The following is a 72,089-nucleotide window of genomic DNA, read 5'->3' as shown; positions in this document are numbered from 1 at the left end:
GAGCAGTTTATGAAAATTGAGGTTCACAAATATCCAGAAGAAAGATGTTAACAAGAAGTTCAAACCAAACTCAACAGTCAAAGATGTGCGGGTTTGTAGATATTTGTTAGAAAAGAACAATCGCAGAAAAAAAGAAATTCATAAAAATTTGCAAATTATGTCTGACGCAGCTTTCTCCTATAAAACGTCCTGCATGTAGTGAAAACAACTTTGTCGCCAAAAGCAGGCAAAAAACTAGCCGAGGTTAATTTTGTAACCGTCGCAGGAAGACCAGGAATCAATGTTTTCAATTTAAAACCCCAATTTTTTAATAAAATCTTTTACATGAATTTTTAATTACCTTTCAATTGATATTTCGATCTTTGAAATCAGCCCAATAGTTCAAAAGTTATACATTTAAAAAAGAGGCATTTAAAAAATAAAATAAAATATAAACGATTTTTTGGACCACTCTAACGTTGAAATGGTCACCCTGATGGCACAAAATAAAATAAAAATATTTTTCGATAAGGAATAATATTACAATTTTTTACCAAATTCTAAGAACCACCATATCGTTTTGCAATGGAATGGCTGAATAATAGTAAATTTAGAGACTACACAATTGTTTAATTATTTTATTAATTTAAACATTATGGGATCATGACAAAGCTACGATATCCTACGGTACCAATAAGGGAATCTTACTTTACCAGTATTTTGACAACTTTAGTCCCATTTTGAATCATTTTTAACTGAATTTGTTACAATCCGTAACAGTTTTGTATCATCAATAGTTCGTATACGCCTTTGTAAACGACTAAGTATACTTCAAAACACTTTTTCTCTAAAAACCCAAGATGAAATATTTTAAAACCATCACTGATTTGATTGTTAGGATCAATGCTAACATCTTGTGAAGAAAAATATGAGCTACATGAATGTTGCAAAAAAAGTGCCTTCAGACATAGCGTGCGGTAATTAATTAAAAAAAACCAGATGTATCAAACAATGATCAGCACACTGATGAATATAATCACCAAATTTCACCTAATTCACAACAATAATATATTTGGCTTACTGCAGTAATTTTAGTTTTTAATTTTTCTACATGAATCAAAGTAATTGAAATTTTTATGTCATCCAAACATTTATGATTGTTTAATATTATCTAATATTAAAGCAATATTTGACTAATTTCAAAGTATTTCAAAAAAAAATTGTGTGATTTAATAATCGATAAATTTTGAGACTAATTGAGAAAAAGTTGTACATTATTACTTAATCACCCTAATATCAGAAGTGTTTTCATTAAAACTTTGTGAAAACTATGTAAACTATGTGACACAAGTTTTTTCAAATTCACAGAAAATTAAAAAAATGAGATTGAATGGTAAACAAAAGAGATACAACGGAATTAGTGATGATAAAATTTTAGCTGTTTCTATTGTTCTGACACACAGTATGGTTGTTATTACTGATCGTTTGAAGATTTACCCGGCTGTGGCTTCAGCAACGTTTAACCGTAGATAAGAATGCATGCCATGAGTAAGCTGAAGATTTAATTTTTTGTGTAATGATTTTTCTGAACTAGAAAGCTTTCATCCTTAGCATGTACCATTTATTAATTCATATCATGTTTTTACAACCCGCAGATTTCTTCAACAGGACTGGGAATCAAATATGCTACGACCGGCATAATAAGACCTTCATTGAGTACACAATGTAAGGCCCCATGTATTGATAAATAATATTGAAAAGATTCGCTACACTGACTGTTGTCAGAAACTACAACTAACTAATTGTGATTGATATACATTTGGGGTGCCAATGAAAGTGGTCATCTTGAATTTCCAAAACCGACCTTTGGACCGACCAAAACCGACCTTTTACCAATATCGATCATCTAGCATCGTACCCTAATATAGTACGAATAAATGTATGGATAAAAGGGAACCTCGAATTTCGTAAACCGACCATACAAAAAATGTGTATTACCATGAAATATAGACTCAATGGCGAAAAATCATCCTAATGAATTTCAATACGTATTGTAGTGATGGATCATCATGTTTCATTGTCTGAAGTAAGGTACACCGGAGCAAGTTGAATTGCGTGTGGAAGTTAAAATGGTAGGTCTATCTCTTACCGGAAGTGAATAATCACTGAGATCATTTCAAAGCTAGTCTTCCGCTAAGAGATAAACGTACAGTTTCAACTTCCCCACGTGTTTCAACTTGCCCTGGTGTACCTTACTTTTACATTCAGTGGAAACTTATGGCTCATATCCCGTTCACATTACAGCGTATATCACGTGATTTACGCTGTCTTGCAATGAGCACTCATACATCTAGTTTTCACTGGAAATCCTATGTCTGAGTACTCATTGCAAGACAGCCGCAGCCACTCTAGTGAAATATTACGAATCAAATGTTAGCGATGGTTTAAATCATATTCAATTGGTTTGGAGCTAGTTAGTTTTATTAACCAATTCATCAATGATCCATATAATGGGTTCCGCTTACGGTAAGTCCCATTTAGAAAATATATAAAAGGAAACTTTTTGTTACTACTGGGAACGATTTAACATGTCTCAAAAATTGTTTTATCATTGTTTTGAATATTTCACAAGTATGTATTTTTCATGAGCTTTCTTTAAAAAATAAATCATAAAACTAAATCAAGGGCATTTTGAGATATTTTGAGATTTAAAAAATATACTGAAAATGACTAAACAATAATTAACTTTTATCTTTTTCCTAGAAACATTTTGTTTTTGTCTACAATTTTGTCTCAACACGGGAAATCTTACCAGGTCCGAACTTATTGAGGTAAGACAGATTAATAGCTCTTTCTCAAAATTAAGAGTAGTGGTGCATGGCCGTTCTTAGTTCGTGGAATGATTTGTCTGGTTAATTCCGATAACGAACGTGACTCAATCAAATAAATAGAACGCTATCAGCAGTCAGATGTTGAAACCGCCGGTTGGGCCGTGGGTGGCTTCGGCCGTTCGCTCCCGCCGGCGGTGTAGTGTGACCTGATAATACGTCAACTCATCGAGGTTGACTTCTGCTTAATAGGACAATTTGTGTTCAGCAAAATTAGATTGAGCGATAACAGGTCCGTGATGCCCTTAGATGTTCCGGGCTGCACGTGCGCTACAATGTAAGCAGCAGCGTGTATCCTAGCCCGAGAGGGCCGGGAAATCACTGAAATGCTCATTTAGTCGGGATTATGGATTGAAATGGTCCATATGAACCTGGAATTCCCAGTAAGTGCTGGTCATTAGCTAGCGTTGATTACGTCCCTGCCCTTTGTACACACCGCCCGTCGCTACTACCGATGGATTATTTCGTGAGGTTTTTGAAGGTGAACATTTGCTAGTCCCTCGGGATTACATTTGACTCGCTGAAGTTGACCGAACTTGATAATTTAGAGGAAGTAAAAGTCGTAACAAGGTTTCCGTAGGTGAACCTGCGGAAGGATCATTACTGTATTGGTTCTCACCCATTAAGAGATTTCTCCTCCTGTCCAGATCTAACGTGTGTATGGTGTCGGCCTCCCGCGCCGTACGTACGAGCACGTTACCCTGTGTGTGTTTTCGGAGGACTCTAAGGGTACGGCCAGGGTAGACGCGATTCGCGACGCGACGCGACCAATTCAAAAGAATCTTATTATTTATTATTATTCCTTGCGTGAGTCGCATCGCGTCGCGTCGTGTGTCGCGTCTACCCTGGCCGCGGCCTAAGACTCTGTGTTGCCCGTTGCTGCTCGTATGGTGTCGCTCGCTCGACCCGTGTACGAACGTGTACCGTGCAGAGTGCTGAGCGCAGTGCCAGTCCGCGATGATTTGCCAACCCGACCCATGCAAATGAAATAATAAACGAAAACCAGCGACGAGAGCTTCTTGCAATCTGTGGTGATGCCTCAGAGAAACCAATTTTTGAAATTTTTATTTACTCACTAGGTGACATTCCCCTTAAATAACAGAATTTCAGCAAAAATGTGAATAATTGTCCATAACAAATAATTATGCAATGTTCATGCTAATCGGGGAAGGCCGAGTTTTATCGATTCGTCATTTGGCGTGGAACTGCTCAATTCCTTTATCGAAGAGGTAAAGATTAATCCCAAATTTATGTCTAACAGTAACGAATGAAAGTGAGTATTTTTCTTAACAGTTTGGAGTTCATATGACCTTCAAATTTCTTCACTATCTACTACGTAGTCTACGATATGCTATGCTGTTACCAATGGCAAGATTTAAGAGGGATATTGTTAGAAAGCAGATATTGTGGAAAATAGATTCGGGACTTGGCACAGAATTCCTTTGAACAAAGCCTAAATGTCTTCTGGACTTGGCATAGAAGACCTCTTGACTTGACCTAAAAGTTCTCTGGACTTGGCAGAATGGTCTTCTGAACTAGGCAGAAAAGTCCTCTGGACTTGGTAGAAAAGTCCTCTCGACTTGGCAGAAAAGTCCTCTGGCAGAAAAGTCCTCTGGTAGGAAAGTCCTCTGGCCTTGGCCCAAAAGTCCTCTGGTCTTGGCTCAAAAGTCCTCTGGACTTGGCCCAAAAATAATCTGAAATCGGCCCAAAAGTCCTCAGGTTTTATCCCAAAAGACCTCTGGACTTGTTCCAAAAATCTTCTGGACTTGGCTCAAAAGTTCTCTGGACTAGGCTCAAAATTACAATGAACTTGACCCAAAAATCCACTGGACTTTGCCCAAAAGTACTCCAGACTAGGCCCAAAAGTCCTGTGAACTTGGCGCATAATTCTTATGGACTTGGCTCAATAGTCCTCAGGTTTTGGCCCAAAAGTCGTCTGGACTTGTCCCAAAAATCCTTTGCACTTGGTCTAAAAGTTCTCTGGACTTGTCCAATAGTCCAATAGTCTCTAGACCAAAAGTTATCTGGAAATGGCCTAGAAGTCCTCTGGACTTGGCCCAAAAATCCCCCAGACTTGGCTCATGAGTCCTCTGGACTTCGCCCATAAATCTTAAGGACTTGAACCAAAAGTCCTCTGAACTTGGCCCAAAAATCCTCTTGACTTGGTTCAAAAGTCCATTGGACTAGACTCAACATTCCTCTGAACTTGACCCAAAAATCCACCGGACTTTGCCCACAAGTCCTCTAGACTAGGCCCAAAAGTCCTGTGAACTTGGCGCATAATTCTTATGGACTTGGCTCAATAGTCTTCTGGACATGGCCCAAAAATCGTCTGGACTTGTCCCAAAAATCCTTTGGAATTGGTCTAAAAGTTCTCTAGACTTGGTCCAATAGTCACTAGACTTGGTCCAAAAGTTATCTGGACATGGCCTAGAAGTCCTCTGAACTTGGCCCAAAAGTTCTTTAAGTTTTGTCCCAAAAGTCCCCCAGACTTGGCTCATCAGTCCTCTGGACTTCGCCCAAAAGTCTTAAGGACTTGAACCAAAAGTCATCTGAATTTGGCCCAAAAGTCCTCTAGACTTGGCCTCAAAGTTCTCTGGAATGGGCGGAAAAGTCCTCTGGATTTGGCCCAAAAGTCCTCTAGACTAGGCCCAAAATTCCTGTGAACTTGGCCCAAAAGTCTTCTGGACTTGTCCCAAAAATCCTTTGGACTTGGTCCAAAATTTCTCTGGGCTTAGTCCAATAGTCTCTAGACTTGGTCCAAATGTTATCTGGACATGGCCTAGGAGTCCTCTGGACTTGGCCCAAAAGTTCTCTGGGTTTTGTCCCAAAAGTTCCCCAGACTTGTTTCATAAATCCTCAGGACTTCGCCCAATAGTCTTAAGGACTTGAACCAAAAATCCTCTGCACTTGGCTGAAAAGTCCTCTTGACTGGGTGGAAAAGTCCTCTAGACTGGGCCGAAAAGTCCTCTGAACTTGGCCCAAAAGTTCAATTGAATTGGTCGATGAACCTAACGGAACAAAACAACCAGTTAAAAGTAGTTGTAGATTTGAAGGTTTTCACCCAATTACATTAGAAGAACTTAGAGTTATTTGATTTTCATTGGGAAAATCGACTAGAGTAGATAATGTTAATGCTAGAGTTATTATAGATTGCTTTCTTGACTTTGGCCACATCTTGCTGGACCTTATTGAAGAATATTTTCAGACTGGACATGTGCCACAAATTTGGAAGGAATCCTTGGTGGTTGCTATTCAAACAGTTGCAAGAACGATTAAAGCCGAAGAGTCTCGTCCCATCAACATGTTGCACACATTAGAGAAAAATTTAGAACTTTTTGTAAGAGGCCAGCTGTTAGAGTATTTAAATAGTAATACTTTGTTGATACCAGAACAATCGGGATATCGGGAAGGTCAGTCTTGTGAAACGGCGTTGAATTTGGTATCAGCGAAGTGGAACGATAGATTGTTGCTGGTTTTTGGATTTTGAAACAATTTCTAGGCCCTTATTGTTACGATCAATCAAGCGCTTTAGAGCAGCGACGCCGGTGGTGTAGTGATAAGCGTGATTACCTCTCACCCCAGCAGGCCTGGGTTCAATCCCAGTCGGCACCGCCGGGACGTTCTGAAGCATAACATCTCTGATAACGCCTTCCTTCGGAAGGGAAGTAAAGCCGTTGGTCCCTCCCCGGTTCATGAGCTGATGGGTCGATGGGTCCAGGTGTGAGAGCTGTCTACCTGGCGTCGGTAGCATTGGTGCTCAGCACGGAAAACAAATCAAGGAGAAAAAAAGCGCTTTGGAGTTACAAGTACTGCACATAAATGGTTTGAAAGCTATTTGTGTGACAGAACTCAAAGGGCTGATTTAATGATTCTATTTCCAGTTCCGTGGTGAATAAACTTGGAGTGCCCAGGGAAGTGTATTAGGACCCCTTTTATTCATTATGTATATTAATGACTTGCGACGTGTTTTACGATATTGCGACATTAATCTTTTAGCAGATGATACTGTGTTATTCATTGCAGCTAAGGATTTAGATGATGCCGTTTCACACTTGAATGAAGAATTACATTCTCTAAGTAGATGGTTGAAGTATAAGCAATTGAGGAGAACCCACAGCTATCGGACTAGTTTCCGTGCTACAATGAGTGTAGACCACTATCATCATCATCATCATCATCATCATCAATTTTATTCTGAATTCCCTTGCAGTTATTTAAATTATCATCCAAATTCTACCTGTAAGATCATCCAAGTTCAAGGACCTTGACAAATTCTAAGAGCCCGTTTGGAAAGTCCGAAAATTCGTGAACTAATTTAATCCCTGGAAAAAAATGACTTTATAGTTGTCATACTGTCACGCTTTTTCGAAATAAGTTATTCGCACAACGAGAACAATTTGCCTCCGGTAACGTCTGCCATTTCTAGCGGTTCAACGTCAACCCCATTCGATGCAGCCGCTCAGTGGTGTCACACGGAAGCCAATCAACGTAATCGTGCCCAATCAGGGACATCTAATCCATCAGTGTTCGTCGAGTCACCGGAATGCATGCCTGCAAGCTTCATGGAAGCCCCAAAACCCCTCGTCACAATCGAGCCATTGCGGCCAGCGCCCTACAGACATCCCGGTCCTGTGTATGAGTGCGCGTAAGGGGTCTTCCAAGCCGCCATCGCAGGCAAGTATGCACACGTTTCAAACAGTTTACTTCCCGTGACATTGGTCGATTCCAGTTGCCGCTTGTCAACGAATGTGGGCTTATCTGTCAACCAACGCACCACGGAAGCTCTCGGATCTACCTCACCAGTGAAGAGCCGTTCGAATGGCGTGTCATCTGACCGGTTGTTGTCGGTATACTATCAGAACGTTAGAGGCTTGCGTACCAAAATCTCCCGTCTTCGCTTGCTTTTATCGAGCTGTGATTACGATGTTCTCGTGTTCACTGAAACTTGGCTCAGGTCTGATATCGACAGCGCAGAAATTTCGTCCGAGTATACCATATTTCGATGCGACCGTAGCACATCGACCAGTATTCACTCACGGGGAGGCGGAGTGCTGATCGCGATCAAAAGGCATATAGTCTGTGAACCTACTTCGCCGATAAATTGTGAGCAACTCGAACAAGTTTCAGTTCGTGTGAAATCTGGACGCCGCTCGCTCTACATCATTGCCATTTATCTTCCTCCCAATTCGTCCCTCGACCTGTATTACGCTCATGTGAACGCAGTGCAGCTAATTTCGGAAAACTCGTCAACAGCTGATGTGATTCTGACACTAGGAGACTACAATCTTCCAAGTTTACGGTGGTAATCAGAGGATGACGTTGCCTCACAGAAAATATGTTTGCCTCTGGTTTGCGTCAGGTCAACGATGTTGTGAATACTAATGGCAGACTCCTCGATCTTGTGTTTGTCAATCTACCGGAGTACTTTGACCTCATTGTACCCTCAACTCCACTTTTACCAATTGACGACCATCACGCACCATTTATCTTGCTTCTTAACGAAAACTGTAATGGCACAATCACAACGGACGATGGGGATGTGAGATTCAACTTTAATTTTCAGTCGTGTGATTTTGGTCGTTTGGATGACGTGCTCTCAAACATCGAATGGGATGCTCTACTGCGACGGGAATCATTGGACGAGTCTGTATCAGCTTTCTATGATAAACTTTACGAAGTTCTTAGTGACCAAGTACCTCAAAAGAGACAACGAGCTTCTTCAGTCTACAACAAGCCATGGTGGACCTCTGAACTACGTCATCTACGAAACGTCCTCAGCAAAGCACGCAGCCGTGACGAAACCATCGCTAGCTCTAATTCGGAAGCAGCAAGCCTATTCGCCAAGTTCTTCGAGAGCGTATTTAGCAAATCATCGCCTGTTCCTCGCTTCAACCGCTTTGCCCATATTGCTTCACCAGACATAAATCTACCCGACGTTCAGTTTTCCGTTGTCGAAGTGGTGAAAGCCATTGAAGAACTCGACGTTGATAAAGGACCTGGAATAGACGGTATACCACCCTTGCTGCTGAAGAATTGCTCCACCGCACTTGCATCTCCCATAACATCTCTATTCAACCGTTCGCTGCATGACAGGATGTTCCCAGTGGCTTGGAAATCAGCTTCTATCATTCCAATCTACAAATCCGGCAACTGTAATCGAGTCACGAACTATCGTGGTGTTTCTGTCTTGTGTTGCTTGAGCAAAATTTTTGAAAAACTGGTGCATAACGTTCTGTATAACGCCGTATCTTCATTAATCTCCGGCAGCCAACATGGTTTCATGAAACAACGCTCCACGACTACAAATCTGATGTGTTACGTCAACACCTTGTCTCGCGAAGTTGAACATGGACACCAAGTTGATTCGATTTATATAGATTTCGCCAAGGCCTTCGACACTGTACCACATATCTTGGTCATAGACAAAATGGTACGCATGGGATTTCCGGAATGGATAACGCAGTGGTTGTTCTCGTACCTGTCGGACAGAACCGGTTGTGTTGTAGTGAATGTGGCACAATCCCAGCCGTTCAACATCACGTCCGGTGTACCCCAAGGAAGCGTTCTTGGGCCGCTGATCTTCAATATCTTCGTAAATGACTTGTGTATACTGCTCTCTTCTTTTAACCTTTCTTTTGCCGACGACTTGAAGATTTATCGTGTCATCACTTCTTCAGAAAACTGCATGGCGTTGCAAGAGGACATAAACGTTATGCTCGTGTGGTGTAGCGATAATGGAATGCGCGTGAACAGGGACAAATGCAAAGTTATTTGGTTTACGCGACGCACCAGGCCCATTGTCCATCAATTTAAAATGGAATCCGTCATACTGGAGCGAGTTCTATCGATTTGTGATCTGGGCGTTACTATTGACTCAAAATTGAAGTTTAACGAACATGTAGCTATTATAAGCGCCAAAGCATTTTCTGCACTCGAATTTATTCGTCGACATGCTTCAGATTTTACTGATGTGTATGCCATCAAAACGTTATATTGTTCGTTAGTGCGAAGTATCCTGGAGTATGCTGCTCCTACTGCACAGAGTTAAAATCAGAACTGATTTAGTAGAATCAATGGAAACGCTTGGTGCATCTACTAATAAATGAAGACATAAGACGCCTTGAAGCACGATTCTTAGATTAAAATGTAGGTAGCTCAAAATGTCTCCAAAGTAAATATGTGGTAAAGGCAAGAAGGGAGATACAATATCTTAAGGCCAGAATTTTACCAAATTTGTGATAAATTTTTTAATGATTGCAAGCACTGTAAGATTTTTGAAATACATATGAGTGACGCAAACACTTTAATCCCACACTACAACAAACATTATTTTAAGCACCAGGATATCAAAGAATATTTTACCTTAACGCAACAATGTCAACCTCAACCACAGAAAATAGATATAGGGGAGAACAGTACATAACGCACCCCCGGGGTAAGACGCACTTTTTCATTTTATTTTGAGTTTTTCTTGGAATTTTTAAACCAATTTAAGGATTTATCATGCAGGATTTTGAGTTCAGATGCTATGCTAGAAGTGCTGCTTGATAAGACAACAAAAAAGTTACGTAAAAGCCATGAAAACCACAAATGAAAGTCAGCTGGTGCGTTCTGCCCAGGGGGTGCGTTGTATACCATTCTCCCCTACTAGACCTAATTAATTATTTGTCATAGCTCGATCAGCTTCAACCTCAGAGCACTGCTCGTGAGACAACAACGACACCGAAAGCAGAACAGCATCTGTCGTAGTCAGTCCCATCTTGAATGACAATAGCTAATTACCCTCTTACCGCCGTTTCTATGCCGATAGAAAAGGGTTTAGTCAAAAAATTGGATCTTTTGAATTAAAAATAAATGTATTGAGATAGTGTCCCATTGCCGATAGCAGCTAGAGATAAAATCTCTCGAACCTGTCCCTCTAGTGATACACGATTGCCAAAATCCGTCGCCTGTGTGTTTATGTATCTTTTAAGTTGCTCCTTTTTGCCGGCTTCGAATGCACGATCGACTACTGCTAAGTCGTCGCCACCCAATGATCCACCCAGCCGAGTAGGCTGCGGGCTACAGGAAAGGGGGTGCACACAGCCGGGGCAAGATATAGCACCAGACACGCATTTTCCCTCCCTTTCCCAAAGAGCCAAAAAGACACACGATCACATCACATCAAGTGGCAGCCCGAAGCGGGGCAAATCTCATTGAACATTGTATATAACAAACTTGAGACGCGAAAAATCTTAACAAATTTTCCTCCTCGCAAATGGGAAACTGCAGCTGCAGAACCGCAGGATGGGCAGAGAGGGGTGGGTGTTTGGTCTCAATGAGATTTACGATCGACGTTGGCACATAAAATTGTTTACATCATCATCTTTCTTAGCTCGACAGCCGGCCGCCAGCATCCCGAAGATAGGCGAAGAGCACGCGATCGATGCGAAAAACCATCATCGCAGCAGATAGGAGGCTTATCCGACGCGACCGCGACATAGTTTCACTCTTCCGTCTCCGTCCGTCAATTTCAATCAATTAGCATTTTTCCGCATGATCCGGCTAATCCTGGTTCGCCTGACAAGCAAACGTTGCTCTGAGTAGACGATGTTTTCCGCAAAACTCAGCTGGCAAGATCACCGATCCTACCTACGACAAACTGCATCGTTTTCGCCTACATACATTCTTCAAATCGACATTTTTTATGAGTCACAGTCATTTTGGCAACGACAGTAGAATTGAACTGCATCACAGTGGGTGGTGTGAGGTGTTTTTCCGGTCGCGCGATCACCCACCAGGCGCATCTAACCGGATCACATGTCTCACCTGTCCATTAGTGTACAACCAACATAACGAGTATGTGTTGGCTGCTGACGGTAAGAGAGGATGACCTTCTGTTGCGAAAAACATGAAACATTTGCTTCATGTCCCGTACGCACCCACCATCCATCCGTGATCCAGATCGTTTGTCTGTCTAAACGACGGACAAGGCAGACAAACGGAGACGAATGACTTTGACCCAGAAAGTGATGAGTGATAAATTTGTTGAGAGTTTTTGTTATGAGGAAAAAGAGGACTAAGAGCTAACTTAGTGTCAGTATTTACAAGGTTCCCATGACAGTAATATCTCAATTTTATGTAATCGAAATTTTTCTTCTTGTTCAAACGATGAATCCATCATTTCACACGAGAAAAAAATAGAACCTATGTCAAAAATTGTATTCTTGAACTCACTATTTAAAAACCTACAAAGTAGCATTCCACAGTGTTCGCGCCGTATGACGCGTGCTAAATTATGTGTGGAGAAAAAAAAAGAAGATTGAAACATTTGCCCTGAGACACTGCCACCAGAACACGTCGCCATCACCGTTAATTTTTCAGTATAAACTAAGCAGGCGACGACTGCCAAAAAATAACAGGAACCACCAGGCCAGCCTCGATGATCATCATGATGAATAATTACTCACGTCACCCAACAGCACTCCACACGTGCCTGCTATGTCCCATCCTGAGAGTGTGATTTTTTTTTTTAATTAGGAAGTGAAACACTTCATTCAGGAAAATTCCGCAAGGCGTCCATAAACAATTTTCCCAGCTGGCAGCGTGGGTTCTTTTTCGCATGTAATCGGAAATAATGTTGTTTTATTTTCACTTATTTATAGCACCCATTCTTCGAGCTTTAAAATTATAAAAACACAAGAAACATTAAAGCAGACATGGGTCGGTTCGGTTGTGAAAACATCGTAAAAGCGATGTTTTACTGTTATTTATATAGCGATTTAATGATTACCACAGGGACTTATTCTTTGATGCGATAATAATTATTCGCTTCTAATCTGAAAGGTGTTAGAGTAATTAAAATGATTTAAGTTGCTTTTCGTTCTTATCCCCTGTGAATGTTGTTTTTCAACAAGTATGTTTTCCCTCAAAATTTGGCACTGCCTACAAAGCCACTTGGATTTGTCGGATCTGATGGTATGCTCGATTAATTGCAATTATGTCTGGCGATATAGTCGGATTTGTAGCGCAAGTGTGTCAGCATTCCTAGGGAGCACTACTAAACATAGCACCTCAGGTCGACAACCAGAAAACAAGTTAAAATAAACTACCGTGGCACTTGCTGGCTGCGTGAGTGTGTTTACTAAATGGTGCAGAACAAGGCAAAGATTTACGGTGCTTTGACTGAATGAAGAAACGTTTGGGGCCATGTCAAAAAGTGTATAAATACGAGCTCAAAAATTGATTCGCTCGAGGACTTCAATTCAAAATTCATAGTGCGGATCTTTTCTATAAGAATGCTTAGTACAATTCTTGTATTGAAGATAATTCACTAAAGATACCATTGTAATACTAATACTGACTAGTTACTACTCACATCACATCTTCTAAAAACAAATCGTTGAAGCTCGTGCTGGTGCTGATTTTGGCAAAATTTGTCTGAATCAGCCTTGGGTAGATGTACCAGTTATGGCTATATGGAATTCCATAGGTCATAATTGGAACACACTATAATAGGAACGAATAGCCATAACTGGTACACCTACCCTATTGTTTTCTTGCTAACAAGTTTATAGTTCTTTTCTTTTAGGTAAACTGAAATCTTAACTATGTATACGATTTGTAGCTTTAGTCGATATGTCATTATGGGTCATTCGTGACTTGTCCGGGGGTGAGAGTTGAACTCGTGACTTTGAGGTGAGAGGTATGGATCTTAACCACTACACCGGGGTCGCCCCATTATGCATGATTTTTCGGGACCCTTTATCGGATTTTAATGACAATGATGCGGTGGGAGAGTGGTTGCGGCGACAAGATGAATTGTGGAAAACCACTCCGAGTTCAGTCCTGACTGGATTAAACATGAGCAAATTGGTGGGATCGTAATCGTAATTGATTGTGATGAATAACCTTAGGTGAATCCTTCTAAAGAAATAATTTGTAATTGTCGTTTTTAATATCGATTGAATTTTGATGATATACCAACAAGAGATCAATGTGTTCGTAAGGAAAACAGTTGTATGTTTAGATATCAGGGGCTCAAATACATAGCGGAGACCATTTTTGCATTCTGGGCAGGAGATTTTTGTATCAATCACTAGCTTCTTCACATTTTAGCAAGTGTCTCATCGATTTCTTAGTATTTTCCCCTGCTTCTGTTTCTTAACACTTGATAAATCAGATCGATTCCATTTAAAAAGTTTGCCGTGTTTGGACTATCATTATTTAAGCTATTGATTGTGTTAGCTCGGTGCCCTATTTTAATAAACCGATGTTGCCTACTGAGTAGAAGGTCACGGGTTAAATCCTAGACTTCTTATCATTATAAAAGTTTTTTTTTTTTTTTTTGACGTTGAACTACGTCTTTGTCGACTATACTGGGGTGCAAATCAAAAAATATGTGTGGTGAAATAGTGTTTAGTAACTTTGTCATTTATAAATGAAATTAGAATCCAAATACGCCAATCGATAGAATATTACATTACAAACCTGCTGAAACAAATATTGTTCCAATTTTCCGTAATAAAACTTTTGAAAAATGTACAAATGATAATTTTATCACTGTTTTCATGAAATAAGCGTTTTTCTTAAAAACAAAGTCATCATAATCGAGTACCACTTGGTTGTACAATGAGAATAGGCGGTCACTCCCAGCCCCATTCAGTTGATTCATTGTACAATTTCACTGATTTTGATCATGCACGGAGTAGCAACCATTGATATGCGCAGTCAGTCTAAACTATGTTTGTGTGATTATGAACCCGAAATCCAAAAATACTTCTTAGTAGTAAAATACTCGATTATTGAGAAATTGTGCAACAGTGAAAATCAAATCCATGTCTCAACATATGGCTGCAGACGGTTCTCCGAAACGACCCAAGACCGCTGCAGAGAGCTCGGTGTTATCGGGTCAACATGAATGCAGTCAGAGGTAATGCGTCATCATCTACTGGTTAGGACGCTGGAGAAAGCCGTTCAACTCAACCCAAGCAACAATTTTGGTTTTATAACGCTCTTGAAGACCATGGTTTAGGCTTGAAGGGTTCTTTAAAACCTCGATAAAACTTACAATGTTACTTGAGAAGGTAGGAAATTCAAATTAAGCCTTTGGAACTGCATACGTTCGACACGTTACTTTGCTTACTACCAAAACAAACCTGTATACGAGCTTTTGCTCACATTTTGAAATTCAATAACTGAATCCTCCTTAAGTTTGAATTAATGTTGTACTAAGAACCTACTTATTGGAAAACAAACGTTTGATTTGATAAAAGTCACAGTAACACTTAGAAAAAATAATGTAAATTTAGGTGCTCTGAGACTGACCTATACGAGCGTCAATTTTGACATAAAATTAAGTCATAATAGAAGCGAAATTCAGTTCAATCAAACGTACTTCCGAACTTTTCAGTCTCGGAGCACTTAATTTTACATGACATGTTTGTTTACGTCTCATTCTTTACGTCAAAGATGGATTCCGTCACGTGTAAGATTAGGTATTTCTAAGTGTGTAGTTTATAGAAAGGAGAAGGCATAACGAGCATATTTTAACATTTCCATTGACCTGCACTCGCGAACTCATAAAGCAAGAACAAATAAACAGATACCATAAACTATAGTAACTAAAATATGTACATAGAACTGAAATAATAGGTAACTTCTATTCTATTTTAAATCAATATCAAGAAAAATGCACGAACAGTTCACTAAACAGCTCAACGTAGTCAACGTCAACCATGCGGTCGTGTCTTGTGCACAAGCTCACATTTTTGTTTATAGAAGTGAACGTGGAAAATCGTTTCGCATAGAGCTCAGTCAGAACTGTATTTGCATTCTAAAGGTTGAACACGAAAATTCCGGGCACGAAAATCTTGTTAAGAACTGCGTTTTATTTTTCATTGTGCAATGTAGCATTAGTAGGTTTTATGCTTATTTTAAGACCATTGTTCCAGTTTTCCTTCTAACCATCATCTTTTTCATGAGCCCTGTACCTACTTGTTTGGCTGCCAAATTCCATTTCCACTGTTTAGTGGTGGCAGCTTGCCACGTCTGACCAGAATAGGCAATCCACCTCATGCTGCTTCAGAGAAGGCAGTAGTCTCTTCTGCAGGCACTCCTTCTGCTAAATTTGCTGGTTCATGGTCCCAGAAGTAACAAAACTTTCGCTTTTCAGAACACAACTCTGGCACTCTTCTAGTCAACCGATGGATAAAAATCCTGCCTAGGAGCTAGATCGAAAATGGCCAAAAGTGGTGAAGGCATGATGTAAACAAACGGAGTTATCCTTTTTTATATCTTTATTAAGGAGACTTTCAGCCCTAGGCTGGTTCGTCTCCGGCGAAGTTATCCTGATAACCAATGCCTACTGTGATTCTACACAGTCACACCTGTCCGGTCCGGTTCCGAAACCATAGTTTACTCTTCCGGAGACGTCATTTCATATGAATTACTTTATGTCACCGGACTTGAACGATCGTCGGTCGCAGGGGTTTGCTGTGATGTAGGTGTTTGGTGGGCTAATGGCACCCTTTTTGTCTTTCTTTGCAGAAGATCATGGGTTCTGTGTGAAAGAAACGGCTAGCTCAACGCTCTCTTAACCTCGGGCCGGCTATCCACGTACTCTCGGCAGACTCGTCGGGGGACAAGGTGGATCAATCACCAAACGAACAATAACTGAAAACCGACTTTCATACACCTAGGGCTCAGAAATTTAGAAATAAGGAGACGTTCACATTCATTTTATCTTTTTTTGTTTTATTTAAATATACATGAAGGAAGGGAAAGGAGGGGACATAGGGTAAGGGAAATGATGCGGCCGTTCAGCTCCCGTTGACGTCATGCAAATGTAGAGAGAGAGAGAGAGTTCTTCTAGCGACATACCTATTGCTGGTTACTCGATGGTGGGATGCTCACGGAAGGGGGAGAAGCACATCGGCATCATGCACTGGCAAGCGGGGGCGGACTCGCTGGACCTCACCAAGCTGACACCTCCCTAGCATCCGCTTCTCCGCTCCACAACCGTGTGTAGCCGACCGAAATGGCGTGGGGGTCTCGGCAACTACCTGCACCCAGGATGGGGATTACGTCCGTGTGTTAAGGGCCCTTTAGCGCTTTCTCGGGGCGCTTGGAGTATGGGGGCGCTTTCTCGGGCCGAATGGGGCTTAGTTCAGGCTTTCGTGACTCACGTGGTACAGTCTGGACCTCCTAGCACACTAGGGTTCACTACGGCCAACGACGATCTTCACTCTTCACACGTGGCTCCGATGACTGACCGACAAGGGCGGTTCACAGAGAATCTTCTGAGTGTCCCACGTTGACTTCCGACTTCTAGCTCTTCAATAGCCGAATTTCCTCAACGAGCGGGCAGAATCTCGAGCGACGGCGTTACCGGGTTAGAACGGGCAATCTGGGGTCACCAAGGCTCTGAAGATACCCGTCTCCCGACCGAGGAGCCCGTGATATGGCGTGTAGATGACACCGAGAAACGTGCCAAACCGTGACACTTGTCTTCGCTGGTTTAACCAGAGTCTCACTCGCGTACCGTGCAAATCACCACACACTCCACGAAACGTATCGGTCCTTAGTCGGATTATTAAGGTTCACCGCGTGTACGAACGGTAAAATTTCCTTCCAAGATGGCTTCGAGAAGGGTATCCAAAATCTCTTTTTGCGACGATCTCTGCGTACGTCCGTCTTCGGTGATAGTTCCATACACTCTGCCCTTCGCTGATCCTCAACATTTCTTTCATCCCATCCTCTCCTTTTCGAACTCTCCCTCTCAACTCTCTTTCTCTCTCTCTCTCTCTTTCGCCGGTTGGCTTTCGGAAATGGGAAAACGTATCCCATTTCGCTCCATCGGAGATGTGAAGGGTGCACGTAATGATCGGAGATGAACTAGCCATAGGCTAAAAATCTCCTTAATAAAGAACTAAAAAAAAAAAAAAAAGGGTGCACGTAATTTGCACACGGTGGGTTTATTAGTATATATATTGTTGTAATAATTTTAGTGCGGAGCTTTGCCGTCTTGTTTTATTTATTTACATCATCATTACATTATTTACATGATCATTACATCATCATTACATTATTTACATGATCATTGGACAAATTACGCAAGCGCGGTTTAGATTGATCCAATTATGTTTTTTTTCCGTTTGTCGGTTTTCGATAACATATAGCTACATGCAAAGCTTTACATCCACTTAATATGGGGCTGGGTAACGAATGAAATAGGTGATAGATTCTATGTTAAACACAAATGAACAAAAGTGGTTTGAATATAGGTATCTATGTATGTATATAATGCAAATATGGGTATTTAAGTAATGTTGAGCCTTCCTATGGCAAATAATTAAGTAGAAATCTAGCTTCCTATAAATTAAATTTTGTGTATTGCAAAAGCTGTACAATCCAATCGGCTTAAAGCCATTGTTAGAGGTGATTGGCCGGTAGCATGTGTTGATAGGATCACATAATTTGCTTATTGGCGTCCAGAAGATCGTATCGTGTGAATCTAAAGTGAATCCAGATCTAATTTACCCAAGTACTTAAGTCCGAATGGGACTAATGCGAATTCACCAGAATATTATTTTTTTAACTTCTGTTGAACGACTCATGTGTGAATTTCCACCTGGTTCAAAGGGGAATCTCCCAACGCTGTAGCTTGCAGCTAAATTATTACTTACCTATTGGAGCTCCTGGGAATGTAAGGCCAGGAGTCCTGGGTTGTCAAATATACGAAGCATAGACTACTTTGATTTTGTCGACTTAGAGTGTACGTCGACTTTAGTTCCGTATACATTTCTACCGAAGCTCATTTCACACTTTCTTAAGCTCATGACTGTATACCGCACACCATGAAGCAGTGATTCAAGAACAATTTGAAAACACAACTGAATCCATACCGTAGTTTTCGGTACAACACTACCGACGACAAGCGCCATTCACTGGGACTAAAACACCAAAACATCAAGGTAGCTTGTTAGGGTCACTTCGCCAGGCATGGGATTTCTATGAATCTGTGTATATCTGACATTAAATTTAAATATACTGGGGTAAGGGGGAATACAGGGCCTCAGACAAATTGTGGGCATGATTAAGGAATAATGGTAGGTAGGCCCAAGTCAAGGAAGATAGTTAGGCTTTCTTTAATGATAGTGTTCAAATTGATATTAAGGAGAGTTTTTAATTGGGACTTTAAAGCGAATTGGAATGTGAACCTTCAGAGTGATATTATGGAGAGTCTAATTTTTTTCCGACAGTGAATAGTTTGGGGGTGCTTCAACCCTTTTGAAAACAAACAATCAGACGTTAATCCTAATTTGTATTCCCTGTAGTAAGAACGTTCTATTGGAAGGACAATCTCTTCTCCTGCAATGGATTTCGTGTAATTGTCTCTGCTTAACGGTTCACACCTTCGTTTTGGTCCTTCATGTACAACGTAATTGTGATGATTATAGGTTTGCATGATTTTATCATTGCAAGTCCTGCTCTGGTAGTGGCTTCTCATTATAATACATAGACAGGCTAAAAGAATCTGCGGAGCACCCACCAGTTCAAGCTAATTTGGCTGTAACACGAGCTGGTGCTTTTGTTTCAAAATTTAGGTAGAGATTTTGTCCAAAAAGTATGGGAAAATAACACCCCTTCACTCTTTCAATCAAATAATGGGTTCATTAAACTCGAATGAGCTCAAAATGTCAAGACTTGTAACTTAAACAATAAGAAACAGAGTTGGTTGGAAATACGTTATGTTGCTCCTCTCGTCATGACCAACGTGGTCATTTCAGGGAGAAAGCAGTAGGGTGGTTTTGCGTACTGTACCATCATCAGCATTGTTGACAGCCACTCCCGCTTTGAGTTGTTACATTTAAAGTGTTTTTATGTTACTTAATACGCGAAGTTTGCGATTAGGCAAAAAATGTGCGTTTGACTTTATACTGTCGCATTAATGGCCCTTCGCTCATTTTCAAATTCTATTCAATTTTCATATTGCCGTACTCAAACGGAACTATCCACCTACCCTCTTCTAAAGATCATTTCTCTAGCTAATAAATTATCACACCAAAGCTTCATGTTAACATTTCCAACCAACTCTGAAAATCGCAAACTTTGCGTATGAAGTAACATAAAAACACTTTGAAAATAAGAAACAGCTTTGCTGAAGAATGCATCACGATTCAAGTTTGTTTGTTTTTTAGATATTTACATTTGAATATACGAAAGAATGCATTGTTTAAGCTACATCAAGCTGTCATTCTGATCTAAATCGAGTATGAAGGGGTGTCATTTTCTCATACTTATTGACCAAAAACCCCATATAAACTTTTAACCAAAAGCGCCAGGTCGTATCAACCAAATGAGCTGGAACTGTCAGAAAGTGGTTTTTGCATCTAAAGGTACAATCCTAGGGGGTGCCCCGTTGGAAAAGTTTGATAAAATCCATCCATATATAATTTGGAAAACACTTACAAATTAGGAAAAAAAATCGTAAATCATAAAATTTTAATAAAACTTTTGATCCCTTTTTTATCCCTTTTTTCAAATTTGTACATAGCCAAGAAATTTTATTCTGCTGTAAAAATAACAAACATTATGTGCACCAGTGTTGGAGAAAAAATCAAATCTCGTTAAGGGGCTACGCCTACCTGCAAGACCGAAAAAAGCGAAAGTTTGGATTTTTTTTCTCGAAAACGACGCAACATATTGAAATTCGGTTTTCACACATTAAATGGTACATTTATCAGTCGATGATGTAAAAACGAGGTCCTGGTGCCCCGCACGGCTGCTCCCCGTGGAAGATGTTCTAAAAAACGCTTTTTGCGGTGCCAACTGCGGTTTGTGATGTAATCATCTGAAATAAAAAAAAAACTATGCAAAATCGTTAAGCATGTGTTAAACTAGTCCTTGATCGTTCGGTTTTTTTTTTTAATTTTTCTGACAAAATGGCGGCCTTGCAAAGTTGAAGTGCCAATTTTTGATCCTTAAAATTTGTCTTTGATCGGCTGTAAAAAATCGAAATTAAATGATAGACGAAATCCGAACGACCGTGGACTGCACAAAATAGTACTGAACAGAAATCAAAACGAATCGGACGAATCGAATGTATACATTTCGAGAAATTTTTGGCACCGGTTTTGAAAATATGATTCCGAGATAATCGCGTTTAAAGTTTCAAGTTGGGTTTAGTCCACTATGAGTGAATATTTTTGTACGTCGCATAACTTTCACAATTTTCATCGGATCAACTTGATCTTTTGAGGAAATATTCTTGACTTTATATACTTTCGATTAGAACAATAAAAAAAATCGTTTTTTTGAAAGTTTGCAGGTAGGCGTAACCCCTTAAAGAACAAGATCACGCTTCAGCAGCGCCAGTGATGTAGCGGTAAGCGTGATTGCCTCTCACCCAAAAAGGCCTGGGTTCAATCCCAGTCGGCGCCGCCGCGATTTTCTGAGGCATAAAATCTGTTCGAGTATGCAACCACCCGAAACTACAACCCTGGTCCAGCATCCAGAAGCACGACAATACAACCGGACCATACAACCAACAATCAATTCGAAACTAACGATTTTAAATTGGCTCACTACTTGACTAGCCTATTGGTCCCAGGCAAACGATAAACGTATCCCATTCTAGTCGAAATTCTAGTACTACACTATGTTTGTTTTGATTTGCTATGAAAGTTTGACAGATAAAATGAGAGGTTCGTGGATTTTCCTATGTTTCGAGGGGTGCATCGATTTGCTTGGGACCGAAGAGAGTATCAGAGCTGAGTCAAAAAGTTTAGCACGTTTCTTCGGAACCTTCTGGTCTTAGAGTTACCTCTATGATACAACTGTGTGGTCATTGTTTTGCATTGCTTGGCTGTTCGTTTGCTGCAATAGATGGGATGGCGCACCGACGAAGATCACGAGTGGGAGATCAAAACTCTCGCAAAGAGCATCATCCATGACGTCACCCGATATCTACTGCAGTGGTGGAGAGGATAGCGGCGGGAGAGGACCGATCGAAGATCCTCGCAATCGGCGATCCCAGGCTGGATGAAGACCGTTCGTGGAAGAGCCCGTCAGCTGGTCAAACACGGCGGTAGACCTTACGCGTTTATTAGTTAATGTACTTTAGTATTTAGATGTATAAATCTGATGTGATAAGTGGAGAATAAATGTAATGATTGTAGTTAGTGTTTAATGTAACCGCGAGTGTGTGATGTTTTGTTGGATTTCCTGGAACCAAGTACTTTGGAAGGATTCCATAGCTCAAGGATACAGGCAAGCAGCAGGCATACCCAATCACCTTGGCAAGGTCACGTATAAGGCTCGAGTGTTGGAGAAACATCGCCAGTGCTATCGAAATGAGTACTCCGTTCCCCAACATTTTGGTCCTTCGAGCCGGATGGGCTGGACCGGATGAGGCTCGGATTCGGTAATTGGCTAGTGGCGCCATCGCATGCCCTTTCGCCATCTCTCTCGGGACAATTGGAACGGTAGCCATTACACTGGTGGATAATCGGCGCGGTAGCCATCACACTAGTGGACAATTGGCGTGGATGCCATAACACTTGCGGACAATAACCACGGTAGCCATCCCACATTCGCGAACAATCGTCGCGGTAGCCATCTGTTCCGCGAACAATCAGCGGTTCACCATCACTGCACTGGACACAGGATTAAAGGACAACGTGACTTCGGTCTGGACATCCATCGATTGGAACCTTTTCGTGGGTAAGTGGAACCACTTGGAACCACCATGTCGACGCTTGAAGATTACGTGATTCTTACACCCACTTTTTTAAAATTGCAGGAATTAACCTACCGCAAATTGTGAACGAGTTTTGAGGAATCAATCACTGCGATCGGTAGGCAACGATCGCTGCTGCATGTATTACTTGCATGACTCTGCTTACGACTGCGATGCACGGAATCTGGAATTCAGTTGCATCGTAAGGACGGCCAGCACGCTCATTCAGCATTGCAACGACTTCCTTGAACTGCTGAACCAGCTCCAACTCTGGTTATCCAGGTAATTAACTTTAGTTCAGGATATGTCCGGTCGTTGCTAGTCCATTCACGAAACTAACACCAACAATTCGACGTTTCTTCCTACAATTCATTCAACAACCGCCGAGACGAAGGACGATAGAAGATTCTTGTGCGTTGATGGACAACTGCACGAATCGGCGTGATCGATCGATGCGTTCCTGGCCTCAATCGCTGGTACTACAACGGCCGTGAATGCTCTCCAGGCTTGCATTCTCGTTACTAGGCATCCTAATCAATCGATCAGCCGGTAGCATCCATCACTTCCGTCGGAGGAAGACGTTTTAGGATCGGTGACAGGAAGAGGAAGCATCGCGTTTTATCTGCGGGAAGCCCTGAAGATCTTTGAGCGATCTATTTGCACATTATACGTTCTGGTTTTGGATGTTCAGACTTTACCGGGATTTGTATAAACCAGGCCGAAGCCGACTTATTCGGTTACTACACCACAATCTCTCTCCTCGCTCGCTTCTCCACTTCGCCGCTTGAGCTATTGATGCATTTAAGTAAATTGTGTGACGTCATACGACTTGTTTGGGTTGATCATCTTTACTCGATTGAACTGGAGCACCACTATTCGTATTCTCGGGTAATTTAATGACATGCTACCTACCACTACTAAGAAACCACTATCCTTCAACGATATTTTGCGGTTTGTGCAAGCATTTAAGGAAACCAACACAGCTACTGAGATTGAAGTACGCCTGGGTAAGTTGGGTCAGCTTTGGGAAGGTTATAGTGAAGTCCTAGTGGAAATCTTTGCCCACGATGACTACAAACCGGAAAGTGCCACGCTAGAGAAGGGGCGTACGGTGTTCAGCGATCGTTACTAAAGAGTTCCAGAAAGCACAGGCATTGGAACAGTCCATGCAAACAAGTGATGGATCGGTGCACGGATCCGTTGATCACCATCGTCTGCCACAGATCAAACTGCAGACTTTCAACGGTGACATCGATGAATGGCTTAACTTCCGTGATTTATACACGTCACTCATCCACTGGAAGGCAGATCTACCGCATGTGGAAAAGTTCCACTACCTTAAAGGGTGTCTGCAAGGGAACCCAGGAACCTGTTCGATTCTCTACCGCTCACGAAAGCCAATTACCAGGTGGCCTGGGAATCACTATTACGCCGGTACAACAACAGCAAGCACTTGAAAAAGCGGCAGGTTCTGTCGTTGTTTAAGCTGCCTACACTCTCCAAGGACTCTGGAGCCGAACTGCACACTCTCGTGGAAGACTTTGAGAGGATTGTGCAGACTCTCGATCAGATTATTCAGCCAGCCGATTATAAGGATCTTCTGCTGCTGAATATCCTCAGTGCTCGACTGGATTCTGTTACATGAAGGGGATGGGGGGAGCTGTCTGCAAGGAAGGAGCCAGATTTGCTAGCGGATCTGACTGAATTTCTGCATCGTAGAATCCAGGTATTGGACTGTCTACCATCGAGGTCTGTTGACACTAGGGGTGTTCAGCAGGCACGCTCACAACAAAAGCAGAAGTCATCATCGGTGAAAGCCAGCTATAATTCAATCCAAGCTTCTGGGGGACGCTGCTTGGTCTGCTCAACAAATCATCCGCTTTATCAGTGTAACGCTTTTCAACGGTTGGAGGTTTCGGACAGAGATGCTCCCTCCTCCTCCTCTCCTCCACTCACTCGGCCGGAATTGTTTCAAGGCTGGACACTTGGTTAGGGAATGCCAATCCAAATACTCTTGTCGACGTTGCAAAGGGCGCCACCATACACTGGTGTGTTTCAAACCGAAGGAAGAAGGTGATAAACGGATATCGGCTGCTAGAAGCAACAACCCTTCTCCCCCCGAAGATCCATCCAACTCTGATTCCATCCAAGTAGCAAACATAGCAGCTACGAATGCATTGGTGTCGCTCACCAGCATGCATTACAGGTACTGTTGGCAACGGCTGTCGTTATAATCGAGGATAACAATGGCTGTCAGCAGCACGCTCGCGCTCTTCTCGACTCAGGGTCGGAAAGTAATTTCATCACTGAGATAATTAGGCAGCCGATGAAGGTCAAACATAGGATATACGCTTTGGTGCGCTCACGAGTGTCTCAGTTCTCGCATGAACTACAATTCCTGGTTCTCCCGAAGGTGATGGTGAACCTCCCAACAACCAAAATTAATGCGAATGGATGGTCATTAGACTGATGCAAAATTTGACTTTTTCGCTCCACAGTGCTTAAATGGTTTCAAATCGGGTCCTGATTAGCCTCCCAAAGTAACAACTCATTTGGTTGGAAACAGACTTCGCACAAGCCATTTGAAGTTTACATGTAAATTACTATGGGAAATCTCAACTTTTTGTTCATTGCCTTCTAGTATTTTTCCATACTGAGCTGCGAAACAGATCCATAGCCATTCTTATAGAAACAATTTTCACCTACAACTTCGCTGAAGATCGTTTCTATGTAAAACGAGACATGAAAAAGTTATTAATTAATTAAGATATTGGTAAACTTATGACATGATCAAGCAGCTGCTCTGTAGGCAACACTGTATTTTGCAGTGTGACATAGTAGCCATGATTTTTGTGTCCTATTCAACGCCCCAGAAACACCAATCTTGCCTGCTGAGCAGTTGATTGAGCATGATCATAAGACATCAGCGCATTGAACCATGGATAACTTTCGATCATTGCATTTAATCAAAAAGTGGTCTTCAGCAAAGTTGTAGCTTTCCTACAAGTAGAGTTAAAAGCTTTTGAAGCAGACCGATATGGTGAATTATTAGATAGACATGAACAAAAATCTTGGTTTTACCATAGTAATTTCCATACAAACTTCAAATGGTTTGTGCCATCTCAGTTTCTCACCAAATGGGTTCAAATTTTGAGAGGTTAATCAGGAAACGATTTGGAATCGTTTAAGTATTGTGGAGCGAAAATTTCAAATTTTGCATCACTCTAATGGTCATTTCCAAGCGGAATAAAGCTGGTTGATCCTGCATTTTTCGAACCGAACGGATTGGATATCTTCTCAGTATCGAACCCTTTTTCGATTTCTTCGAAACTGGTCGAAGAATGTCCCTGGGAGAAGGGAATCTAGCTCTCCATGAGTCCGTATTCGGATAGATAGTAAGCTGCGGTGTCTCTATTCCATCACGCTCTCTACAAATCACATGGAATGTATCGACGCTGGATGTTAGATGCATTGATCTCTCGTTTCTGGTCCGGTGAAGAGGTTGAGTCAGACAAGGCGAGTGACGGAGGAAACACGGTGTGAGGATATCTTTGTCAACACAGTACAACGGGGTTCGAACGGTCGGTACACCGTCTCATTACCGTCTCACGGTTGGGCGAGTCAAGGGACATCGTATACCGGCTTCTCCTAGGAACGGAACGCAGACTGACTAAGGATTCGTCGCTCCGTGAACAGTACAGCGCATTCATGGAGGACTACATCAAGCTTGGTCACATGCGTGAGGTGGAAGAAATGGATGTAGAATTGTTAAAACGATGCTACCTTGCACACCATCCAGTCATCAAGGAGGCAAGTACCACTACCAAGGTGAGAGTGGTTTTCGACGCGTCGTGCAAGGCGTCAAGCGGAGTGTCACTCAACGACGTGCTAATAGCAGGGGCAGTTGTTCAGGACCTTGGGGCCTCCCTTAGCTCAGTCGGTAAAGGCGCAGCTACAAAGCAAGACCATGCTGGAGGTGGCTGGGTTCAAGTCCCGGTCTAGTCTAGGAATTTTTCGGGTTGGAAAATTTCTCGACTTCCCTGGGCATAGAAGTATGATTGGACTTGCCACACAATTATACCAATGCAAAAATGGTACAGGCATCGGAAGCTCTCAATTAATAACTGTGGAAGTGCATCTAGAACACTAAGTTGAGAGCACGCTATAAGCTGATATGCGATATGCAATAAGCTTGAAAAGCGAAGAAGAAGAAGAAGAAGAAGAAGAAGAAGAAGAAGAAGAAGAAGAAGAATAAGAAGTTGTTTAGGACGAACTTCACTCCATTATACTCCGCAGTCGGATAATACAAATTATACTTGTGTGGGACGTTGAGAAAATGTTTCAGCAAATTCTCGTGTATTCACTGGAACGTGCATTACAGTGGCGGTTTTCACCTGCGGAAACTATTAGAATCTTCGAGCTCAACATGGTGACGTCTTGCAACAGCTGGCTTTGGATGAGGAGGGCAAATACCCGCTCGCGGCGAGAGCGGATATTGAAGACACCTACATGGATGATGTCATAACAGGAACGACTTTGCGAGTTCAGCTGAATTCAATGATGTCGGGTGGTGGTTTCAAGTTGCGGAAATGGGCTTCGAACTGTTCGGCGGTGAAGCAAAAACTGAGGTATAAGACAATTGCAAAAAAGTGCTTTCAATTTGCCAATGAGTATGCCATCACTACATCTGTGATAAAAGCTGAGTGACATGAGTTTTAAGAAATTTATCCTACAACTGAGTAAATTTGACTCTCTCACTAAAATAGTTTCATCGGCCGTGTGCAGAATAAGGCAGCAAATTTAATTTAATGAAATCCAATAACTCATTCGCTGTCATCAAGCAGCATTGTAATACCATTCACCGATGAACGGTCTGTTAATAATTTTAAATTTTATAAAGCTATAAATCTACTTCATTTGTGGTCAGATATAAATGATGAGAAATTAAATGCATGACATGATTTGCTTAATATTTTGATGGCAATCTTATTTAATTTGCTTCATATTACTATTATTTATAACATAAATTTACAGACCATTAAATGGAATCAACGCATAAGAGTTTTGCATTTATCAAAAAGTGGGTAGTTTAAAGACCGCCTCTAAGAAAGACCATGTGGTTTCTTAAAATACATTTATTGTGCAATATATTCCATATGTCCTCATCAAAAATTTATGACCATCAGACATCATAGGGCAAAGTGAATAAAACGTACAAGTGTTGAAAGAGACCCTCATCAAATCATAAAATTCTATTTTCGAATCTGTAAGCGAAAGAGTCAATTCTAAAAGATATTAAAACCAACGTTTCTTACATCTTTGTTGATTTGTCGTCGGTATATTTAAGATGCTTGTATGTGGAAAATAAACTAAGAAGCATGGATTTCCATAGAATTAATGACATTACCGAATAAAGAGGAGTTGATTACAGCTGAAATTAGACTACCGCATAAATACAAAACATGTGATAAAAGTGCGTGTTTCTGTCATATCGTTTTGAAGTCATCTTTGCATTTATTTCTTGCTTCATATGGAGCACTAAAGACACCAAAACGATGAGATGATAAATCGCACTTTTAACAAACGTTCTATTGTGCATTTCTTACCAAAAATGTGGAATGTGCAGCTGATAAAACATCTCGATCATGCCAAAACGCATATTTTTCCTCAAGATCATGTCAATTGAACAAATTGATCCCCATTGGCAGCCGTCATCGCACACCATCCGAATCGACAGGCTCAATTCACAATCCATCGAGCATTCTCACCCTTCCCCATACCACCGATTTCTTTCCTCGCCGATCACGAATAAACACAACATCATTTAGTGTAAATCACGACGAAACACCTGTTACTCGCAAGCGAAGCCATGTCTCATTCCGATCTCGCACTGACAGACCGTGGCAAACACAAGAATGCAGCTTTCGTTCGAGCATTCTATCGTGTTGGAGATGATCTGCGACGGTACGTGAGCGACTCAGGTGGTTTCTTTGCACCACCCAAATACGATGAACGTGTTTCAGTGGAGCTGGGGAAAATTGGTATTTTGGTTGGTATCTCGCACTCCTTTCGTGTCCCCACTTGTTGGTGAAAAATTTACGATGCAAAGCACCTTCTTCTTCCCCACATGTGCGCACATGAAAATACAGTCGATCGAGTAACGCAGTGTGAATCCTGCTGACTACGGCTGATGGGTGTAGGCATTAATCATAGCATGATTTTTGCCGAAAGTATTGCCATCAACGGGAAGCGCGAACCGCTGTCATCGTTAATAATTTCAAAGATAAATTGTTTCACATTCTGACTAAGTGAATAGGCGGTGATGTGGTCATCTTTTTTTCTTTAAAATGACGGTATTTTTCTTGCGTTGGTGGGTGCTGCACGATGACAAATGAACAGGAAGTTTGGAAAATTGTTGTCACTTGAAACGTCGTTTGACGCCAGTTTAAAGGTGAGGATCATTAAAACGGTGTTCACCCACGCACACTAACACTAACACCAGGCAGGGGAAATATTCGGTCACGTCGAGATCTTTGATCAACAGATGGTCTTTGAGATTAATCCTGATAAACCTTGTATATTGAGATAATATCTGAGAGACATGATATGAATTATTGGACCACTGAAGATTCGATCAACCTGATGTCTTGGAAAACTATCCAGAGGGCTTTACCGAGATCTTTGATCAACTGAAAGTCTATGGAATAATTCCTAAGATACTTGCTATCTTGAGAGAATAGCTGAGATGCGTGATTTGAATTATTGGACAGCTGAATACTATCAGAATAATACTTGATCAACCTGGAGTCTTCAGCATGTGCATGAACATTATTGACTACCCGTGGATGGTACTCCGTTATTGCCAGCTCAACTCTAATTACACAGAAAATTAAAAGATAATGCTTGACACTAGATTTCATCCTTAATCCTCATACTGGTGCTCTCAACCGCGTCCAAATGTAGGTCAAGAAAAGATTGGGTAGAAATGTGTTGACGTGATAGTCGCTTTGATGGAAGCTGAGAAATATTTTGCACATTCACGATAAATCACTTGGATGCTGGATAAAAGGGTTGGATTTGCAGCACCGTTCGTTTTGTATTCATGAAGAAAAAAGCGAGTAACAAATCTTGAAAGTGAAAGGGCCTGAGATCAAACTCATGATATTCTGATCAGTAAGCAAAAACGGTCGGTCTAAAGCCACCGAGCCTCTTATATCACATCACACTACTTATATTCGAGTTGTGGTTGTAACCGTTCAAACCCGGAACAAACGACAACGACGGCAAGTTTCTCAAAACACACGATGAGCAAGCATTGTGACTCTGAATTTGTTTTATGGAGGGGCTTTGAGATTGATATATAGACGATAGACGATGCTTGGGACTAGCAATCATTATCAATGTGTAAAAACTGGTGATCTCGAATTAGGCAATACCAGCGCCAGCCGCGCCTGAACTCAGGTCAAGAAAGGAATGGGTAGGAATCTGTTGACGTGACACTCGCTTTGATGGAAGCCGAGGAGTCCTCTGCACTTCCACAAGGAATCACAGGGATGTTGGGTAAGAGGGTTGGGTTAGCAGCAGGGTTCGGTTTGGTAAACGATAAGCTGAATTGATGTCCTAACGATCGTATAACGCGAAGGAGCTTGGGATTGAAGCCACAGTCTTCTGCTCAGTAAGCAAAAACGTTTGCCACTAGGCAGACGAGCTCCTTTTTAATCATTGACGAATCTTGAATGTGGATGGGCTTGAGATTAGACTCATGATGTTCTGCTCAGTAAGCAAAAACGGTTGCTCTAAGGCCACCGAGCCTCTCATATCACATTAAAGCGTTACTCAAGTTTTTATAACTATTCAAACCCGGCACCGACGAGAACGAAAAGTTTTACAATATACACGATAACCAAGCGATATTTTAATATTTTTAATATGAAATTATCTGGGACCGCGTTTTTCTCTTCAGTAAGCAAGCCACTGCAACCAACGACCTTTGAAATCCTAAAACTAAAAGCTACGAAAGAGAAGGCCTTCACTAATATCCGCTTTCACGCGACGTTCAATGTTTCGATTTTCTCTTTACGCATGGTTCAGACAATCATAACAAGCTATAACCGACGTGACGATTGTTTAAGACCTGGTTAAACAAGCTATTCAAATGAAATTACGTTCTCGAATTTCACTTGGAACAACAGAAATACGCGATAATTCATATTTTCAGCGGTTGATGTTTAATTTTAAATATAATAACGGTACTGCCTACGACTACGACGGCGATTACGACAGCGACTACGACGGCGCCTACGACAACGACAACAGAGAATTTATAACTTACCATTTGTCTAGGATAAACACCTTTGCCCGGCACCTAAACTGGTTCTTCATGTCCGCTATCTGTCACTGTTTGCAAAATATCTAATAGTAATTACCTTTGTTGTGATACTTCCTGTATTGCCATGGTGATCTGGGGGGAGGTTCGCATCTAGTGCTTTCTCCAGGAACCATTCACGGCTACCAGCTACCGCCCGTCAAGTCTTGGGCGTATCCAGCGAGACATCCTTCAACTTACTAACAATCGGCGCCATTCGATGCAAATCGCAGGCACACTTACGCTAGTTACAAAAAAAAACACTCCCGTGCAAAGAAACGGATCCAATAAACGTTATTCTTGCGGAAACACACCCGTCGTCGTCGAACGGAAAAAAGGAATCGGTGGGCAATTTTGTGATACGGATTTCCAAAATCATACGGGAATGTACGAATTTCACCACACCCAACTGCGAAACACGTTCAGAAGCACTTATGGTACACTTTCGTTCGAAAACACTATTTTTTTTCAAAAATAGTTGCGAGTGAACCAACATCATCACCGCGTAAATAAGCTAAAATTAAAATTATCACTCGCGATGCCACACATTTTTGGACCGGGAGAAAAAATCAAACAACGCAGATAGCGTTAAATCTTCTGTTGTTTGCAAACATGATGAATCATGTTTTCTCTGTGACGAAAGGTTTCCGCTGCACAGTTAAAGTCGAAAAACTCGTAAAACTCGTTGAAACGCCCAGACATGAACCGTATTGGATCATGCAAGCTGTAGTTCGCAGCACGAGGTCCAAGATGCAGGAAACTCCTCGACCGAAGAACTCGTTCGGGTGCGTAGATTTCGAATTCAGCCAAGATTCCTGGAGAGTCGATATCACCAATAAGCACTTTCGCTGCGAACACGGTCTGACTAATCGTCCGCCTATGTTCTAGTGTTTCAAGACCCAGGAATTGACAACGATCTTCGTACGGCGGAAGGTTCACAGGGTCATTCCAAGGAAGGTGACGAAAGGCATACCGAACAAATTTCCTTTGAACAGATTCAATCCTCGCTATCCAAACTGCTTGATACGGGCACCATACTACCAGTATAGAGCTTTTAGACAGGCAGGATCGCGAAACTCGTCAGCGATCTTGAAAATGAACCCGAGTTGCATGTTAGCTTTCGCAACGATGCCCGAGTAATGAAGCTTGAATGTTAAGGCGCAGTCCAGCGTGATTCCTAGGTCACGAACATTGTCCACACGCTGCAGAAGTTGGTGATTTATCGTATAGTTGAATGCCACTGGTTTCAGCTTGCGATGAAATGAGATAATATTACATTTTTGTACATTCAACGTGAGATAGTTTTTTGAGCATCACTCTTCGAAAGTATCGATTAGGTGCTGAAGCCACAAGCAATCGGCGAGGCTACGAACATAGATCTTCACATCATCCGCGTAGAACGATCGGCAACCAGTTCGGAGGATCAGTCCGGCCTCATTCACAAAAATCGAGAATAGCAATGGTCCCAAGTTGCTACCTTGAGGAACACCGGAGCTGATCCAAACACAAAGTTCCCGATTGGTCAGATAGGACTTGAACCAACGAGTTAAACCCGAGGATACACCGAGTTTTTCAAGTTTAGTTAGCAGTATGGAGTGGTCAACCCGGTCGAATGCAACCTTAAGATCTGTATATACAACGTCTACCTGCGCTCCAGCTTCCATACTCCGAAGACATAAAGAAATGAACGGAGCTAGATTTGTTAAAACTGATCTCTTGGGATAAAAACCGTGTTGGTCAGGAGAAATGTAATTTCTGCAGTTAGAGAATAATGCGCCGTTGATGATGATTTCGAAAACTTTAGAGCAGGCACTGAGTGATGTGATCCCTCGGTAATTTTCGACGTTTCTCTTGTCTCCTTTCTTGTAGATCGGGAACACGAATGACGATTTCCAACGCGTAGGGAACTCCCCCTGCTGTAATGAAATATTGAACAGCTTCCAAAACGGTGTTGTAAGCTCTGAACAGCATCGCTTCAGGATGCTTGAGGGGATCCCGTCAGGGCCAGCAGCATTAGAAAATTTCAGCTTCTTAATGGCGGATTCGACGAGGTCTACTGTAACCGAGGTAATCGAAAAATTGAAAGCATCACTGGGAGTGTCCCTCACCACTTCAGCAACTTGGGACAACGAAGCCATAGTGTCATTGAAAATGCTTTTGAAAAGTTCTGCCAGAAGATTACATTTCTCAAGGGAATTACTGGCGATTCTATCACCCAGGTGAATTTCGACTGGTACCCCCTCCTCGTTTCGTTTGGTATTCACGAATGACCAGAACTGCTTTGGATTAAGCCAAAGTGTATTACCTCTCACCCCAGCAGGCCTGGGTTCAATCCCAGTCGGCGCCGCCGGGATGTTCTGAGGCATAACATCTCTGATCACGCCTTCCTTCGGATGGGAGGTAAAGCCGTTGGTCCCCGGTTCATGAGTTGATGGGTCGATAGGTAGGGTCCAGGTGTGTGAGCTGCCTTCCTGGCACGTCGGTAGCATTGGTGCTCAGCACGGAAAACAAGATCGACGGAAAAAAACAAACAAAAAGGAAAAGAAAAAAAAAATGCCTTGTGTAGCTCTTGTAAATAATGCGGTTATATGTGCGATATTCGTTGCTCGCTGTTGAAAATAATCGTTTGGTGAATGGGTTACGAGTACGACAGTATTTACGGAGGGCCTTTGATCTCAGACGCTTCAAATTCCGTAGTCGAGCATTGGACCATGCGGGTTTGGGAGAGGGTATCCTCAATGGGACAGAATCAGTTATTGCCCGGCCAACGACCTCAGCGAAGTAGTTGACGGCTTCATCAATAGATGAACACGTGTCAAGGAACTGCCAATCTGCCTTGGCAAGCGAGTGACTCAGCGCGACCAAATCTGCTCTACGGAAGTCGAGGTCATGTACATCAACAGGGGGGTTATCGTAGCGAACAGGAACAGATAGGTTGATGGAAACTTCCAACGCAGGATGATTGGTGTCGATGCCAATCAAAGGCTCTGGGGCTTTCATTCCAGTCCTGCAGCTTCGTTCGCCAGAACCAGATCAAGCAGCCGAGAGTTGCTATTCAGTATCGAGTTGATTTACGTTAAGCCATGCAGGTTGAAACCATCAAGGAGAGCACAGCAGGATGCGGGCATGTTCGAGCGAAGAACATCAATGCTAGGAAGATCATTTGCAGGAACGCTCCATGAGAGCCCAGACTGATTGTAGTCACCAAATAGCAGAGCTAGGTCGTTTTGTTCTAGTCGAGAGAACACGGTACCAATCGAACTGATGTGGTTTGCAATGCTGCTCGAATCAGATTTCCGGTCTGGAGGTAGATACATAGTGCCAATACTAATTGATCTACGAGGCGTCGTTATTTTGACCCACAGCTGCTCTAGAGAAGTGCAAACTGGAGCAGGATCGATGTAGGAGCTTAGGCGTTTGGATACCGCAATCAAGACGCCTCCCCCACGCGATTTGATACTATTTTGGTGGTTGCGGTCGTTTCGAAATACCGTGAATAGACTGCCAAATAATAATGCGGTCATCGAGCCAGGTTTCCGTAAGAACAATGACATCGTAGTCAGAGTCAATGGCAGTCAGGAAAAAATCATCAAACTTTGTTCGCAGGCCACGAACGTTCTGGTAATACACCAACAGGTGGTCGAACGAAGTCGGTTGGAGGTCTGCAGAATGATCGATCAGCCGAAACGAGCATGGTGGTACTCTGGAGCACAGAGACGGATCAGGAGAAGAACTGTTTTCGACAAACGCATACTTGCCTGATGTAGAAGGTTGGAAGACCCTATCACCATTCTCAACCACAGGGCCAGAATGACTACGATGACAGGAATCAGCAAGTGCGACTGGGTTGAGTGGCTCAGGGGCTTCCTTGAGGCAGAAGGTAGCGCGTTCTGGTCTGGGATGTTCCAAAACGTGGCGAGCATGGTCCGGTGCATGTCCCAGTCTCATCGGTGATGTGGGATTTGAAGCCATCGGAGTATGATGTCTCAATCGAACCAGCCGGTTGTTGCTCTTGAGGCAATGAGGCGCTGGAAGCAACGGACGAATCAGGAGCGGAACTGGTGATGACACGAACATACTTGCCTTGAGTTGCGGGTTGGAAGACCCCTTCTCCAAGCCCACACACAGGTCCAGGACAACTGCAGGACGATGACTGGATTAACTCGACTGTGGCGGGAGAAGAAGGGGCTTCCGTAGTGCAAACATCACACCTACCCAACCGCTATAAATGAACAATAGATCTCGTGCGATCGAGGTTATCCCACCGAGTAGAAGAAGAGAATCAGTAACAATGTTAATACACTAAGGAATTTTTTATGAGGTTTTTCGTTTATTTACCGCGGTTTTTGCACGTGGATTATTTTTAACAACATGATTTATTTTGCATGGATTTTAGTAAAAATGCTTGTTTTATTAATCAACCTCATTTTCTACGTGGAATATTGAATTAAATTTCCAATATACATATCTTGTAACTTGAATTACCTTTGAAACAAGAGCTATTATTAATGGACTTATTATGCTAGGCATTCATGATATAGTTTTTAAGATTGGACAGTTATTAAGCTATGCTAAAAAGTATACATGATGGGATTAGTCCGTAACCTTCCAACTGCATTAGGGAACAGTTACACTCAGCATTGGCCTCAATTGAAAGATAAAGGTTCCTAGAATGACACCCTTTCCAGGATTTCTCCAATTTGCTCATTTAGGCTACCTGGCACCGGTTACGATAGGTGACCAAAAGGACACTTCCAAAACCTCATGTACTGGTACCGTCCGATGGCTTAAAATTTATAATTTTTCATCCAGAAGTAAATAGACATCATGCCTTGGACTGTAAGGTGGATCTGGCCACATTCGAACACCCGGAACCGCTTCCGGTAGGGCTTAAAACGGACTCTTCCTAAACCTGATGTACTGGTATCATCCGATGGCTCAAAATTTATGATCTTTCATTTTGAAGTAAATAGACATCATTTCAAGGACTGACAGGTGGATCTGGCCACATCTGGATATCTGGAACCAGTTCCGGCAGGGCCCCCAAAAGGACACTTCCAAAACCTGATGTACTGGTACCGTCCGACAGCTCAAAATTAATGATTTTTCATCCAGAAGTAAACAGACATCATGTCATGGACCAAAAGGTGGATTTGGCTTCATCTGGATACCCAGCCGACAAGGCTCCAAAAATGACATTTTCTAAACCTCATGTACTGGTACCGTCCAACGGCTTAAAAATAATGATTTTTCATCCAGAAGTAAATAGACGTCCTGCCATGGACCAACAGCTGGATCTGGCTATATCCCGAAATTCGTAATAAATACCAAATCCAACGGACGCCTCTATTTGTGATCTTGCGGAATCAGTTTGGCCAAACTTTGCAGCGAAAATTGACGGAGCAATCATGGAACGATGATGGTCTGGGATTCCACGAATTGGTGACATATGTGCAGTAAAAATGTGAATCTACTACCTTGTCATAGGTATACTATACCGTGGAAAGTCGTGAAATATTCCTAATCTAATCTAATCTAACACAAACACAGCCAGTTCTTGAAAGCATCCTGGAAAATGAGTTATATACCTCCATCATTTTTCTTGTCTGTTTGATATATGTTTCACATCGAAGATGCGTCACACATATCAAAACGGCCAAGCCTACTGTGCAGCATTTAAGGGGCAAGATAATGCAGAAAACATCGGGCCTGTTTAAATCGAAGGTTAAGTGATGCTAGAAAGGTTAAGTGATGCTCCATTTTCTTCTGACGGTTGGGACATGAGCACTAACTCTTTTTCTAGCCTTTTATAGCTTATGGCTATAGCGCAATTACTCGATTTCTGAAAAGAGAAGTGGGAAAGGAAAAGGAGAAGGACAAAGGGAAAAGGATTATGTAAACTCTATGAACATAAGACATATTTTTGATTTGAAATATACAATATAGAAATGCATAACGGCGGTGGTCACTACCCGTGTCTTGTCACTATTATCAAGTCATAAAAAGTAACAAGGACTAAAATGTGATCCTTTTATTACTGAAAAATCCTGATTCCCTAGTTTGAATTTGTCACGACTACGGTTCGGTGGTAGATCTTATACCAGTAACACTGGTTTGAAAAGATTAAAAATTACAAAATGGAACAAGTTCATCAAGTTTAGGCAATTGAACCTGAAGGCTGCTTGACATGTGACAACTGTAGACGAGGTATACGAGGTATACGAAATATACAAATGTTCGGATGTATGTAGGCTATTTTTGGTGTGCATTGGCAAGCTTTTTCGTGGCCAACAGTCAGGTTTAACGCTGCGGCTCAATTAATGGAACTAATGATGGGACACCTCGTGGAGGTTCTACTTGTCTTCGGAACAGCTTCTCAGCAGGAAATAACAGGGACGTAGAACTAGATACAATGAGATGCAGCTCTCGCAGGGCTTCTTCTGTCTTAATGAACTCACTGAGGAACTAGAAATTGTCTCCTGGGCCTGGTTTTGGCCAGATCAGCAACCGATAATAATTAAAAAAAGAACCTAATGGAAAAAACAAACGTCAGGTTTGATTACACGCATAGCCTACTACCTTCCGTGGAAAGTCGTGAAATATTCCAGCCTGAAAAATCCCTTTATCGGATTAGTCACTGGCATGGTCCTCTATTGACTAGCCGATCGGAAGACCCAGAAAATGTAACATTGGTCCAACATATTCGACTTACCCTTTGCCACCTTTCATACAAACTTGAAAACAACTCTCATAAAATGTTCCTCCTAGAATGCACCCCTTCGCATTGCGCAAACTCCACTTGCACACAAGCCGTTCATAACATAGCATCCCTTATCATCTCACCTCCAACGAAAGTGGAATTATGCCTCGCGGTGGAATTAATCCGCTACCAAATACCCACACAACCACACTGCGGGTAATGAAAGGATGAACACAGACGCACTTTTCCCATTAGTGGAGGGGAATTTTCATCGGCATTATGAGTGTGGAGATTTTCCACATCGCTAGTGGAAAACCGCGAACCGAGATTGGCTCTCTGGGCTGTCCTCCGGTTCGGAGTCTGTAGCACAAAGTACACGGTAAATTCTGAGCTAAATATTAGACCTCACATCCTTTACGTGTGAGACACAGTTTATTGGAATTTATTCTTAATAGCTTTTTGCAGCCCTCCCACAGCAGTGAATTGGATTTCCTCGTGGAAGGAGTAAGGTGTGAAAAGCGTTTCCTTTTTTCGTCTGAAGTCATAAGGGCATGGAGGAAGGTGTCGATTTCGAAGTCTTTCAAAGGGGTGTTTGCTAAGGATTTTGAAGTTTGATTGAACAGTATTGTGTTCTGATGGTAATTTAAACACATAGGGGGCATCTGATAACATGAACATCGTTTATCTAGATCTATCAAAATAGAACTATAATCAAGATTTCGTTTTTTGACATTCGTTTACATATAATATATGCTTTAACCAGTCAGATGTTTGCCAGTGAAAACAAAACAAAAATCGAAATTCGTACGGGAAAACAGTCAACGCATGCGCGTCCATCAAACGTATATCAGTCATGATGAAATCATAACGAAAAATTTTCCGCCATGGCACCAAATTTTCCTAAGCCAAATAAACGTAACCCAGACCAGGAAAATTAATTCACTATTGTTCCGGGTTTCCAAAAAGGGGACATAATTACAAGATTTACTTGTAATATGTGGATAATTTGTACCGGCTGAAACTAGATCCGGGTGGAAAATATGTCCTCTGTTATGTTCCGCTCGTGATGGTCTATATTGTGGAGATATGACTATGCCAAACTCGGGCATGCGCTGATGGGCTGTTGGAACTACAGTATTGGGGAAATTCTCGCAGATCATTGCCATTTTTAACCATGTATTCTAGTACGGAATTTATTTAAACAAAAAAAAAAATAAACCTATCTTCGCCTCAAAATAATCAGATCACCGCTTTGTTTGAAAGCTAATCATCTTCTTACTATATAGTCTTTGATCGTTATCAAGTGCTCGTTAATTAATACTATCATTTCAATCAATCTGCACAAGGTGTGTGGTCTAGGTATGTTTCCTTATCGTGATTTCATAAACAATTTGATCGTGGAATTGTATGAAATACAATATCGATTTCTTTTGGCCAGTAGAAACCTTATCGATTTGTTGAAATTTTCAAAGGATCCACTGATGCTGATGTCATGACATTTTATGACTTCCGAATGGACGACAAAACAGCATTTCACGAATGAATCACAAAAGAAACATGTGCAGACATCCTTGAATTAGGAACTGGGTGAATTGACTGCAATTTCTGTATAAAAATCGAGTTAAAATCGATTCTATTGTTTTATACCAATGATTTTTGAACCGTCCAATCGCAAAAGAGAATTCAATTTCCTGGCGAAGGACACTGTTTATGAATGTAGTTACAGAATGATCTTCCTCATGAAATTTAACGTTTAAGTGTTCTTTACTCATCTACATTACTATCTGTTTCTAAAACAGTGTTTAGCAAAAAAAAAATAAGGTAAGAGGTTGTATCCAAGACACAACCGTAGAATTGACGTAGGATTACGAAAGTTACTTTTGATGTCACAGCAAAAGTATAGTATATATTAAATTGATTTCTTAACTCGTTATCGATAGGTTGAAATTCGGAAGCAATTTAAGAGTTCTGTTTGTGAGGTGCTCTGTCGATGTCCATGCCAATCCTGGACGGTATGTCTTGGATACAAGCTCTTACTCTTTAGTTAACTCTTTTATCAGTAATTTGTTGTCCTGAAAAGGACCGATGCACTATGGGCAAAAATGGGTCCAAAATTACCCAAAATTCAATATCTCAACAGCACGCTGAATTCCGGCCATGAAAAACAACTTTTCCGAAGGGAAATCGTCCGGAAAATCGATTGCAGGTGATCCCATAGACCGGAAAGCCTTGTAGGTATGTGTTTTGGACCATTTTACCCCATTTTCCCCTACTTTTTGGAGGAAAAGTTTTTTCATAGCTCTATTTTTCGTAAAACATAAGCACTTTATGCACGGTTTTAGAATACTATGTCTTTAAACAACAGTTCATGAGATATTAGGGGAATACGGGGTACACTTTATAGGGGAGTAAGGGATAAAAGTGAAAAAAAAAACAATCAATGTTTTTTAATACAAAATCCTTTTTTTTTTAATATCCTAATATTTTTTTTCTAAAAAATACTTTTAATAAACTTTCATTTGGTATTTTGAGTTCCGTCATCGGCCAAACAGTTCAAAAGTTATAAATTTTTGAAAAAAATCGATAAAAAAAATTTTTTTTTTTTACCGCCCTAATGACAAAATAAAAAAAATAAGGGTCTAATATGTTGCGATTAGGAACAAAACTACCAATTTTTACAAAATTCTGAGAACCACTACATCGTTTTGCTGTATACAGACAAAACAAGTGAAAACTCCTTTAAAACAGATAGCAGTAAATTAAAACTTATTTAACCCCAATTAACCTTAAAATTTCAAAAAAAAAAAATCTTATTATTGCAGGCAACCTTTGGGTTCATTCAAACAATCGCATCGTACAACATTTTTATGAATTAAAATAAATTTAGCGAGGGTTCACTTTTACCCCTTACTCCCCTATAAAGTGTACCCCGTATTCCCCTAATATCTCATGAACTGTTGTTTAAAGACATAGTATTCTAAAACCATGCATAAAGTGCTTATGTTTTACGAAAAATAGAGCTGTGAAAAAACATTTCCTCCAAAAAGTAGGGGAAAATGGGGTAAAATGGTCCAAAACACATACCTACAAGGCTCTCCGGTCTATGGGACCACGTGCAATCGATTCCCCGAACGATTTCCCTTCGGAAAAGTTGTTTTTCATGGCCAAAATTCAGCGTGCTGTTGAGATATTGAATTTTGGGTAATTTTGGACCCATTTTTACCCATAGTGCGATGGGTTGGAAGCTTGGAATCCAGCTTAGAACAATGCTGTGGAAATTTGTCCTCGATGTTCTTGGAGATGATAGCGATGCGGAAATGAAATAAGTATTAGAGAAAACACATCAACCACAAAATCTGAGCCTACCGGACGGTACCTACGTTTATGCTTTTTGATGCAAATTTTAAGCTCTTCTCTTAAGAAAATTCGGCAAGATTTTTTTTTGCATAATTCTCTTAATAGGAGGGGCTTAAAATTTGCAACAAAAGGCATTAAGATAGGTATGGTCCGGCATGCTCAGTGCTTGAAATCAATATTCGTCGACTGTGTTTGGGAAACCACTTTTAGTACACCGAACTTTTGGTTTATTCAATAGATAATAATAAAACATAAAAAAAGCGGAAATTGATTGGAGGAATTTCTTGCTCAATTTTTTTCCAATCGCGCGATATTCACGATCAATCATATAAATTCGAGATATTTTAGCTTTTTCTAGCGTTCTTACGAAGTGTTTGGTATTCGGTCATTGCGAGAATTTTTATGAACTACTTCAATACTTGATGCATTTGACCACAAATTGGTTGCTGGGTACATAATCAAAGAGCTTTGGGGGTGATGTGGCTGGCAGCAAGGCGAGCGAACGTTCAATACAAATTAACTCTTAAAGAACAATAATTTATGGTGGTCCTGAAAAGGACCGTTTTGTTGTGATGGTTTAGTTATGCTGACAAATTAGGGTGTTCAACTTAGGTACTTAGGTATGTTGTTTGAAACGAGGATGACGCGCTCGGCATAGATGGCCCACTAGACTGATGCAAAATTTGACTTTTTCGCTCCACAGTGCTTAAATGGTTTCAAATCGGGTCCTGATTAGCCTCCAAAAGTTACAACTCATTCGGATAGAAACAGACTTCGCACAAACCATTTGAAGTTTACATGTAAATTACTATGGGAAATTTCAATTTTTTGTTCATTTCCTTCTAGTCTTTTTCCATATTGAGCTGCGAAACAGTTCAATAGCTATTCTTATAGAAAATTTTCTCAGCTACAACTTTTTTTTTTTTTCTATTAATTTATTTGATAAGGCTCAACCGAATTAACTTTACAGAGCCGAGGATTCTTGTTCACTATACAATACATCTTAAAACTATAGTCAAAAGGTACAACACAATAAACATTTTATCTTCCGCTATTCAATAAGCCTCCTCCACGAGAACGGGAGCCGCTTCCAGTGGTTTACTTGTATGGCAGAGCCAACGAGGGTCAGAGCACTTCCATTGCAGCAATGGACGCAAAACGTGGTCAGCACTCACACATTCATCACGAAACGGTTGTTTTCCAAAGTCGACGACGCATCGACTGAAAGAACTGCTGATGAAGAACAATGAGGAGGACCACACAATGGTTGCTGCCGAGTAAACAGACGATCGCGTGACACACATTAAGAGTGGTCTGCTTCTGTCGACAGCCGAGTGAACACTGCAGCTACAACTTTGCTGAAGATCATTTCTATGTAAAACGAGACAGGAAAAAGTTATTAATTATTTAATAGATTGGTAAACTTATGACATGATCAAGCAGCTGCTCTGTAGGCAACACTGTATTTTGCAGTGTGACATAGTAGCCATGATTTTTGTGTCCTATTCAACGCCCCAAAAGCACCAATGTTGCCTGCTGAGCAGTTGATTGAGCATAATCATAAGACATCAGCGCATTGAACCATTGATAACTTTCGATTCTTGCATTGAATCAAAAAAGTGGTCTTCGGCAAAGTTGTAGTTGGGAAAATTTGCTACAAGTACAGTTGAAAGATTTTGAAGTAGACGGATATGGTGAATTGTTAGATAGACATGAACAAAAATCTTGGTTTTACCATAGTAATTCCCATACAAACTTTAAATGGTTTGTGCCATCTCAGTTTCTCACCAAATGGGTTCAAATTTTGAGAGGCTAGTCAGGATCAGATTTGGAATCGTTTAAGTATTGTGGAGCGAAAATTTCAAATTTTGCATCAATCTAATGACCCACAGCGGCTCACGACGAGCAACTGAATCCGATCAGCGGTTGGGCAGCCTTGATAGCTAGCTGCTTGCGTGGAGCCTTTCGTTGTGTACTGGAGAACACAACCACTCACCACACGCGGTGATTGAATGAACAGCGTTCGTTGAGACCGGATCTAATTCGATTTTGAAATCTGTGTTCGGGAAAACGCTTTGCTGGCTATCGTTGACCATTTTATGATCATAGCAACACTTGCACATTCATGCAATTTTTAATAGTGACATTTTGAAAAATGATAAATCCTTAATTTTAATAGATTCGTAGAAAAATTTCCTATCGATTTGTGTATTCAGAATTAAAATCCATCATCTCTAGATCAAAATCAGAACACTTTCATGTCACGACCGACTTTGGATTCAGAAATTGCACCCCCAATGAAAAGTACCGTTTTGTCGTGATGGTTGAGTAATGCTGAGCTAATATGGTGCTCAACACGGATGAGGCTGGCGAGCTGTATGTTGTTTGGGACGAGGGTGACACGCTTGGTATAGATGGCCCACAGCGACTCACTAAGATGGATCCCGAGACAGGATTGAATTCGATTTTGAAATCTGTGCTAGGGAATGCGCTGTTTGCAGGCAATCGGTGATAATTTTGATCACTATTGCAACAGTTGGACATTTGTGTAATTTTTACTAGTGACCTATTTAAAATAATAAAGTGTTTAATTGTTGACCGTTATTGACAGAGTTATATGTGGTCAAAACTTGACCACTTTTCGTAATGCAGTCAATTTTAGTTTATTTAGTTTATTTAGTTAATAGATTTGGTTGAAATTCTGCATAAATGTTTGTTAATTTTATGTCAAATTTGTGATTTAATTCGGTCATTTAGAATCCTGCAAAAATTTTCAAAATGATGTATTCGACCATTTTTAAATCTCGTAGTATGAAAACGTCACTTCTCATTCAAACGACATCTGAGACAAAGTTGTGGAGAAAATAAAATATTTCTTGGAAAAATATACATACACGGTAATTTGTTTAAGTTATTTTGTGAAAAATCCTAAGAAGCGTTAATTTAAATAACATGAAACGTCCTTGTTCAACATTTATGATTTAAAAAAATCGGATGAAAAATACCAACTCTTGAAACATTGAAAACCTAAAACTTTTAACAAATGACAAAAATCGCAGAACCACATATGTCAAATGTTTGACCTTTTTGCTAGTGCGTTTTTTTGTTGCAATTTAGCTCATTTGTGATATTTTTAATCGATTTCTCAAAACTAAAACAAAAGTAGTTGTTTCACGATTTTTGGAAATTTTTAAGTATCCAACGTTTTCAATATTTTAAAGGTTTTGATTTTTCCAAAGCTTTTATTTTTAAATATTGATCTAGGACGATTTTGATATTTAAGTTTTCACCACTTTTTCGGATTCCTACTCAAAATTAGATTTAAAGAATTGAACTGAAAATTGTCCCGTCACTGCATAAATTTGGGCTACTATGTTGACCATTGAAACATCGTCATCAATCGACGGGTGACAAACCCTAAGAGAAGAGGAGACAAGACGGGGCAAAATCGAACCACTTTTATGTCAAACGCGAACCAGCTCGTGATTGGCCGACTTGAAGTGCGTAAGATAGAGATAGAGATAGATATAAATAGAGAAAGAGATAGAGATGGAGATGGAGATGGAGATAGAGAAAGAGATAGAGATGGAGATGGAGATGGAGATAGAGATAGAGATAGAGATAGAGATAGAGATAGAGGATAGAGGATAGAGGATAGAGGATAGAGGATAGAGGATAGAGGATAGAGGATAGAGGATAGAGCATAGAGGATAGAGGATAGAGGATAGAGGATAGAGGATAGAGGAAAGAGGATAGAGGATAGAGGATAGAGGATAGAGGATAGAGGATAGAGGATAGAGGATAGAGGATAGAGGATAGAGGATAGAGGATAGAGGATAGAGGATAGAGGATAGAGGATAGAGGATAGAGGATAGAGGATAGAGGATAGAGGATAGAGGATAGAGGATAGAGGATAGAAGATAGAGGATAGAGGATAGAGGATAGAGGATAGAGGATAGAGGATAGAGGATAGAGGATAGAGGATAGAGGATAGAAGATAGAGGATAGAGGATAGAGGATAGAGGATAGAGGATAGAGGATAGAGGATAGAGGATAGAGGATAGAGGATAGAGGATAGAGGATAGAGGATAGAGGATAGAGGATAGAGGATAGAGGATAGAGGATAGAGGATAGAAGATAGAGGATAGAGGATAGAAGATAGAGGATAGAGGATAGAGGATAGAGGATAGAGGATAGAGGATAGAGGATAGAGGATAGAGGATAGAGGATAGAGGATAGAGGATAGAGGATAGAGGATAGAGGATAGAGGATAGAGGATAGAGGATAGAGGATAGAGGATAGAGGATAGAGGATAGAGGATAGAAGATAGAGGATAGAGGATAGAAGATAGAGGATAGAGGATAGAGGATAGAGGATAGAGGATAGAGGATAGAGGTAGAGATAGAGATAGAGATAGAGATAGAGATAGAGATAGAGATAGAGATAGAGGATAGAGGATAGAGGATAGAGGATAGAGATAGAGATAGAGATAGAGATAGAGATAGAGGATAGAGATAGAGATAGAGATAGAGATAGAGATAGAGATAGAGATAAAAGAGTAAAAAGCCAGTTGTCTCCTCTTCTTCTTAGGACAAAACAAAAGCTAAATAACAAGTGCTTCATTCACTGCTGGATCGTCAAGCAGTACAGTTCGGTTTTTGCTCGCTCTGTCGAATTGTTCGAAAGTTTCTAGTTTGTTCCAAACGTTCGCAGGTTAATCGCGTCGTTAGTAGTGTCGGTCGCTTCGTGTGATGGGAAGACAGCGCTCCCGGAGCAGGCTTCGAGAGAAAGTGGAGAAGAAGAACAGCTCACCGCTGTTCTTCTTCTCCACTTTCGTCAGCGCCATCGGTGATTTCGGGTAGCTTGAGTGTTCCTATTTCGAATATCATCTCAGCCACGGTGAAGCGGACCGAGAAAGGGAAGAAAAATCAGGGCCAGTCCGATCTACTCCATCATCGTACGGTAGGAGCCATACCGTGGCGACCATCGTGACGTAACGCAGTGCCAGCGGTGCCTCAATTTTTGGACACGGTACCCGCAACTGCAACATCAAGCCACGCTGCAGCAACTGCGCTCACGAACACGCCACTTCCAACTGCCCTGCGGATGGAGCCGTGGCGATAAAATGCGCTAACTGTGGTGGTGCACCTCAAGGCTCTGACAGACAGTGCTCTAAACGCGAGGACTTCAAACGCATCCGAAAGCAGGCGTCAAGCAATAATCAACCATGATGCAAGAAGGACAAAACCCCAGCATTCAGGACGGAGGATTTCCCGCCTCTTCGTGCTCCCCAAGCGAATTTGCGGGTGCAAAGCCTCCCCCCCCCCAAAAAAAGCTTCCGGTAATTCTGCTGGCCAAAGCTCTCCATCTCCCCTGGATGCTGGAGACAACCAATAGCGCAAAACAACAACCCCGATCTGTTCTCAGCAGGCGAACTGATGGAACTTTCCGTCAACTTGTCCAGTGCTCTTCGTAAGTGCCGCAATAAGTCCGAACAGATCCAAGTGCTCGGTAAGTTTATCATCCATTTGGCGTCTAAACCGCTAACTATCGTCACCTGGAATGCTTGCTCTGTAAGAGCAAAAGAGATTGAGCTTGCCTACTTCCTCGGCAAGCACAGTATCGACGTGGGCCTCTAACCGAGACCCATCTAAAGTCCGGCGACAGCTTCTGGTTGCTTGTCCACAACATCATTCGGCTGATCGCACCAGCTTCAGGGGGGGGGAGGGAGTTGTTGCGGTCGTCGTCAAGAAAGGAATAAAATACCACACTCTGTCCCATATCCGCACCTCTATCATCGAGGGCCTTGGTGTGGAGGTGGAGTCGTTGACTGGATACGTCCAGTTCATCGCCGTCTACTGCCCTCGACATTGTGCTGCCAGCAGTGGACTAGCGGCTAAATTCAAGAACGACCTGTCCACCATCACCCGTACCGGTTCCCGCTTCGTAGTTGGAGGAGATCTAAATGCTCGCCATGAGGCCTGGCGGAACTACCAGCAGAACCAGAACGGTCGTCTACTGTTCGACCACTCACAGCGTGGGCTGTACTCCGTTTAACATTTATCTCACCGGTGGGCAACCCATCGACGCTAGAACTGTTCCTAACAAATACCTGCTTGTCCCAGCCGGTAGCCTTGAACGAACTCAGCTCCGACCACCAACCGGTGGTGGCAGAACTGGGCTACAACGTGGTCCCTGCTCCAAGTCTGCACAAGTACTACCATCGCGTAAACTGGGCCCAGTTTGGACGCGTGGTAGACAGGCACATCATCGCCAACCCGCCGCTTAACACCGTGGAGGACATCGACCGAGCGTTGGAGGGACTCCACCAAGCCATAACCGTGGCTGACGAGGCATTCGTCCAACGAGTTCCTGTGAGGGGTAAGTTTATTGCCATTGATTCCAACACCCAACTTTTGATTCGCCTGAGAAATGTTCGTAGACGCCAGTTCCAAAGAACCGGAGATCTAGCAAGGAAACATGAAATAGCCGATCTGAACAAGGAGTTTGCTTCCAGAATGGTCTCACTCCGGAACGAAAGTTTCGGGTGGCTTGTCCAGAATCTGGACGACCGCTCCAGACCATTCTGTAAGGTAGCTAAGGTCGTAAAGACGCACCCCAAACCCATTCCACCTCTCAGAGTCGAAAATGATGACGATCGGCTTTTAATCACCCCACAGGAGAAAGCAAATGCGATCGGCAAGCATGTCGCTTCATCGCATTTGCTTGGCTCGACTATCCAAAGTCCGCTCGATGATCAGGTTGCGCAATGCGTTCAAAACCTAGATGTCTCCCCTTGTGTCGTGCCTCCGGCGGATATGATTACAATACATCAGATTTGCTCAGCGCTGAAATGCACCAAGAACATGAAAGCTCCCGGGTTTGACGAAATATGCAACTTGATCTTGAAGAGACTCAGCATGAAAGTGCAGCCTCTTCTAACCACTTCAACAGATGCTTGGAACTGCACTACTTTCCAAGCATCTGGAAAGTAGCAAAAATCATACCAATCCACAAGCCCGGTAAGGCTCCAACATTGCCTTCAAGCTACAGACCAATCAGCCTCCTTTCAGCGCTGAGCAAATTGTTCGAGAAACTCATTCTCAATCGTTTGCTCAAGTTTGTCGAGGAAAACAACATTCTCCTTCCGGAACAGTTTGGGTTCAGAAAGGGGCACTCCACCAATCACCAGCTAGTGCGGGTGATGAATAACATCCGAAGTAACAAAGCTGTATCCAAGTCCACAGCCTTGGCCTTGTTAGACGTTGAGAAAGCGTTTGATAATGTCTGGCACAATGGGCTTGTATACAAGCTTTGCAACTTCAACTTTCCTTTACATCTGGTTAAAATCACCCGTAACTACCTCCAGCAAAGGTCGTTTAAGGTATCGTTGAATGGTTGTCTTTCCGACACGTTTTCCATCCCAGCAGGAGTCCTGCAAGGCAGTCTGCTGGGCCCCTTGCTTTACAGCATTTACACTTCCGACATTCCTCCCCTCGGAGACGGTTGCGTGTTTTCCCTGTTCGCAGATGATACCGCAATAGCCGTCAAAGGAAGGATGCCTCGCGAAATAACGAACAAACTTCAACGTTGCCTTAACGCTTTTGCTGATTATGCCATCATGTGGAAAATCAAATTCAATGCCTCCAAAACACAAGCGATCATGTTCCTCCATCGGCAATCGCCGAAACTGAAACCGGCTCCATCTTGTACTGTAATCATGGATGGCACAAGGGTTGAGTGAACTGCCAAAGTAACCGATCTCGGTATGTTGTTCGATGAAAAGCTCCTCTTCCGTTCGCATGTAGAGAAAACTGTAGTCAAGTACTTTGACTATATGTTTTTAGTATTACTTCTACGTGAAGTCAACGATTTACATAGTTGAAGATGCTAATTTCAAATAACCGACTGTAGTGGTAATTTTTATACGATAGATGGAGTAGATGAAATCATAGAGTTGATAGTTCCGTTAGAGTACGGCAGTGTGAAGATTGCATATAGATATTAGAGAAGCGAGCTAGGACAACTTTTAAGGAAGGTACAAATCGGTTTTTTTCATCTCTCTTTACCAAACTCCCCCTTTGGAGAGGGATGGTGAGGGGTGTCCCCCCCGCCACCACTGGCAAAAAGAGATGAAAACCGACCCGCTCAAGTACCAACTGTGTGTTTGAAACAGTTCTACCGATTTTTTACCGCACTTCAGTTGTTGTTTGAAGGAAGGCATCCAGTCGTAGGTTTGGAAATTGCAACTATTGTTTTTCCCTACCACGATATGTGCTCCTGTCATCGTCGACTTGACGATCTCGAGGGGACACGGGTGGGGTAGGTGCTGCTACTGTACCTTTCGACCATTGACAGTAATTGATGGGGGGGGGGGGACACCCCTCACCATCCCTCTCCAAAGGGGGAGTTTGGTAAAGAGAGATGAAAAAACCGATTTGTACCTTCCTTAAAAGTTGTCCTAGCTCGCTTCTCTAATATCTATATGCAATCTTCACACTGCCGTACTCTAACGGAACTATCAACTCTATGCTTTCATCTACTCCATCTATCGTATAAAAATTACCACTACAGTCTGTTATTTGAAATTAGCATCTTCAACTATGTAGTCAAGTGTTCTGCCTTGGTTAGGTGTCTGTATCCGCTGATTTGTCGCAGAGCCCGCCTCTTAAGCGTGAACAAACTGGCCGTCTACAAACAAATCATAGCACCTGCGATCCTCTACGCAGCTCCGGTGTGGGAATTATGTGCACAGACTCACAGGAACAAAATTTAGGTCGCTCAGAATAGAGTGCTGAGGATGATTCTTGATCGTCCTTTCGACACTAGAATAACAAATTTACACAAAGAGGCAGGCATTGCCAAAAAAGATTACAAAATTAACGAAATTAGCACTAAATTTACACAAAAATGTATTTTATCAGAACATGCTTTGATAACCAATTTGTATATAGTAGATTAGGTGTATATAGTAGTTGTAGGTTAGTTGTAGTTGTAATTAGTAGTTATAAGTAGTCTTCTTTTTCAAATTTAAAACAAACCAATCCCACCAAGGTGGTCGTTCTTAAACAGGCCTAATAGTACTAGGAACTGTAATTAATAATAATTGAAATATCAAAAGAACTAAAGTTGAAAAGACGCATCTGTGTCACTTGATAAGTAATACATGTAAACCACACAAACACAAGAAATAAAGATCATTTGAAGTAAAAAAAAAAAAATAATAAGGTGTCTACGTAGATGATGTCATAACCGGACACGATGACTTAAAGACGATGGGCGACACTTGCAAGCAGTTGATGGCTATGCTAAAGACGGCCGGGTTCGTGCTTCGCAAATGGGCCTCGAATAGCACAACGATTCTCAACAATATTCCGGAGGAGCTATGGGAGACATCCACTGAATTAGAGCTCGATCGATCGCTAGCAGTCGAAACTCTGGGATTATTGTGGTTCCCCCAGCAAGACGTGTTCAAGTTCAAAGTTCCTGTGCTACCAGATCTTGACATCGTAACCAAGCGAATAGTGGTGTCGATCCGCTTGGACTTCTCGGACCCGTGGTTGTAAACGCTAAAATGTTCGCACAAAATCTTTGGGTCGCACATTTGTCGTGGGATTCTGAGCTTTCCGCAGAATTGGAAACCAAGACGTGTCCTTTGGAATACTCAACGCAAGTATACGCTACACTGCTTCTGCGATGCGTCGAAGAAAGGGTATGGATGTTGTGTTTACGTCGTTTCCCCAGATATGCACGGAAATTTACAGTCCGAATTGTTCACGGCGAAATCACGTGTCGCTTCTTTGCGTGAACATTCGATCCCACGTCTGGAGCTGTGTGCAGCTCTCCTCGGTAGTCAACAGGTCCACAATCTTCACACAAATATTTACTTTACCGGACAGTAGTATTTTGGAGTGACTCTACAATTGTCCTACACTGGATAAAATCCAAGTGAAGATCTTCGTCTCCAATCGAGTCGGCGAAATTCAACGTCTTACGAAGGGTTCGCAGTAGAGACATGTGTCGACTGAAGTCAATCCTGCTGATCGAATCTCCCGAGGGACACTTGCAACCCAGATCCTTAATGACAAGTTGTGGTGGCATGGTCCAACCTTTGTTTCCCCCCCCCCTCCGTCGAGCATTGGCAGAGATATGTCCAGTAGTTTCGCTGCATTCAGTCAACGTTGATTCAACCATATTCTACAGATTCTCGGAGTGGGCAAAACTAATACGACCTGTCGGATATTGTCTTCCATTCTACAACAATTGCAAACGTAAGAAACACCAACGAAACCTTTCTGATCTTTCGCCAGAAGAAACCAACGTCGCTCTGAAAACATTGATTCGCCTCGCTCAGCTCAAAGAATTTCCTACGGAAGTTCGCCTGTACGGAAAAAAATACATACCGGAAACATCCATGGAGGACCATCACTATTACTCGCTACGATTCGGCAAAGGTTTTGGCCACTCCGGGTCGAGACTTGGCTCGCAAAGTTGTACGGATGTGCGTAACCTGCTTTCGTTGTAGACCTACAGCAACAAGCCAAATCATGGCACCGTTACCATCCGTTCGCTTGAAACCAGTCCGAGCCTTTACCTAAATAGGTCATTAAGGATCTGGGTTGCAAGTGTCCCTCGGGAGATTCGATCAGCAGGATTGACTTCAGTCGACACATCTCTACTGTGAACCCTTCGTTAGACGTTGAATATTATGGGATGGATTACTGTGGGCCGTTTTTCGACCGTCCATTGAGTGGGAGAGGAGAGTCGATCAAAATGTACGTCGGTTTAAAATCTCAAATCACTCCGGAAGTGCTTCATTCACTGCTGATGAACAGTCTGTCATTTTGTATTGACGATCAAAGCATGTTGCTAGTCATCTCGTTATGACCGTCAAGACAAGAGATATCATGTCACTAAGGGTTTTCGTAGGGTGGTTTGTTTTACCGTCATGCATAAGATCCTAACTATCTTGATCGATTATCTTAATGATTTTCTCTTTGAATCGCCATCGTCACCAAAAATCGTTTCGGGCTATTTTCGACAAACATTTTGATGGAAGAAGCTATTATCTAGCAATTTATACGAAAAACACAGCCAGAGGCGTATTTGCAGCCAAGTTATTAACGAAAGAAAATGTCGATGAAGAGAATCGATCAATGTAGATGGGCCATTATGAATTTTTTGGGTTGAAATGTTGTTATTGAAAGTTTGCTTACACATTTTACCGGAGGTTTCGTGTTCGGAGTCTTAAAATATATTCGTCATCAAAGTTGTAGCTGACAACATTTTCTTATTAGCAAAGCCAGTAAGTTTATCCGTAAATCACCTTTTCGTGGTACGTTACGGGATCTACCACCGATGACTAGTCTGGACTACTTCAAACTAAGGTAACAGAGTTTTTCAGTAATCAAAGGAACGCATCTTAGTCCTTGTTACTTTTTATGCCTTGTTGACAGTGGCAAGACTCGGCTTTGCCCACCGAGGATGATCTTGAAACAAGGAAAAAAAATAGTTAGTTAGTCTTGATCTATGTGAATTCTAATCTTCTATTCGTTGTTCTCTAGTTTGAAGTGGTTAAGACTAGGCTTCAGATGCATGGTTATTATAAATATCATTCCTTAATTGTGTTGCTGAGGAATCCAATTTTGACTGAGAAAGGGGTGCGCTTTTGGAGGGTGTTTCAACACTCCGAAGGGTATAAATACCGGAACCCTTGAATTAGGGTCGGATCCTTGCGATAAATACAAGAATGACAACTGTAAATCGAATACTTCATCATTTCTCAATAGTGATGATAGTGACGACATGCACTATACTAAGGACACGGAATATACTACAATAAATCAAATGACTGGTCGCAGTGGTGTTAGGTCCCGAACAGAGGAAAAAAAGTTTATTGGTAATTTGGATCAATTTGAGTCAAGATGTGAATTCCTTATCCAAAGACTATGATTCAACTATATCCGACCGAATTGGCTGAAGTTTTTCATTGTAAACGACAAATTCCACACAATTCTATCAGTGAATATACTTTTATATTCGCACATGCGCAGTACATGCGCCGCGAGACATTTGTATTAAGTTGTGGAAAATGATGCTTTTATCTACTGAAAAGTTTAACCATAATATTTTTATCCATCCGTTAAATTCCTAAAAAAGTGCACTACAATGCAGCTTCTTATCCACTGCTTCATCATTCTAAACAGATTTTCAACCAAAATACCCCCAAAAGCAGCAGCTACCTACTGTATGCCAGTCAGTCAGTGGTCCAGCGGGATTCCACTAATTAAAACGTCACCTCATGTCAGGTTGCGGTCTTTCGATGAAACATGACACTTTCTGTGTTGTTGTCCGATGATGATGAGCCGACCCGGTCGATCCTGTGGGCTCCACCAGAGAAGACAGAGATGAAACGAACGAGATACAACGAATTCACGGCTGGTGGACAAAACTGTGGAGCAGGTTTATCAGCAAAAGAGAGCAGAATTTCTTGGAAATCTTGCACCGGCTGGCAGACTCTTTAGCATGGGATTGATTTGATCGGTGTTGATTGATTCCGCTGCGATCGGGAATTGGGTAATCTGATATCAATATGCTGTAGTTGTGGTATGAGCCCATCATATTCATATGAGAGATGTTGAGAAGGGCACTTTTATCAATCAATAAAGAATTTGGATCAAGATTTTCATATAAATAGCAGGTAATTAAGTGCTTAACTGTTGGCAAACCAAACCAATTAACTAATGAAGGTCACCTATTATCACAGCAGGTGATAAGGGGTGATTGATGAACATATTTTTGAAACCTTTTACAAAAGAGAATTCACATGCAACAAATTTGTTTGTTAATTGTTGAATTCCTCGTAGAAGGATCGTTATTTAAAATTTAATTAGAGAGATGTAATTATCCTCAAGTTAACTTATTTGAAACACGCTGAATAAGTTGAGAATTTCATGCAACACAACATGCTCAACATACAAGTCCGCCATAAAAGTAGCTATAGAGCTTTCCCTTGTGTTCACTTTTGTACCGTTCCACTTCGAAGAGAACAAAATTTGTTATTCCTCTCACCCTCCGATCAGATCCGATGCACAGAGGCCATAGGAAGAAGAGAAACTGGTTTGCGCGGATGCTGTGATCTCTCAAGTGCCAGTGCTATAAAAGTTGGCGATGAGCTCATTCCTCAGCAAGCAGCAAGAAGGAGAGCGCGAAAAAGAGCTGCGAAATCAGAGAGCAATGTTTTATAGCTATATAGGTAGAGTAGTGATCATGCGGGACACTGTACTGCTTTGTGAACCTGCGCGCGGATGCTGCGGAAAACACCTTTTTGTTGTTTTTTTTTTCCTGATGCGTTTTTATTTTATAGAAACATGGTGCCGCTCCTTTCCTTGGTTGGACGGGTAGCTCGGTTGGGTTGATAAGAGAACGTAAAACGCTGCTGCGCGTTTGAACCTCGAAGGTATGCGAATGGACGAGCAAAAACGGCAAGTCTGTCCACCCAGTTAGTGACCTTGCTGCAATGCAGGTTTTCTGTGAGCTGTGCGTTATCTAGGGAATAAGAAAAAAAGAGGTTTGATTTTGCTATTTAATTTAGAAATTGGATGTTTACGGAGTGCATTGAATTGGAAAACTGTGCTCGAAACGTAGTTGATTAGTGTTTGCAAAAAATAAAAAGATTTGGCGATACATTACACTCATACGAATTCAGCTCGTTTCAATTAAAACTGTTCATTGTAAATTAAAAATAATGTTACTTTCTAAGGTGCTTACCAGGAGGTAGTTGAAGATTTTAATTCTCTGCAAAAAATAAGCTAACAGGATGATTCATTAAATATGGCAGATATACAAGTCATGAATTCTCACACCATAATAGAAACATACCACCAGGCCTATCCTTTTTATATTTAGCTATTTAAAAATTAACCGCATCATCAAAAATTGATACTAACATTAATTATCATCAAACAATAGTTTATATGGCATAAATCAGATTGTTTTAAAATGTTGACATGATATCACATTTTTGAAACTAGGATTTTATTTTGTTGACAAACTCTTCGATTTCTCCAGCCGTTTAAACTATGGTGGCAATTATGTGTTACCCTTAACATGAATATGTATTGTATTCTGTTTATACAAACTACCTAAGATTTACAAAATGCAATGTGGAATGAATCAATCACAGATATCTTCACGCAGCACTGTACACCATCTATCGTAATCCTGATCAGTCTGGTCAGCTTCCCGAGCTCTTCATGGTCAATAGTATCATAAGCGGCCTTGAAATCGATGAATAGGTGGTGCGTAGGGACTTGATATTCACGATACTTTTGGAGGATCTGCCGCAACGTAAAGATTTGGTCCGTTGTCGATTACCTGTCCACAAAACCGGCTTGATAACTTCCTACAAATCTGCTTGCTAGCGGCGATAGACGGCGAAAGATGATCTGAGAAAGCACTTAGTAGGCTGCGTTGAGCATAGTGATTGCTCGATAGTTCTCACATTCTAGCTTGCCGCCTTTTTATATATTGGGCATATTACTCCCTCCTTTCACTCCTCCGGTAACTGTTCTGTATCCAGATCCAGACTATCTGTCGGTGCAGTCTTATCCGGGCCCATTTTAATAAGTTCCGCTCCGATACCATATTTACCAGCTGCTTTGTTGTTCTTAAGCTGTTGGATAGCATCCTTAACTTCACCTATTGTAGGAGCTGGCATCTCCCCCTCATCCGCTGTACCGACGAAGCCATTCCTCCTGCTGCCTTGGTCCTCTGCCTCTGCGTCATTCAGATGTTCATCGGAGTGCTGCTTCCACCTTTCAATCACCTCACATTAGTCGTTCAAGATACCCCCTTCCTTATCCCAACACATTTCGGCTCGCGGCACAAAGCCATTACGGGATGCGTTGAGTTTCTCGTAGAACTTGCACATTTCGTGAGAACGATACAGCTGCTGCATTTCTTCGCACTCTAGCTCTTCCAGGCGGTGCTTTTTATCCAGGAAAAGAAGGTTTTGTTGGCATCGCTTCTGTTTGCATCGCTCCATATTTTGACGGGTTCCTTGGTGCAGCATCCTCGCCCAAGCTGCGTTTTTCTCGTCCAAAACCGTCTGACACTCCTCGTCGAACCCATAGTTCCGTTGATTCTGCTTTTACATTGTTCCAGCAGTCCTCAAGAGGGACTTCGGAGAGCTCTCCTTCATCCGGCAATGCTACGTCGAAATCACTTTGCCCCCGAAATGCGGTATTCAATTTAGAGTATTTATTTTCTTTGTTTCAATGCAACAGTTTGTTAAATCTTTATTAACGAGATTTTTAGCCATAGGCTAGATCATCAACGGTTTCAATGCTATACTTAAAAATAATACAAATAAGTAAAAAGAATTGGAAATATTCATGAATTAAAATTAATTATTTTAAATGTAATCGCCTGTGACTGGCATGACCAAACACTCCCGAGTAACTAGCTCAGTAGCATGAGACTTCTGAATTGTGTTGCAGGGCCGGCATGTAACTGGGTATTCGGAGGGACTACGTGGACAAAATACATTCATATATGAAAACACAGGAACATTCACATTTTCTAAAACATTTATTGCCCTTTTCTGTGGTGTGTAGGTGTGGGTTTTCCATATATGTGGCGTGTGTGCGAGGGTTTAAATTTAACACTGTACTCACTGCTGCAGCGGGATCTCCTACGGTGTTGGCGTTGGCCCACACGGCTGCTTCTGCACTACCGTGTGGCCGAAAACTGCGGCGCGGGCTGCAAACAGCGGATCTGGTGGCGTTCATCAGCAACATACGGCTCAGCAGGCGTTGCTGGCTCGTTTGGCTGGCAGGCGTCTTCCGTCGTTGATGACATCGGCTGACCGTGGCATGGCCACCTTGGTCGAGCCAAGACGGGACCCTCCTTAGCAATTAAGGCCACCGGCCTGAGGGAATCATTGTTACGTATTAATTTTGAGTACTATTTTTGTCACTGTCCGACATCAAGAGTAAGTTTTTTCACACGTTTGAGTAAACACATTGAAGCGGACATCTATGAAATCGATGCTGCATGGGCCGCGTTGCTTGAAAGAAGACAAGCAACGCAAATTATATTGCCGACATACAGGATGGAGACTGTTGACAACTCTTCCGCCGCACACACACACACTGCGTGGTGGTAAAGTCACGTTCATTCGTCGTGTGGTCCCCCGCAGTTGCTGACCGTATAAACGTGCATCGTCATCGTTGTAAGTTGGACACGAAACCGTCGGAAAAGTCATCCTACGGATAATTGACGGGAGTGGCCAAGCGTGGAAGCCTTCGAAGCGTCACGACTAGTAAAAGTATTTACCACACAGGCTGCACTCATTCACGCACGGGGAACAAACGGACCACACCTCGAGGATCACGATTACTGGGCGCCAAGCACGGAGCTCCACGGAGGGATTCGACATTTGACATTTGACGTCGAGATTTGACCTTGACAGCACCACAGCGAGTCACTGCGTGAACAGACAAAGCCTTAGAAAAGAGGGTTTTGTTTTCAGACTCGATTCGTCGTCGTTCGCTGCGTAGAGGAAGACCGTAGGAGGGCTGAGCACGCAACGTGTTCATCCAGTGACAGTAGACCATTCCGTTGCGGACGTAGTGCCATTCCTGCCGAGAGAATCCACTGGTGCGAGCTAAAGTCCACGGAGGTGACACGCAGCGCATCGGGAGTCGGCCATTCGTCCTGCATTCCACGCGATCGACGTTGCTAGTAGGACCGACAGAAACTCGGTGAGCACAAACCCGATAGTTTTACCGGCCAGATCCTGCTTCACCGGAGTCGAAGCCTTAGGCACACACTGGTTGCATTCGCTTTCACCGGCACCACTCACCACCGTTCGTATCAAGGAGAGCTAGTCCTAGTTGGATGCCCAAAACGGCCACTCACGACGGAAGTGAGACGTGTAACGGCCACGAAGCGTACCCCAGGCAGCGAAGGGACATCGGCGCGAAGTGCGGAGTTGTGTTGTGTAGGCGCATCGACAACAGAAATAGATCCGCGATTCGGGTGCACCCGGTCGGTATCTTGTGAGTAAAGAGCCTGAATTTATAAAGAGACGACATGTCAAAATTGGAACAATCGATTGTCTGTCAAAGTCATAGGAAAAATCATTCCAATCGAGCAGAAGACCTGTCAAATGGATAAGATGTCGCCTCCTTATAAATTCAGGCTCTTTACTTGTGAGTACTCACCTGAAGAAAATCATGTTTAATTGGAAAGAACAGTAGGTCAAGACGGGAGGCACAAAAGCGTGATAAAAGGGAGCAAAGACAGGGAATAGGAGGCAGGTAGGAGAGAAGGATGTGGCAGAATATTCTAAAATAAAAACTTGCCTGGTTTGATTATGTAATTTGTTGTGGTGTTAATTTTGCTGGCCGATCCGACCCAAGCTTTCCCGTATAAGCGTAAGTCGTATGCAACATCATCTCTGATGGGCGATCGAGCTGAGCAGTGTGAGACCGTTTTTTTGTACGGTACGAGGTGTACAAGATGTACAAAAGCATAAGAGGTTCTATTGTAGGGTAATATTTTCGTCAGGTTGGCTGATAACCTTAATTTAAGCCTATTTACCTGAACGGAGGCAGTCCTTTCATCCCGAGCCCTCAGAAGGGGGGAGGGGTATAAACCATTTCCCTGCACTTCACTATGGTCTTGTTCACACGGACGCCTGTTTACTTCTGCCTATTTTTTTATATCTAATATGGCTCTCTTCAATCAATTTTGCCAATCCTCATTTCAGCATATGCGCAACTATTTTTAGCTTAAGGCTACGATTTTCCTCCCTTCAGTATCCTTTGAGTGTTTTGGCAGCGGCACAAGCCCTCTCGCTCTTGTGTGTGTCTATTGTTTTAGGTTTAACAAAATGTGAATTTCCCAACCAACAATAACTCATACAAACGAAAATCCACGGATTGTAACCAACTGGTTATACGTCAATGCTTCAAAATCAATCTTCTTCCAAACATTACTTTCAATGTTCAGCAACCAAAAAGAACGCAGCCATTCATCAGTTATCGATGTCTTCATTCAGCCATTTTTCTGAAAGATCTTTCACGATAACTTAACAATTAGTGACCAAGTAGAAAAACGAATAAAATTAAATCAGGAGTTCAGAACTAAACTGCTTGATAGCACGCAAATTGAAAATTATTTGCTATGGCTGAAAAAAAAACGAAACATTAAAAAATATAATCAATATTTGCTCAGTATTGAAAAATTAACTTTCTTATTTTTAAAACCAAAGACTCATGCTTTTGGCAAAGTTGTAGCTGAAATTATTTGAAGCTACTCTGCTAAATACAATTTTTTCACATGTGTTTGGAGCAATGTTTATGAACTGATTTAGGGTGTTCCGGAAAAAAGTTTGCTAGGACCGAGGGGGGCGACACATCTAAATCTCAATTTTAGATGCTCAATAAATCTCACACTAGCGAATAAATCTTCGAGAAATCTTCTTTCATTTCTCGCATCTAATTGCATCGCGCATCATCTTTTTGCAGGAAATCTTCAAAATCGTGATAAATCTTCTTTCTATCTACTCAGCGTACGCGCAGCTAGCCACAGCAAAACACAATATTTCCTGCATCGTAGATAGAGTCGTATCGTAGGACCCATTTTGCACTTTTGTTTTTGTATTTCAAAATGATTTTTGTTTGCTGCTGGACCTTTTCACACAGCATATTTGATATCATTCTACAGTGCTCCTGGAATGACAATTCTTTGGATTAGAGATAGACAGTTGGTTTCTTCAGGAAAGTTGCTTCAAAAAACAGTTCTACAACTTTGTCGAACAATATGACAGTCTATTCCATATCATTGAGTGAGTGATATTTGGGTGATTCATATGTTAATGAGTTCTATATCATTTTTTATATTAAGTTGAAAAGACCTTCATAATGTTCGACAAAGTTATAAAATTGTTTATTTGAAGTAACTTTGTAGACCAAACAAATTTTCTTTCTCTAATCGTTAATGTTTTACATCACGTTTTAATAAGCAACTAAGGGTGTTCCCTAAAATAAGTTTTATTAAGTTATTTTTTTCTGAATTGATAACTCGCAAATGACGTAGAGTCGGTGCTGTTTGAGGAGAGCCCCGTAAGTACTCATCTCCTAGGTAAAAATCTCAAGATCACAGATCACTAAAACCTTTGGGTATCATTAGTTGGGTAGGTTCCGATTCCGTTGTAATTTCATTTTTATACCTGTGATCTTGATATGTTTACCTAGAGAATGAGTACTCAAGAGGGTTGGGTTTTTGATAAGTCTTTAGTGGGAATGACACTGATGAAGACTGTCTATTGTAGTCGAAATACGTATGGAGGCCAAAATTATTTAAGCGGGATAAAATGGAAGATAACCTTTTTTTGCTGTTTTATTTAAGCATTCCACTGAAAAACCAATTTCATTACTTCAATTTTTGCAGCCTTCATTCAAGGCTGTATTAATTTAAATGTATTTTCAGCATTTAGATTATGTAAAAACTATCGACTATAACTATATTGTAATGATTAATTTTGACGTAGGGCTATATCTGCGATTTTTACATGGGGTACACTTTGTGAAAACCGAAACTGGAACATGTAACAGAATTAGGAAAGACAAACCCCTGGACAAATGTCAATAATTTTATCACAAATCGATCAGAAATATTTCTACGCATCTGTTAATTTAAAAACTTTATCATTTTTAAAAATGTCACTGTTGAAATATGCATGAATGTGCAACTGTTCCTATGATAGTTAAACTTATCAACGATTGCCAGTGAAAAGCAAAGTTGAATTCCCTCCGGTCTCACCAAACGGTGATTATTCAATAACCGCGTGGTGAATGTTGATGTTCTCCAGTACACAACGAAAGGCTGCCTGCAAGCAGCGAGATGCAGTCCACATGAGCATCCATTGAAGGAGGAAGAAGGCGCACCGCTATTGATCGGAATCAGTAGCTCTTCGGGAGTCTCTGTGGGCCATACTAAAGAGTATACACAGAGAAAACCCGCTCAAATTCCTATTCCTACACAACATTGCGTACAACCCCATAGTCCCTTGTAGTTCAGGCTGGATCTATTGATTTAAATTATTTAAGTTTATGTTCAGCTCTTCTATGAAAGAAAATCTATAAAATCACTTGTTATCTGCCACCCATCAGGCTTCAAAATATATAAGTTTATTTTCAGCTCTTCGACTATGGAATATCTTTACATCCACTTTTTGTAGCCTCTGCACAGGCAATTCCAAGAATATTGTGTCAAAACCATAGTCACATCACTTATTAAGGTGAATCATGATCATAAGTACAAACCTAACCCTGTCACAAAATACCCTCCCGTGATCTTTGTGGGGATGCAGAAGTACACTCGGTCTCCAATTCAGCAAAGATCACGCTCTAATATGTCTTTTCCATTCCCTCCTGATTGCAAGGACGTGGCCGGTGCCGTTATTGATCCTTAAATATTTGGAATTATTGAAAATTGCACAGTGAAAATGAATGGCCACTCCCAGTTGGTCATTCAGTTGATTCATTGTACAATTTCACTTGTGATCAATCACGGAGAAGTAACCATTGATAAAGGCTGACTAGAAGTAAATTGGTACGCCCCTCGCGCGCCGCTAGCATGCCTCTAGTGTTGGGAATCGAAAATCTTTGACAGTGGTTTGTTTTCACTTCTATAACGAACAACTGGTGCAAGTGATCAAAGTAGTCGATCGCGTTCAGAAATACCGTCAACTGGAACTCGAAAGAAGAAAAAATATTGTGCACAAACACCTGGAAAATCCGGAGTTGTCCGGTACCAAGCTGGCTAAAGTGCTGACGATGCCGAAAATAACAGTTTGTGGGAGGTTTGATGTTCTGGAGGAAGTAAGGAAGCAGAAACTTTCAAAGTTTGCCAAGAAATACATGATTTGGTAAGCGATTTGCTCATGATTCGATGCCTGTACCATTTTTGCATTGGTATAATTGTGTGGCAAGTACAATCATACTCTATGCCATGGGAAGTTGAGACATTTTCCAACCCGAAAAATTCCTAGACCAGATCAGGAATCGAACCCAGCCACCTCCAGCATGGTCTTTTCGAGGGTACGTGTCTGCTTTTGTGGGCAGTGCGTTTGATGGTCGGTTTGGTGTGGCTGGTGGCTCGCCCGCGCGTGCTGAGCCGCTATCAGGTAGGGGAAATTTTCAATGAATAATCAATCGTCAGTGAAGAAAAAGCTCACATCACGCAGAGCAGAATTTATGATTTCTATAAATTCACCTTAATTTTTTATTGATTTTATTTTTTTTTTGTAGTTGTCCCAAGAATTCTCTAAAGTATACTTTCAAAATTCATACTTTCAATTCAATTCCAGTATAATTCACCCCAGAATTAATGCTCTCGAAAGTATCCATGGAGTTCCGTTAAGTTTCTTCTCATAATTCATTCGCTATAATACCAAGACAATTCAATTTCATTGGTATTCGTGGAACTAATCCTTAAAATAACAGAAAGAATTATCCTCACAATTACTTTGAAACTTAACCCAGAATTACATTGAAACTATCTTTTGAATTAAATACCATTTCAGTACCTCTGGTATGTTAGTTACGAGCTAGTCTAAAGGTTCTCTTGATCTCTGGTCTAGCCACGGAGGTCGTCTGCGGTGGATTAAATCCACTTATTTTTACTGGCTAGCTCGAGCCTGGAGAGAAGTTTGCCACTAAAAAAAAAGTAATTACGTTTTGATGTTTCTTAAAATATTGGAAAAAGATATAAAAATCGAAAATTATTTTTCTTAAAATATTGGGAGAATTTTTCAAAAATCCAAGAAAGTCATTTTCTTCCTTAGATTCTTGAAAAATGTTTTTTTCTATCTCACCCAGAAAAAATGGACTTTCAGCAAAACCGAAGAGCAGATGATTTGTGTTTTTTTTTTATTCCAACGTTATGTCACGATAACTTACAAAAAAAAAATGCGTGGTATTTTTTTTAGAAAATTAGAAAAAAAATTGATTTCTTTAGATTTTTGATATCTTATTCAAATATTTTTAGATTAATCGAAACGTATATTTTTTTTGGAGCGGTGAATGTCTCCTTAACGTGCAATTTATGTCGATGCATTCTCGTCAAAGATCGAACCCAGTGGTGGTGGAGGCCTCGCACGTAGAGGAGAGAGAGTTATTATAGAGAAAGGAGAATTAGGAGATCGGCATTCCATTGAAGTAAATAAGTGTGTAGAGTTTTAACATTTAAGGTTAAGGTGCTCATACACGGCATGATCCGGCGTGGCGTTTATGGCAGTGCGTCGTTTTTATTAAAATCATTTAATGAACATAACAAACTTTAATTACCAGATTTTAGGATGCTACAAACCTAAAAAGTACCATACTCGAATGATGGACCAACTGATGGATCTATTCCACAGATAATTCCCTGAACACGTATAAGCGCTTTTCGCTCATGGAAGAGGTGGTTGTTTTGCTTTAAGTTTTATGCTTTACTGGTAATTGAAAACCAGCTATTGATTAGATGAGCAAACAACAGCAGTAATTTTTAAAGCATTCATATTAATTTAGTTTTGTATTGATGACATTATGCTTGATGGTGCCAAGCACCTGTGGATTATGAGATGCTCGATGACCCTGGAGGGATCGATTTTGCTTACTGAGCAGAAAATCATGGATTTAACCCCAAGCTCTTCCACAGCACAAGAAATCTTCACCATCATTTGTATATTTGATATTGAACATTAACCTCGGAAACTATTTGCATATCAAGCGAAAACGTAGTCCTGTATTGTCGCGAAGCGTTATGGTTCTGAGATGCTCGATGACCCTGGAGGGATCGTTTTTGCTTACTGAGCAGAAAATCATGGGTTTAATCCCAAACTCTCCGTCATGACTCTTAAAATTCATTATAACTAAACAAAATGAATATGTTCTTTCGATAGCCGGCTATCGAGAGATTAAATAAACAACAAATAAACAATACATACTTTTGGTTACATCGCCAACTTGAGGTGAATCCTAACCGAATACCCTACCCAACCCTCCAACTCCGTAGCACTTATGAGGGTGCCGCTAAGTCGGTGGCCTCTCGTTAAGTAAGTACTAAATCAACATTTGCTTCCCTATCCCTAGTTATGGTAAAGATGGGCGTGGCCGGGAATAGCGACAGTCATGCTTCTGTTACTCTTGTTTAGATTGGAATCAATGTTTACTCCACAGCAGTATTCCTGAAAGTAGTCTAAATGGGGATTTTTAGAAGAGACGTGAGTGTCGCTAGTATCCAATCTACGAAGTATATCATAACGACGCTAACGCTAACGCCAAATCGAACCCAATTTTATTTTGGGTAAAATATCAAAAGGAATGCATTGTCGCGAGGTTTTTGCAATCGGAAATGATGCGTCGAAAAAAAACTGGCTTTGAATTTTCGGACATAGCACCAAAGCAAATTGCACCATGTCATATCCAAAATCGTCTTAAATACGACTTGCTGAAACAAAGCGCAATTTTCATCCTTGACCACTCCGACACGACCTGTCCCAACAGATTCCTTGTTAACAACGTATACCTCCGCCATGTCACCATGATGTCAAAGGAACGTACAAAGAGGAAGATAAGCGAAAAACCTCATCAGCAGCGCACCGCATGTATGTAAGTACTCGCCGTCGTCGTCGACATCGTCGTCAATCAGCCGCGCACGCATCAGAAACCTGCTACGACAGGCAGCGAACATTTTTCCTGAAACCGTTTTTCGATTCTTGCCAGACGCATCACAGACGGCTTTGGGAATTTTTGGGCCAGACAAGCACCCGTTTGATTATGATGTCGACTGACGACGAATTTGCAGAGGTACGGAAATTGTATAATAATTTTAGCCTGATGATTTTCGACATGTCAGTTGCATAACAGAAGCTGTGATTTCTAGTTATCTGATTTAAATAACTGCTTTTATTTTTAGCTTGCGCAAAGCGATAGTGGGTCAGTAGAACATACGGCTTAAATTAATTAAACGAAACACATTGATAATTCAACATGGGATGTTTGCGGAAGCAATGTTTACACTGTTTTCTGCTTACTTTTCTAGCTTAATTATTTCTCGTGTGACCCGGGAGCGATAACCTCTTTGATCGCGCCGTTCAGCAATGTGTTTGTAATACACGTTGCTTGGTTTATAATCTACACGATGCTTCTGAATCAAACCACAATGTTAGGCGCTCAGATGATCGATCATGTTGAGGGACAGGTCAATTGTTCTCTTAACAGTATGCGATAATTAGCTTTGTATTGGAAACATGTTTCGCCTAATTGCCATCTTAAATGTCTTCTCTTGTGGTAAAAACGCTCCAAGGAATATTTCTCCGGAACGATGAAATGCATAAGACTCGAATGATGCAATGAAAACGTTAGCGCTGACAATGATGGATTGCTAATTACGTTTTTATTCCATCATGTTATGCTGCTAAATCCACTAAACACTCAATGGAACATTACTTTCGTATCACAGATCGTATCCAAGTACCAAAAAAATCCCTCCCATCGTAAAATGCGCATCGGATACACCGCAGCCAATCACTGGCTTGGCTCCACCCACCACGTGGCCAATAACAATATAAAAATTTCCCGACGCACATTGTCCTCGAACGAGCGATTGTTATTATCTACCGTCTGTAGAGCGAGCGAATTTTCCCAACCATTCTCTCAGTTTTCCATTTTCTCCTGCCAATCCTCTCTCACTCACACAATGCACACTTGTTACGAATTCCATTGTGATTTTCCACAAGAATCCTACCATAAAAAGAGAGCGAGAAAATTCAACGGAAAAAAGAAGTTCCAAAGAAATACTTTTCGCTCTTCAACTCGTAACTCATTCCAGGTCCTTCTTCTGGATCGCAGGATGCCAAGTGGTTCCTGTATAGCAACAATAGCTCTCTTGCCACAAAGCAAAGGATGCTTTGTCTGCTTCGGCATTCGTGTCGGCGGAACAAAGGGGGGCACAGATTTTCCTGCCCGACCAGAGTAGGCGCCGACGCTCAATATCAAACAATGCTCAACCGACACGCGGGAAAGCGCACACGTGGGCCGATGATGATCATTGTCTGTGCAGTGATTCGTGATTTTTCCTTTTGTCTTTGGCCTCTCCTCTTTTGTTTTATCATTCAAATCTCGTTGGTATGCTCTCAACGAGGCAGCCGAGGTGGCGTTCGCATCTCATTATTCCGCTGGCAGAGTAGAGCAACCCCTCTTTCGGGTTTCGTGATTCGCTTTGAATTTTCCCCAGGAGACAATTTTGTGTAAATTTACTCATCGTCGTCGGTGGTTGCGTCCTTTGGGATTGAGATTCGGTTGCGACCTTTATTGGCAACCGTACAAAATTATACGGCGCACAGGAAGGAGAGGGTTGGGTGTTCTCAGGTTAAACAGCACCGCAGCAGCAGCCAGTGAATCTCGTTAACGATAATTATTAAGTAAAGCGCTTTTCTTCTTCCCCGTTCCCTATCGAGTCTCATTAACTGAATGACAGTGCGCAATTGTTTATCTTTTTTTTCGCTTTGTGTGTCGGCTGATGCAAGTTGGAAAACTTCAAACGATTTCCCTTTCAACGTATAGAGATAAAGTTTGTTTAGGGAGCAACTTTTTGGCAAAAGTAAACAAACTTCTATGGAAAACACGGCGAATGGTGACATTGCGATATTTGGCGGCACAAAGCAAAAGTTACATGGGGAACGACGGTAATGTAATTTGTTTATCTTATCTTCTTGGTGTTTAAAACGGAGAAGCGGGTGGTTTACCTAATGAACATTTTCGGGCATCAGTAGATTCAGTGCCTGCAAATGAAAACAAATTGATTGTGTGAGTTAAACTATTCCTAGGGTAATAAAGACGAAACGAACGGTTCCGATATTCAAACCTACAAAGAGAAGCCTGACTCAGCGATGACAGTCTCACGGTGGTTTAGGCCACTCAGCATAAACAATCCTCAGCCGGTGTCACCACCGTTGTTGCCAACGGCGGCGTACCATAGTCCACATACCCGATGCTATATGCTGAAGTTTGCGTAGTTGCTATGTGGAGTGGTTGTTAACTAGTGCAAGGGCTTAAGGGATATTTTTCAAAATTTAAAATTTCGCTGATGGGTCATCTAACTGGATGCCAGTAAGCCAAATGGGACACTAGACCAAAGGGGTGACTAAACCAATTGGGAAATTAGGCGACAGTGTTAATACCAGTTTACTTTTGATCATATAGCACCTTCAATGTTCCAGTTTATGAAAAGAATATGCAGCAAAAAAGAAGGCAAAAACATGAGTAAGTTCATCCCAGATGATTTTCTCTTTATATATCTACGACCATGAAAAGAAATCAAGCCAAATCGCAGATTAGGTCTAGAATAACATTGATCGATTGATGATTAGCTTTAAAAACGATTATTTTCGTGTTTGTCGAATTAGATAATAGTCTCTTTAAACGAACTGTGTGTTGAAAATAGCTGAAAATTTCTTTCAATGACCATGGGGATGCAATGAGGAAATCGACAAAGATAGTCTGTGTAGCATTGAAATAGGACCTAATCCATTGTTTGGCTTGAAATATCCTACTATTTTTGGCTCACAGTTCACCTGATATTAAAATCACGACAGTTAACATTTTGTTAACAATATTAAAAAAAAAAATTCGGTGGCCTTTTGCATTTTTCGGGTGACCTAAAGAATTGCTCATGTTGCAATGAACAAAAATCGGTTATTAAAAATATTAGTCCACAAAAGTTTCATAAGAAAAATTAAATTCGTGAAAAATAATGAACTGTTAATGTAAATCCTCAGCTGAAAATTTACCAATATGTAAGATCTAGAATGTGAATCCATGTGAAAGTTTTCGAAGTAGGTGATCTTAAAATTAAAGCTTAGTTCAGAGTTCATTTTTTTTTTGTCTAGTTCGTTTATTTGTAAGGCTGAATCGCGTTAGCTTTACGGAGCCGATAATTCATTGTTCTTTGTTTGTAACAAAAGTCACTTAATTCTATGTCTAGTAGGAGGTGGGCCGTATACTCGCAGCTTACTCGAAGTTAGAGGGGTACATTGTCGAAGGATAGGAAAAGGGGAGGAGCTTGGGGGCAGGGTTTCGTTGTCTCAGCAGAGCGATGTCGCCCCAGAGTTCGTTTTTGTTTTAAATTGTTTTATATGTGTGATTTTGAGGAATGTTTTTCCAAAGAACTCAAAGTTCAATCTTTCATTTTCCAACATTCCACTTAAGCGTTTGGCCGAATTATTTTCAGTCTAATGACCGATTCGGTCTAATGGCGTTAAGCTTAGCGACCGTTAATCTAGTAGTATTCTGCCCAATCATCCTCTACCTAACTTTCTGTTCAAAAAATCTAGGCAACATATTTAGTGTGCAGTGAATCAGACTAAATAATTACATTCCTGGGTGTTCTATGACTGACAATCGGATCAACAGAGATAGGAGTAAGTTAAGCCCCCTATTTTGACCAACTAGTACTGTGGAATATGTTGCATCTTCATGCGCATGAACTAAAACATAGTAAGTTTAAATGACTACAAAACCAATATAAAAATGAAAATACAGTAAATTCTCTAAAACTATCGACTATCAATTTAAAAACAACAACAGTCTGATTAAGTATATCACATGAAGCTAAAGAGTTGCATGTAGCTTTGCATAAACGTTTGTTATGGCCCATTCATATTTGAGCAAAAATTCCAAAATATTTAAACTCGCGAAAAAACATCAAAATGGAAGATTTGATATTGTAGGGTCAACTCTCAACAGCAAACAACTTGTTTGTAGTGTTAGGAAAACTTTCTGCCGAAGAACCTAAGAATCTTATGCTAGAAAGAGAAGGCACTTCCGAATCTGTACTTGGGATGAAGTGGCTCCCTAAGGAAGATTGTTTCACTTACACGGTAAATCTACGAGAAGATCTTCGTACTATCGTGGATGTATAGCACGTTCCCACCAAGCGAGAAGTGTTGAAGGTTGTTATGAGCCTCTTCGATCCACTGGGGCCTATTTCCCACTTTCTCGTTCACGGAAAAATCCTCATCCAAGAAACCTGGGCATCAGGAACGGGCTGAGATGAACCAATAAACGAGGATCTCTACCAAAGATGGCACCAGTGGGTGGATCTTTTTCCGATCCTGGATAATTTAAAAATCCCATGGTGCTACTTCTCAACATTCCCGGATACTTTTGAAAGGCTGCAAGTACATGCCTTCTTGGAGGCTAGCGATACACCGTACTCATGTGCCATATACTTTCGTTTGGTGGCAGGGTTCAGCTGGTACTTGTGGGAGCAAAAAGCAAAGTAGCTCCTCTGAAGACGCTTTCAATCCCACGGCTCGAACTGAATGCAACAGTGTTGGGAGTTCGTTTCCTAACTTCGGTTCTAGGGTACCATATGTTTCCGGTCTCTCAACGGTTTTTCAGGATTGACTCTACTACGGTGTTGGCGTGGATTCGATCTGACCACCGGCGTTTCCACAAGTTTGTGTCAGTTTGAATCGGAGAAATTCTAAATCTGTGTGATCCACAGGACTGGAGGTGGGTCCCATCGAAGAAAAACGTGTCGGATGTCGCCACAAAATGGAAGAACAGGCTGAATCTAGGAGCCAACAGTCCAACAGAGAGGAATCTTGGCCGGAACAGCTTCCAGCAGTGACGACCCACAAAGAAGTACGAAGAATTCAGGTGCACTGGAATCCTACACCGCCGATGGATTATTCCTGGTTCAACCGGTGTACGAAGCTGCAGCGAACGACGGCATACGTGATCCGCTTCATCGACAGCTCGCGACAAAATAACATCGGACAGCATCTACTGGTAAAGGTACTCAGCCAGGGAGAACTAGCTAGGGCGGAAGTGCTACTATGAATGATGGCACAAGCGGATGCTTTTCCAGAAGAGAGAACCATATTAGAGGAAACTCGAGGTACTCCAGAGAATCGCCGCCCTACCGTGTCCAAGTCGAGCTCCATCTACAAAACCTGCGTGGTCGTATTGGAGCCGCAACATATGTACCTTTCGAAGCAAAGTATCCTGCTATTCTTCCCGAAGTGTCATCCTGTGACATATATCATTACGGATTGGCACCACCGTCGATTTTGTCATGCCAACCGCGAGACAGTGGTGAACAAAATGCGACAGCGCTTCGAGGTGGCCAAACTTAGATCCCTTATTCAAAAGGTTGCAAAGAACTGTAACCAGTGGTGTGTCTGTCTGTCTGAGATTAGTGAGATTGTCGCGATTAGTGTTTCGTATTTTATGTATAACAATATGCCAAGGAAAGGTTTGAATACAAGCTACCAACACCCCCCATCGCCCACAAAATCACCCAGTGGACAGTACACAGCCACACCACTAAACGACAGGAAGATCCTCTACCCACCACCAGATGGCACTGTTTACTGGATTTGGAGGCCATTAGGAGGGGGCACAATGGGGCCATGATGAGGCGAACTAGGGCGGAAGGACGATGACTCATCGAGGAGGAGAGAGAATAGGTCAACCGCCACCGTTGAGAATCATTTGATTGGCGATACTCAACAGCGATACTTCGTAAAGCAAGTTCAAGCAAGTTCGAAAGTCAGTAAGAATTAAGGTACCTGTAGCTAAACAAATCTAGATAGAGCTGGAATTAGGGCGTAACAGCTTTTGTAAACAATGACTTCTTTCGATAATTTCTAAAAAGTTAAGGCTCGCCAACGCAAATCAACAACACCATCGGGTAGAGGAAGACTTCCCCTACTGGACGGTTATGTTGGTTTGCGTGTGTGTGCCTTGATTTTTTAGAAATCGTCGATTAAAGTCATTGTTTACAAAAGCTGTTACGCCCTAATTCCAGCTCTATCTAGAAATGTTGTGTGTGTTGGATATTTGAGTGTTTCCTTGGCCACGATATTCAAGCGCGCATGCCAACCCTGAGGTAGAGGGGGGTCTCATTAGCGCTGAGCAGGGAGTACCCCATCTGCTACAAAACTGCGTGTTTTGCAAGATCTCTAAAACCATCCCAAAAGCACCAGTAATGGCACCTCTTCGCGAACAAAGGTTGCAACCCTTTGTACGCCCATTCACGTACGTCGGGGTAGATTATTTTGGACCGGTGCTAGTCAATATGGGCTCAGGTGAAACGCTGGATCGCGCTATTAACGTGTCTCACAATTCGCGCTGTACACATGGAGGTAGTACATAGCTTGTCTGCGGAGTCATGTGTTATGGCCGTACGGAGCCATAAGTCGTCGTGGGTTACCGGTAGAGTTCTACTCCGATAATGGCACTTGCTTCCAAGGATCCAACAGGCAGCTTCAGGAGGAGATTGCGGTCAGTTACGAGACCATAAGAACCCCCTTCACAAATGCGGAAACTGCTCGGAAGTTCATTCCCCCCGCTGCTCCGAACATGGGTGGAGTGTGGAAGCGCCTCGTCAAGTCAGTCAAGACAGCAGTTGGTTCAACTCCCGACCGCTGACGTATATCCCACTGGAGTCTGCGAATCGTTGACCCCCAACTACTTTCTGTTGAGCAGTTCAACGGGTAACAAAATCCAACCAGTAACCGACGTCAGTGGCCATGCAGCACTCCGTAGTAGCTGGAAACTATCCCAGTTCATCACCGGGGAGTTTTGGAAGAGGTGGATAAGGGAGTATCTACCGGTGATAACCCGCCGATGCAAGTGGTTCGAGGAAGTCAAGGAGCTAGAAGTGGGAGATCTAGTTCTTGTGGTGAATGGGACTGGGCGAAATTAATGGATCCGTGCACGGGTGGAGAGAGTCATGAATGGACGTGATGGAGGAGTTCGCCAAGCGTTAGTGCGAATAGCGAGTGGAGTTCTACGGCGACCTGTAGTTAGGCTAGCAGTGTTGGACGTCGGAGAATTGTGTAAACCTAAGGAGCTTCCAGCAAATCTGGGACAACACCTAGCTTTATGGGCGGGGGTATGTGATGACAACATCCCTCGATGCAGCGACGCTGCTTATGTAGATCTACACGGTTTCCAGCAGACCGCATCCGATCGATCTGTCATGGATGACAAGTGACAAGCGATA

The sequence above is a fragment of the Ochlerotatus camptorhynchus genome, unplaced genomic scaffold (genome assembly GCF_037179485.1).
Source record: "Ochlerotatus camptorhynchus isolate MF236.1 unplaced genomic scaffold, CSIRO-AGI_Acam_v1.1 ptg000443l, whole genome shotgun sequence".
Classification (NCBI taxonomy): domain Eukaryota; kingdom Metazoa; phylum Arthropoda; class Insecta; order Diptera; family Culicidae; genus Ochlerotatus; species Ochlerotatus camptorhynchus.
Note: the sequence above shows the minus strand (reverse complement) of the source record.